The 72,089-nt window shown below is 37.8% G+C and overlaps 1 long non-coding RNA gene and 1 pseudogene across 1 annotated transcript; one reads left to right on the plus strand and one right to left on the minus strand.

The window, feature by feature from the left end:
• The first annotated feature begins 9,515 nt into the window (after window positions 1-9,515).
• On the plus strand, window positions 9,516-32,871 carry LOC131833141 (uncharacterized). Its single transcript, XR_009354335.1, has 2 exons — window positions 9,516-9,755; window positions 32,828-32,871. It is a non-coding gene; the product is annotated as an uncharacterized LOC131833141 (long non-coding RNA).
• Window positions 32,872-66,450: 33,579 nt separating this feature from the next.
• LOC131834595 (pre-mRNA-splicing regulator WTAP-like) lies at window positions 66,451-67,242 on the minus strand (annotated as a pseudogene).
• Window positions 67,243-72,089: the final 4,847 nt, after the last annotated feature.

The following is a 72,089-nucleotide window of genomic DNA, read 5'->3' on the forward strand; positions in this document are numbered from 1 at the left end:
TGATGTACAATTTGAGAATACTCAATGTCCATAATGATTTATAAGTATATATAACTCAGCTATTGAATGAGTGGATTTGCTGTAGATGAAACTAAGTGAGAACTGGACATTTGTTCACACCACTGTCTTCCAGCAAGCTCTTTGAATGATTCTTTGCATGCAGGTAAAATCTTAGCCAGGTGTGCTGGTTAACCTGATGTGCCAGTGTGACTGGGCTAAGGCATGCCCAGATAGCTGGTAAAACATTATTTCTGGGTGTCTCTACAAGGGTGTTTCTGAAAGAGACTAACATTTGATTCAGTAGATTGAGGAAAAAAGATGTGCCCTCATCAATATGGGGGGCATTATCTAATCCACTGGGGGGCCTGAATGGAATAAAACTGTGGGAGAAAGGGCAAATCTCTTTCTCTTCTTCAGCTGGGGTGTCCATCTTTTCCTGTCGTTGGACATTAGAGCTTCTGGTTGTCAGGCCCTTGGACTCTGTGACTCATACCAGCATCCCCTTGGATTCTCAGGCCTTTCGACTTGGACTTAGTGACACCACTGGCTTTCCTGGTTCTCCAGTTGCAGATGGCAAGTCATGGGACTTCTTGGTCTCCATTAGCTCATAAGCCAATTCTTATGGTAAATCTTTTCTTTATCTCTGTGTGTGTATGTGTGTGTGTGTGTGACTATCATATGTATGTCATCATCTATCTTTGTCCTACTAGCTCGGTCCCTCTGGAAAAACCTAACTAATACATCAGCTCCCATACCTTCTTAGGGCACCTTTCTGGTATCAGTCAGAGGTCTCATCTAGCCATCTAGTACTTTCCCTCCCACCTCAGTCTGACTGTAGCTTAGCAGAATGAAACAGGGAGGGGGTGCAGTGAAGGTGTTCAGTTTCCCCTCTGCACTTTCACTCCTTTTTCAAGTTCCCTCTACTTCTTCCAGCTTGGATGTGGGAGAGAGGAACAAAAGGACCCAAGAGTTGCCTCCCTCATGCAGCCCCAGGGTGACCCTGATGAAAGTTAAGTTCTAGCACATCTACATCTCTGCTCTTCAAGATCCTCAGGGGCTTCCCATCATGTTTAACATGAACTTCACCATCCTTGCTGTGGCCCACCAAGCCACGGTGATCTGGCCCCAATCACCTATGACCTCCTCTTCCAGTGTCCTCCTTCCCCTCTAGCTCACTCTGCTCCAGTCCTATTGGCCTCCCAGCTCTTCCTTGAACATGCCAGGAACCTTCCTTCTTCCATGACTTTGCAATGGCTAGTCCTTTTGCCTGGAATACTCTTCCCACAGACATCAACACAATTAACTCCTTTATCAACGCAAGTCTTTCTCTGATGTCACCTCCTCAGAGGTGCCTTTCAGGAACCTCTTTCTCCAGAGCCCATTTTATTTTCCGAATACCATATTACATACTTAGTAATTGTGCTTCTTATCTTTCAGTCCTATGTGTTGGAGAGGATGATGTACTCTAAAGCATAAATTCACAACACCTCATTGATGGGAAGTGAAGTAAGATATTATATTTGAACCAGATTTTCAATGAGATAAGCAAAATTGGGCCATTTATAAACATAGTGTAAGCAAGTTGACCCATTTACCTTTGACAACAAATAATTTAATGGCCCTTGGACTCTGTGACTCATACCAGCATCCCCTTGGGGATGTTCAAATGTCTGTTTCCTCTACTTACCATACACATATTCCATACTTGGGGATGTTCAAATGTCTTTTTCCTCTACTTACCATACACATATTCCTCTCCAGGGTGTCACACACTGAACACATTAGAAGTAATCCTCTACCCTAGCTCTTTTCTTAAACCTGTCTTCTCCTCTAAAATGTCTTTCCTCTTTTTCTCTGCCTATCCAAATACTACTTCATTGTTTTGTAGGCCTTTTCAAGGTTCCCCTTCTCTATGAATTAAGAAAAATGAACAAATATTCATGAAGCAAATACATACTATGTACCAATAAAAATAACAACAAATGGTTTTAACTTTCCTTATAATCCTATAAGGTAAGAATTACTAACCCAGTAAGTGCTCATTGTGCTCAAGTAACTTGCCTAAGATCCCATGACTATCAGTATTGGGATCCAAATGCAATCAGAAAACCCCAGATGCCACACATACTCCATGTGGCCAAAATGCTTCCAGAACTACTCCAACCCATCCTCTTCATTTCTTCTTTCTCGGAACCATATTCATATCAGATCCTCTTGAACTTGTCCCTTTCACTGTTGTTTAATTTTGTACATGTGCGTGTCTTGTAGAGCACACAATTGAACTCCTTTGTGTTACCACGGAAGCTCCTCTTTAACACTGACGGGATGGGCAGAGCCCATGCAGGAAGCAGGGGAGGAGCAGTTGGTGAGCTGGAGGAGAGCTTCAAGTATTGAACTTTGACAAAATAGGGAGGTTTACAATGGAGAAAGTAATCCATAAATCCAGAAAACGCAGAGAAGATGAATTTGAAAAGAAATCAGAACTACCCACTGGATTTCTTAATTGGGAGCAATTATCATTTGTGATTTTTGTTAAAGTAAGTTCAGCCGGCTGTTGGAGAGTTCCTCACCAGAGTGAGGAAATGGAAGTAGCAAGCATAGAAGAATTCATCTTTCCAGAAATCTATCTTTGAAAAGTGAAGAGAAATTGCATAGCAATTTTAAGGAGAAAATTTAAAGGATAGGGCCCTATGAAGAAAGAAGGAAGGGAGGGAAAGAAGAAAAGATGCAGAGAACGAAGGATAAAAGGGAGCAGATCAGCATGTAGTGATATTTACGATAATAGGGTTTTGCTTATGTTTCTAAAATTCCATGAGATGTCTGCCCTGAGGGTATTATGATTTAGAATTATATTGAACATGTGACCTTTCAGTAGTTTATGTGCTCCCAAATCCCTCTGCCCTAACCTCTCCAATTAAAAAGGCTTGAATTATTTAAATTTTCCTAAAAATACCATATGCAATAGGATTTTCTTTTGTATGTTTAGTTTTGTGTTTTGTTTTTTTTTTTCTTTTGCTCTTCATAAACCTTGAAAAAGGGAAAGTCGACATGGTGAAGCGGCTGACTTTGGTACCCAGTGCCTCGTGACAACTCAGGAACAAGGTCCCCAAATCTCAGGCCATCATGGCAAGCAAGTCTTCTGAGTAGTGCCAAAGACTGTGTGGACCATCATCTTTCCTAAGAATACCAAACACCGTCAGATGAGCATGATGAGCTGAGGTGTAGAAGCAGACAATCCGCGACATTGTATAATTTACCAGTTGCCTTATTTGTAAAGTAATAGAGCTAAGAAACCAGGAGTACATACTGCAAGCCCACAGTCTATCACTTGGTATACACACCATGTGTTTATGGGCCCTTGAGGGATAGAAGCCAAGTTCTGATATCATTACCTCTTCAACATGGCAAAGGTTAAAGCGCTACACCTAATGTAACTTCAGAGTTTTATATTGCAAAGATGTTGGGGGTATGTTACTTAACGATCACTCTTTGATTTAAAGATACAAGCAGTTTGCTTAGGGCCCTGCCTTGGTCTCCAGCAGTCAGAGCTGCAGCAGTAAAACACAGGCAGTGACAGATGGTTATTAGCACAAGGAAACCTCCTCAAGGGCTCCGGCAAGCTCACAAGGTCCACACTTTGAACCCGAATCAGTGCATTCCCAAAGTTTAGAGGTTTCCAACACCAGAGGGCAAGGGGATTAATGGGAGACAATCAGGGAACAAAGGTCACAAAGCTGCAGGCAGCACAGTCCCAATTTATTAAACAGCCTCTAATTAGGATTGGTCTGGTGCAAATGTACAGGCAGAGCTCAATCAATAGTTCAAGCTGGAATTCTGTAACAAAGTGGGGGACGTGGGGGAGGCTGTGTTCCAGAAACCTTAGAAACCTTCAAACTCCTGGAAAAATAAAATGTGAGAGGGGCATCTTTTTTGCCCAGTCTAATATATGAAATTCTATTTTTTTGCCTCAGTCTTCCAGCTTCTTGGGCATTTTCTATGTAAAGATATTGACAGTTTTTAATTTTTAAAAATTAACTCTAATTAAAACTTCTAAAAAAGGACCATGATAGGGACATGAGAGTTGTCCTACTGGTTGTTGTGCTAAAGCAAATGAGAACAGTGTGGCCAAGAACATATTGTATTCTTATTCCAAAGTGCTTCTAAATGCAGTCTCTTTAATATGTATGTGTTCATAGTATTTACACACACACACACACACATAATTTCCTCTCCAATGATATGTTAAGAAGAGTAAGTCCCAATTGGAAGACTATAGGAGAAATTAGAAATGGATATAAATCATTCTTGAAATAAAATACTAACACAGGAATCAAATGAGTAACCAGAAAGCCAGCCTTTAGTCGTTAATCTACTGTCTCACCACAGGAAGGCAGGTAGCATCTTTTAAACGCAGGGCAGGTGCCAGGTGATTAATTAGGAAAGGTCTCCGAGAAATGTACAGAATAATGTCTCATGGAAATACTTTATATCTGCAAAGAAATAAAGGTGAATGTGTCTCATGCATCAAACAACAGAGCTGGACAGCTGGTGGAGAGGGTGGCGAGAAGCCAATGATGTAACTCAGTCAGGCATCCCCGGAAATGGTTGGGAAGCTTGTTGTCATTTCCTTTCTATCGAAGGGGATGGGAAGGAGGCTGTGGTTGAATCACATGCATACAAATCATTGTAACACAAAGTTGTATCTTCAAACTTTAAACAGGTATAAGATATATACCAACAGAACAGGAAACAATGGTAAGAAAAACACATAAAATTGCTATTGAATATTTAAGGCCCAATGACAAAATAAACAAATACAATGTCAGTTCCTTTCAATAAAAATATCATATATAAAGGCTAATCCACATGGGCTTAATACTGTAAGAGGGAAGGTGGCTTTCTTTTAAATATAATTTTTACGAGGCAAAGTTTTAAGAGGAAATGCCAATGTTTGAAATGCTTTCTTAATGGCCTGAATTCCACTTAACAAAGTTTGTCACTAACGAAGTCATCGACCAGAGGGCCTGGCAATAAATGTATCTACTCAATGGTCTTGAATGATCTGAGGATTCAGAGACTTGGAGCTTTTTAATCTTGTGCCCCAGGTATGATGGTGGTAATAGATGGACAGACTGCTCTGACTTCTGTGATTTGGAAGCTGCACCTGCTCCAGCCTCACTGCTGTGTGTCCTCTGGAGACCCCAGAATAAGAAAGATCCAGAGAGGTTCGGAGCCCAGTGATAACTAGCGGCGCAATACAACTTCTGATAGATTGAATGAATCTCCTTACTGGAGGCAGTGACCAGGGTATTTAGGAGCATGTTAAAGAAATCTGGCTGGTCAGTATTAAGAAGGAATCATCTGGAGAATTGTATAAAGGTGTAAAAATATCATAGCACTCTGTTCTTTGCAATATTTTTCTTAAAATAAGTCCAGAAGAACAATGATTAGACTGAGGTCAAGTAGACTGAGGTCAGACGTGGTGTACTCTGTCTACAAGCCTTCAAACAAAGCCTTTTGTGAACTAAAAAATGAATCTCTTCTCTGAAAAAACAAAGTTGAGGTTACTGAAGACTATGGGAAACTCATTTTCACACAAACAAATACACAGAATGAAGTGGAACTGTATTGAATTCCTGCTATACAACTAAACTACTAAAATATCAGATGGCAGACAGTTAAAAAAATTCCATATAAGGGATTTGAAGAATTGGTGATAAGCATAATTTTGATTTTCCCTGACTTCAGGACCTTTCTTAAAAATGGTCCCTCTTTGCTGTGCAGAAGCTTTTGATTTTGAAGTCCCAAAAGTTCATCTTCGCTTTTGTTTCCTTTGCCTTTGGAGACATATCTTGAAAGAAGTTGCTGTGGCTGATATCGAAGAGATTACTGCCTATGTTCTCCTCTAGGATTCTGATGGATTCCTGTCTCACATTGAAGTCTTTTATCCATTTTGAGTTTATTTTTGTGTACAGTGTAAGAAAATGGTCGAGTTTCATTCTTCTACATATAGCTGCCCAGTTTTCCTAGCACCATTTATTGAAGAGACTGTCTTCTTTCCACTGTATATTTTTTCCTGTTTTGTCTAAGATTATTTGACCATAGAGTTGAGGGTCCATATCTGGGCTCTCTACTCTGTTCCACTGGTCTATGTGTCTGTTTTTATGCCAGTACCATGCTGTCTTGGTGATCACAGCTTTGTAGTAAAGCTTGAAATCAGGTAACGTGATGCCCCCAGTTTTATTTTTGTTTTTCAACATTTCCTTAGTGATTCGGGGTCTCTTCTGATTCCATACAAATTTTAGGATTATTTGCTCCAGCTCTTTGAAGAATACTGGTGGAATTTTGATCGGATTAGCAACAGTCAAGAAAATAAAGAGGCAGCCCACAGAACGGGAGAAGATATTTGCAAATGACAGTACAGACAAAAGGTTGATATCCAGGATTTATAATGAACTCCTCAAACTCAACACACAAAAAACAGACAATCATATCAAAAAATGGGCAGAAGATATGGACAGACACTTCTCCAATAAAGACATACAAATGGCTATCAGACACATGAAAAAATGTTCATCATCACTAGCCATCAGGGAGATTTAAATTAAAACTACATTGGGGAGGGTATGTGCTTTGGTGAGTGCTGTGAAGTGTGTAAACCTGGTGATTCACAGACCTGTACCCCTGGGGATAAAAATATATGTTTATAAAAAATAAAAAAATTAAAAAAAATTTAAAAAAAAAAGAAAAAAAGAAAAAGAAGCTTATATCATGTCATGAAAAAAAAAAAAACTACATGGAGATATCACCTTACACAGTTAGAATGGCCAAAATTATCAAGACAGGAAACAACATGTGTTGGAGAGGATGTGGAGAAAGGGGAACCCTCTTACACTGTTGGTGGGAATGCAAGTTGGTGAAGCCTCTTTGGAGAACAGTGTGGAGATTCCTCAAGAAATTAAAAATAGAACTTCCCTATGACCCTGCCATTGCACTCCTGGGTATTTAACCCAAAGATACAGATGTTGTGAAAAGAAGGGCCATCTGTACCCCAATGTTTATAGCAGCAATGGCCACAGTCGCCAAACTGTGGAAAGAACCAAGATGCCCTTCAACGGATGAATGGATAAGGAAGATGTGGTCCATATACATTATAGAGTATTATGCCTCCATCAGAAAGGATGAATACCCAACTTTTGTAGCAACATGGATGGGACTGGAAGAGATTATGCTGAGTGAAATAAGTCAAGCAGAGAGAGTCAGTTATCATATGGTTTCACTTATTTGTGGAGCATAACAAAAAGCATGGAGGACATGGGGAGTTAGAGAGAAGGGGGTTGGGGTAAATTGGAAGGGGAGGTGAATCATGAGAGACTATGGACTCTGAAAAACAATCTGAGGGGTTTGAAGTGGCGGGGGGGTGGGAGGTCGGGGTACCAGGTGATGGGTATTATAGAGGGCACGGATTGCATGCAGCACTGGGTGTGGTGAAAAAATAATGATACTGTTATGCTGAAAATAAATAAATTAAAAAAAAATGGTCCCTCTTTTGGGTCCCAAGTTTAAACAAGGGCCATTGCAGAATCTCTTAGGGTAAGGAGGTAACCTGGGGACAGTAGTGACCGGCATTTTGGCTAAGAAAGATTTGCTGTAGGGTTTGTCCATGATGGTGGTTTAGCTCACACGGCATACAGGCTAATCCTTAATGGCAATGAAATAGGATGGCTCCAAGGCTAAGAAGGACCATAGGGGAAACAACTGCTATTGGAAAAATGGTAAGTGGGGGCATACTCATTCTCTTATTTTACTCACTTTTTTGGGGCCTGTCAAGAAATACGATCTAAAAATCACTTTTTCTCTTCAGCTTAACTGAATTGTGTATCTTACTGCCCAGTGGCTTATGCAATAAATGTTACTAAAAAGACTAATTTAAGATCTGAATTTATTTTAATTAGTTTTTGTAATACTGCAGCAGATGTGAGTCTGCTTATATGCAACCTGTACTGGCTGAGAATCTCAATGAAGTCTCAAACATTTTATACTGATGGAGAAGACAGTTTCAAGTAATATGGACAGGAATAGGAAGTCAAAGGAAGGGGGAAAGAAGGAAGCAGGCTTGTGTGGTTTTGGACATGTTCCCTGCACACACGCAGCCAGTTATGGTGGGGTTGTGGCGTGGTATTAATAACTGACAGCTGTTGTTAACTCCTATGGAAGAGTAGATAACCTTACGTGGAATCCATACCCAGATCCTGGGCTGCAGAGTAATGAGTCCCCCTGGAATGAAAGCTTTGGCCCTCTTTGTTGTAACTATTGATCTACTGTAGAGGCCTGATGTGATTTAGATGAGGGAGGAAGAGATAATGGCATTGATTATTCTATTTGGGAAGCACACTAAGACAGAACTAAGGTACAATACATGAACGGAAAAAAAACCCACTCAATCATTCCTTGTCTTTTCTTTGCAGTCCAAGACAACACAAGTTGTCATAGTGACAGGGGAATACATCTTGATAAACAAGTAGCTTTGAATTTCAGGGACAATTTGGTGTGACAAAACCCTAACATTGCTTTTGCTGTCCTAGCTTTTGGGGGACCATGGATGACAGTCCGGTCAAAGCCCTGGATAGTGGCTTACCACTGAGGGGTGAGCTTGAGGGACCGAGTGCTCACTCAGGGAGAAGAGTCTTCCCCAGTGGAGGTCATAATTTTTCACTTCATTAGGTAAAAATGTCTTTGATTCAAAACTGGACTGTGTCATGTAATGAATGTAGTGGGGCTGACTTAGACCATTCATCATAGGTCAGTTTCTCAGCTTGAGATGGAAGGGCTGAGGGGTGGTAGATTTTACCCCGAGGGGATATTTGGTCATGTCTGGAGACAGTCTGAATTGTCTGGATTGAGAGTGGAGGTACTACTTTAATCTGGTGGGTAGGTCCCAGGGATGGTGTCAAACATCATACAATGCACAACAGCCTGATGCAACAAAGGATTATCCAGCCCAAATTGTCAGTACTGTCAACATTAAGAAACCTTGGTCTAGTCTATTTTGTAACAGGGTTACCTAGAATTTGTTTAGAATTTTCCACCAAAAAGCAGCTCAAATGCCTAATAGATTGCCTTAGAACAAGAATCCAAGAGAAAAACACAAATGAAAATGAAAAGCACAAACAAAATGAAAAGTATGGTTGCTGTGTTTTTTGCCTGGGTCTTATCCCTGTCATCTGCTTACAAGCTATTTCAACTACAGCATATCACTGGTAAGCATCCCCGCTTCCCCCCACTCCTGTTTCACCCCAGCCACTGCATTCTGGGGAGAAATTGAAGAGGTAGAATAATGTCCCTGACTTCCAGTGGGTTAATATTCTAGGCCTGTAAATAATAGAATGGGGTAGATTTAGAATGTCTTTTCTGTGACAAAGAACAGTAGGGACAGGAGAGGAATTGTGTCATGATGTTCTGGAATTCAGAGTCAGAAAGAATGAAGATCTTATCTGTTGTAAGAAACCAGTGTGGAGTCTAGCAGTTATGAGCTCAGACTTGTCAGGTGGATAGAGTTGGTGGTATTGCATAAAGTGGTAGGATTCTGAAGCAAGCTAAAACTCTCTTGAATGCTCATTTCTCACCTGTGAAGTGGGCTTACTTGTATCTTCCTCACACACTTATGAAGACTTTGTGGTATACTGCAGTTATTTTTAGCTTTCATGACCTTTTTCGCAGAAGAGAAGACTGCAGGTCAGCAGCATGGATTAGAGGTAAACAACAAGTCCAGGGATGTCTGGGTGGCTCTGTTGGTGAAGTGTCTGACTCTTGATTTCAGCTCCGGTCATGATCTTAGGGCTGTGGGATCAAACCTTTTGTCAGGCTCTTCATTCAGTGGGGAGTCATCATTCAATGGAGATTCTCTTTCTCCTTCTACCTCTGCCCCTCCTTTCTCTCCAGTCACATGAGCACTCTCTCTCAAATAAATACGTTTTTTTTAAAGGTAAACAATACCAAAGGACTAACGGACACATGAAAAGGTGCTTGACATCCCTTGGAATCAGGGAAATAAAAATCAAAACCACATGAGATACTGCTTCACACCAGTCAGAAAGGCTAAAATTAACAAGTTAGGAAATGACAGATGTTGGCGAGCATGTGGAAAAAGAGGAGCCATCCTACATTGTTGGTGGGAATGCAAGCTCGTGCAGCCACTCTGGAAAACAGTACGGATGTTCCTCAAAAAGTTGAAAATAGAGCTACCCTATGACCCAGCAATCACACTATGGAAGAGCCCAGACGTCCATTAACAGATAAATGAATAAAGAAGATGTGAGATACATACACACACACACACACACACACACACGAATATTATGCAGCCATCAAAAAAATTGAAATCTTGCTATTTGCAAAAACATGGTTGAAACCAGAGGGTACTATGGTAGGTGAAATAAGTCAGAAAAGACAAGTATCATGATCTCATTGATATGTGGAATTTAAGAAATAAGGCAGAGGATCATAGGGAAGAGAAGAAAAATTAAACAAGGCAAAACCAGAGGGAGACAAACCATAAGAGACTCTTAATCTTAGGAAACAAATTGAGGGTTGCTGGAGGGAAGGTGGGGGTGGGGAGTCTGGGTGCTGGACACTGGGGAGGTTAGGTGTTGTGGTGAGCACTGTGTGTTGTGTGAGACTGATGAATCACAGACCAGTATCCATGAAACAAATAACACATTACATGTTAATAATAAAAATAAAATAAAATCATTCAGTAGCTTCACGGTAAAATAAATAAATAAATAAATGGTAAACAACAAGTTTGAAAAAGCCAGAGGTATACCTGAAATCTGGCCTAAGGTCAGAGTTCTGCCCATAACATGGGCCATACAATTTTCTCCTTTGATTCCCCTGAGCACTCCTATTGCATTAACACTGGATGCATATCAGCCTCCATCACACACCAGGTACTATTCTGGTTACTAGAGACACAAACACAAGTAAGACAAAAGCACTAGAATCATGGTATGGGTTGGGCAGATTTAAAGCTGAGATGGTCTTTGAACTGGCACTGAATAGTGAAGAAAGTTCGGATGGGGTGGAGCAGAGAAGCCCCAGAGACTCTCGAAGCAGTAAAGGATAGTGTTTGGGATCTGCTGGTAGTTGAGCAAAGAATTGCAGGATTCAATAGGATGTTACATAGTCTGTCCTTTATGAGTGGGAATACTTTATGCTGATCTAAAACTTCAGTTTACAAAGCATTTCCACATGCTCTGCCACCACTGCCACTACATCATGATGAAATGAACCTTTATTGAGGACTTACTATGTACCAGGAGCTAAGGTGAGCATTTTACAAGAACCAGCTTGTGTATTTTAAACAAGAAAATGCAGTCTATCAGGAAGATGCTACTATCAATGTGAGGAAGGAAATTATTAATTTATTTGTTAATTATGAAGAAACTTAAAGGGGATTTAGTGCCAAAAATTTTTACACCAAAATTTACATACTAGTTAATAGCATGTTTTGAATAAAACAGGCATCTTTGACTCCATGTCCAATGCTGTCTTAATTAACAGTTACATATATGTCTCACATTTCCCTTTCTTCCTTATATGTTCATTCCTTTCAAGATTCTAAATTCTCTAAGGGCGAGGGCTATCTGTCATTGTGTGTCCTTGCAGTTTGGGTAGGGGTCAGAGATAGGGATCAAGAATTAGGTGTCTAGAGCAGAATCAAGATTTAGGAAATATTGGTGAAATTTAATAAAGATTTAGTCCTGGGAATTATCTCAAGGGAGTACTCTCCTTTAAAAGGTATTGGTAAAAATGGAATGATCCTGGGTATGAAAGAAGCAGCTCAATTTGAAAAAGTGTGATGATTGTAGTGTTTTTCAGTGGGAGAATTAATAGAGAGAACTCTGAATATTACCTTATCTGGCCAACCTAGGCTGTTTGCTTAGGTTCAGGCCATATGTGTAAGATTCCAGTGAGTTTTCATCAGCACATGTGTCCCCAGTGAGTCTTTGAAAGAATGAAAACTTTTCTAAGTACTGAGCTTTGCTTGCTGGGAAGTAAGAGAAGTTACTTCAATAATGCTGCCAGTAGTTCAGTAAGGATTGAAGTAAAGAGTTGAAGCTTCCCCATCCTGGTGCCCATTAGCCTAGTGGGCCTCTAGATATGTGCAAGTGTCTGAAAACTCACAGAGCAGGTGGCAACAACAGGGATTTTTTTTCTCTTAGAACTGTTTTTTTAGATGAGGGTTCAAATAAATTTTAATACTTGAAAATTATAAACACTTAAAGATCACACACTGATTATGATATTATGATCTAACATTTTGATTTCAGGGACTTGCATCAGGATCTTGGGTTCTTGATGAGAGGGGTTGAAGATGTGTACATATAGGAGGGTTGTGAATGACTGGCTAGAGACAGGATGTAGTAGATCATATTTTCCAAGATGGCCACATCAAGGTCTTTCATCCTACATACTCTTCTTATAATTTGATATCTACATGCTTCCTATCAAGAAGTGGAGTTAACATTCCCTTGGAATTTGAGCAGGCCTGGGACTAGAGAGGAAGTGATGTAATTCCTGAGGCAAGGTCGTAAAAGAAGATAGAGCTTCAACATGGTCTCTCTTGGGATACTTGCTCTGGGAACCCAGCTGCTATGCTGTGAGGAAGCAGAGGCCACCTGCAGGTGTTCTGGCTGAAAGCCGCAATTAAGAGCTCAACAGACAGTCACCATCAATTGCCAGGCACATCAGTCCTTTGAGGTGACTTCAGTTCTAGCCACTGACTGCAATTGCATGAGAGACCCCATGTGAAACCCTTAGCTGAACCCAATCAACCCCAGGACCATAAGAGATAATACTGTTATAGCCACTTAGTTTGGGGATGATGTGTTACACAGCAATAAGTAATTGGAACAACTAGTTCACTCACTTCCTGTACTATGTTCACTTTTATAGATTAAACATTTTTATGCTTTTGTTATATATAGCATACATACATTACACGTGAGAAAAAGCCAGTGATATGATATATAAAACCTTTAAAAAGGTTTGCTAAACTCTTTAGGCTTTATATATATATGTGTATGTATATACATACATACATATGTATATGTGTGCATGTTATATAAATATAATCATAAATATAATCATATATATAATCATATATATGTGTACATATATATATATATAGAGAGAGAGAGAGAGAGAGAGAGTGCATGCAAATGGATCTGAAAGCATAATTCAGACATTCCAAATCCTACATCATAATTTCTCAAATTTAATTTAGAACTTTGCATTTCTGCTGACATTCTTGTTTCTTGTTTTTTGCTGAAATTGGTTTTTAATGATAATCTTACTGCTTGTGGGCATTTAAACTATGAATTCTGAGATTAGCAGTAGAAGTTGAGTTAGAGAGATCTCATCATATTCAGATAGCTGAATAGCCAAGCAAATCACTCTGTGAACTGTCACCCTTACGGCTGATAAATATCTTTAATCCTATTCAAATATATTCTACTTCCAAGGCAATCCATAATATGGTTCCCCCCCACCATCAATTCTATTTGTGCAGGTTGCCAAAAAACCCCAAATTATTCTCCCTCCTTTAGATACATTATCAGAATATATCAGTAATATATCAAAGGTGTACTTGACCCAGGTTCCTACCTCCTCTCAATGGAGTAGGTTAAAAAAAATACCTTTACTTATATGGTATGAAGACACAGGCAAAATCATATATAGGGTCAATACATCCTGTGAATTGGATTCAGAGGAAAGACTTCTCTCTCTCTAAATGGAGTTCAATCACCTAAATAGGACAAGTGAAAGAGAAATAACAAAGAGAATGGTCTGATGTTGGCATAAAGCTGAGGCCAGTTAATTGAGTATTAGTTGATGGTACTGGGTCCAGATTGCTAATGGTATATAGTATAGCCATATCCTGACTCCTGGAAAGAATTTTCAAGATTCCAATGATAATTTAACCCTGCAGACTAAGTCCTCAGACATTTCCATTGGCTTCCTGTCTAATTGCTCTACAGTTAAAAAATAACACTCAAATAAAAAGAAAATACACCCACACAAGAGCTCAACAGTAGTTAAATCTGAGTAAGGCATATGCTGAGCTCCTAGCCCTTGGAGTTACAGATGAAATTCAATTCCTGCTCTAAAGCTCAACATATAGATGTATTATATTAATTTGCTAGAGTTGTTGTAACAAAGTACCACAGACTTGGCTTAAACATCAGAAATATATTGTCTCAAGTCCAAGATCAAAGTGCAACAAAGCATCTTTGGTTGACCAAACTTTATCCAAGCTTCTCAAATGTCTCCTAGCCCATCTGTGCACTTCCTTGTAAAATGTAGTTTTAGCAAGAATCCTGCTAGGCACTTCATCTTCAGCCTTGATATCTGATCAGGTTCCTCACGTTCCATCATCCCCTGGTTGATAGATATCTAACTCTGGCCTGTCTTCAGCAAAAACACAAACACAAACACAAACACAAATAAAAACAAAAAACTCCCCCCCAAAAAACCCCCCAAATCCATTAAGTTTATTTAGCCAGAACCTCATCCTTACTCTTAAAGTTCCCTCTTGGTAATTTTCCATCCACCAATCACCATCCTGCATCTTGGCTGTAAATTTCCACTTGCTCATGTTGTGTTTGGAGTTGAGCCCAAACTCTCTCCACTGTAAAATCCCACCACACTAGTCTGCATGCTTACTGTGATGGTCCTGAATCCTTACCATCTTCACTAATTGTCCCTGAATACATTATTCTCTTTAATGGGTGCTGGTAGAGGTGTATCCTTCTGAGGGCTGTAAGGGAAGGGTCTATTCCAGGTCTTTGTTCTTCATTTGTAGATGGCCATCTTCCTGTTCACATGTCATTCTCCCTCTGTGTGTCTCTGTGTTCAAATTTCCCTTTTCTATAAGGACACTAGTCATATTGGATTAGGGTCCCACCCTAAAGACCTTGTTTTAGCTTGATTACCGTATAAAGACCCGATAGTCAAAAAAGGCCACTTTCTGAGGTCCTGGGGGTTAGTACTTCAACATAAGAATTTTGGGGGAAGGGAGGTACAATTTTACTCATAGCAAGTGTGATAGGCAAATAGAGAAGAAAGTGAAGTTAAAAAACACAATGATAGGAGGACTTGCTGTCTTTCTGGAAAGTCAAGGCACATGCAATTAAGACAATAATTCAGCTGTGTGTAGTACAGATCCAGAGACTTCTAGCATGACACCGCCTTCAATATCAGGGGTCAAAAGGGATCCCCAGAATTGTACACACTCCTTGTAAAACACCCTCTGAGTTTCCCCACACTACTTATGGTATTCTCACTACTTTCTGCCTAGAGGCTTCAAGACTGTTGCCCCTAATCATGGTTTCCACCATATGAAGCCCAGTTCTGCCCTCATCTGTGTGCTAATTCCCATCAGTCTATGCAAAGACTTCTTCTGGAAAGACTGCAAAGACTACCTTCTGGAAAACACAAGCTGTCACTGGCAAAATACCCATACCTTTGACCTCCTTTCTAAATATGCTCTTCACTTTAGCCTGTCTGAATCCTGGTACCACCAAGGAGGCTGTTTCCTGAGCCACTCTTTCAGCTGGTAGCCATTTTTCTCCTACAGCTCTCTTATCATTGGGTCAAGAAGTGAGGTATGAGTCTTTCTTGCTCCATATACATTCTTCTTTTCCCTTAAAAAGAAACACCTTTGAACATTATATCTTCACGTTATAACCTTATACTTATCTACTAACTCCCAGGGCAGTCTTTCTTACTTCTTGAAGATTTTAGCTCCTGGCTCACTCTCTACAAAAATACTCCTATTATAACTCATGATGAGTCTTATATCCATATAGGAAATTATTCTAAAACCTTGGCCTCTCAGTTTCTTGACCTCCTCTATTCTAATTATCTTGTTTCCCACTTACCTCAGTCATGTGATTCCCATGGTCAATCATATTTAAAACTTGCCATTTTCAATACTTGTTAGATAATCTTTACCTCCAGCATCCCATTCCATCCTATACCACCATCATATATTTCAGGACCATTCCTCTAGGATCCCCATTCCTTCAGCCCCATCAGCTCCTATAGTTCGATACTCTTTTTTCACTGTCTCTCACCCTTTCCTGATGACTGCAACCAGCTCCATGTCCTTAATTCCTTATTCAGCTAAAATGTTGTGGACAATCATTAGAGCAACTCCTTTACTTATATCTATAACATCCTCATCCTCTCTCATTTTGATAATGCCAGCAGAACAAATATAATTTCTTAAATTCACCTCTCCACCTATTCCACATCTGCATGAGGATATTGAAAAACACAGTCCTTGTTTCCTGGACTGACTTTAAATCCATGCCTTTATACCCGTTTTCTGTTCTTTCCTCACCAACCTCCCAATGATTTTACTCAACCTCATAGCTAAATATTTCTTGGAAATTTTGCATTAGGGAACACAACTCCTGTTGTCATGATTTAAAATTCATTTTATACATGAAGGGTAAAATTTATTTAAAAGGGGACAAAGTTATTCTTCTTTAAAAAGACAAAATTCTCCCTGAGAAGTCTTTCAGTAGTTACTTCTGCAATTGCAGTTTAAGAAGTAGTTCATAAAAATTCAGAAAGTTTAGGTAACTGAGATTTTATTCCAACTGATGAATCTGAAAGATCTGGTAGTTGATGCTCTAATTGGACAACCAGGACAGAATTCTTCATAAACTAAAGAGAAAAATCAGTTCTCTAAGAAATGTGGGCTCATCAACTTCTTTTTAGAAGAAGATGTCACCCCTTACCACTCCTAGTTTTCTCTCAGGCAAAGTACTGTTCTGCTTTGGACATACTTAATGGGCCAGTCATAGTTACTCAAAATGTTCAAATGCAAACTGATGATAATGTCTTCCACTTAACATCATCTCTGTTTTCAAGCACTGCATGTGAATTTGAGATTTGAGAAAAAGTATTTATATGTCATGTATATGTATTTTGTGTGTGTGTGTGTGTGTGTGTGTGTTTGCTTTTACTTTCTGAGAGACTAGTTTCCAGTTGTAGTTTGACTTGCATTCCCTTCCTTCTCTTAGGAAATTTAATACCTGACTCTAATCTAAACTCCCTGTTTGTGTAACAAAAAAAAAAAAAAAAAAAAAAAAAAAAAGAAAGAAAGAAATAAATAAAAAGAAAAGAAAAAGAAAAACTGAAGTGAAACTGTGGACCCTTCCTTAATCTTGAAACAACCAATTACCTACTCTACCTATTCATAGGTTCTCCTTCCCTTGTTGGTCTGCTTCATGGATTTCCCAACATAGAATAGTATCTATTTATCTAAATCAAATACTTTCCTTAATAGTACTTCAAACTACTTTCTGGTAACCGCCTGTAATTGTGATGGACATTGCTGATGAAAGGTAGGATTCTCTAGAATTTAATGGAAAAAAAAGAATAAAAACATTTTGATGAATTTTGTTGATATTAAAATGAGTGATTTTTTAAAGTAAAACTTTATAACTATTTTCAAGATCACTACTGGGGAAAGGTAGTGGTTTTAACACTGGAAACGCATATTTCCACTTCCTTAAGTTCTCAATTCCCTTCTATAAAGAAAGGAAAGCATAAAATCCCTACTGGTCACTAAAAGTACCTGAGACTGAGTCTACCTGGAGGATACAGGGCCTGCTATCTCAGTCTTTTTTTTTTTTAAGATTTTATTTATTTGAGAGAGAGAAAGAGAGAGAGAGAGCATGAGAGAGAGATATCACAAACACAGGGGAGGAGCGGAGGGAAAAGCAGACTCCCCAATGAGCAGGGAGCCTGATGTCTACTCAATTCCAGCACCCTGGGATGATGACCTGAACTGAAGGGAGACACTTAACCAACTGAGTCACCCAGGTGCCCCAATGTTATCTCAGTCTTTTATTTATTTATTTATTTATTTATTTATTTATTTATTTATTTTTATTTTTTATTTTTTATAAACATATATTTTTTATATACATATATTTTTATCCCCAGGTCTGTGAATCACCAGGTTTACACACTTCACAGCACTCACCAAATCACATACCCTCCCCAATGTCCATAATCCCACCCCCTTCTCCCCAACCCCCTCCCCCCGGCAACCCTCAGTTTGTTTTGTGAGATTAAGAGTCACTTATGGTTTGTCTCCCTCCCAATCCCATCTTGTTTCATTTATTCTTCTACCCACTTAAGCCTCCATGTTGCATCACCACTTCCTCATATCAGGGAGATCATATGATAGTTGTCTTTCTCTGCTTGACTTATTTCGCTAAGCATGATACGCTCTAGTTCCATCCATGTTGTTGCAAATGGCAAGATTTCATTTCTTTTGATGGCTGCATAGTATTCCATTGTGTATATATACCACATCTTCTTGATCCATTCATCTGTTGATGGACATCTAGGTTCTTTCCATAGTTTGGCTATTGTGGACATTGCTGCTATAAACATTCGGGTGCATGTGTCCCTTTGGATCACTACATTTGTATCTTTAGGGTAAATACCCAATAGTGCAATTGCTGGGTCATAGGGCAGTTCTATTTTCAACATTTTGAGGAACCTCCATGCTGTTTTCCAGAGTGGCTGCACCAGCTTGCATTCCCACCAACAGTGTAGGAGGGTTCCCCTTTCTCCGCATCCTCGCCAGCATCTGTCATTTCCTGACTTGTTGATTTTAGCCATTCTGACTGGTGTGAGGTGATATCTCATTGTGGTTTTGATTTGTATTTCCCTGATGCCAAGTGATATGGAGCACTTTTTCATGTGTCTGTTGGCCATCTGGATGTCTTCTTTGCAGAAATGTCTGTTCATGTCTTCTGCCCATTTCTTGATTGGATTATTTGTTCTTTGGGTGTTGAGTTTGCTAAGTTCTTTATAGATTCTGGACACTAGTCCTTTATCTGATATGTCGTTTGCAAATATCTTCTCCCATTCTGTCAGTTGTCTTTTGATTTTGTTAACTGTTTCCTTTGCTGTGCAAAAGCTTTTGATCTTGATGAAATCCCAGTAGTTCATTTTTTCCCTTGCTTCCCTTGCCTTTTGCGTTGTTCCTAGGAAGATGTTGCTGCGGCAGAGGTCGAAGAGGTTGCTGCCCGTGTTCTCCTCAAGGATTTTGATGGATTCCTTTCGTACATTGAGGTCCTTCATCCATTTTGAGTCTATTTTTGTGTGTGGTGTAAGGAAATGGTCCAATTTCATTTTTCTGCATGTGGCTGTCCAATTTTCCCAGCACCATTTATTGAAAAGGCTGTCTTTTTTCCATTGGACATTCTTTCCTGCTTTGTCGAAGATTAGTTGACCATAGAGTTGAGGGTCTATTTCTGGGCTCTCTATTCTGTTCCATTGATCTATGTGTCTGTTTTTGTGCCAGTACCATGCTGTCTTGATGATGACAGCTTTGTAATAGAGCTTGAAGTCCGGAATTGTGATGCCACCAACGTTGGCTTTCTTTTTCAATATCCCTTTGGCTATTCGAGGTCTTTTCTGGTTCCATATAAATTTTAGAATTATTTGTTCCATTTCTTTGAAAAAGATGGATGGTACTTTGATAGGAATTGCATTAAATGTGTAGATTGCTTTAGGTAGCATAGACATTTTCACAATATTTATTCTTCCAATCCAGGAGCATGGAACATTTTTCCATTTCTTTGTGTCTTCCTCAATTTCTTTCATGAGTACTTTATAGTTTTCTGAGTATAGATTCTGTGTCTCTTTGGTTAGGTTTATTCCTAGGTATCTTATGGTTTTGGATGCAATTGTAAATGGGATTGACTCCTTAATATCTCTTTCTTCTGTCTTGCTGTTGGTGTAGAGAAATGCAACTGATTTCTGTGCATTGATTTTATATCCTGACACTTTACTGAATTCCTGTATAAGTTCTAGCAGTTTTGGAGTGGAGTCTTTTGGGTTTTCCACATATAGTATCATATCATCTGCGAAGAGTGATAATTTGACTTCTTCTTTGCCGATTTGGATGCCTTTAATTTCCTTTTGTTGTCTGATTGCTGAGGCTAGGACCTCTAGTACGATGTTGAATAGCAGTGGTGATAATGGACATCCCTGCCGTGTTCCTGACCTTAGCGGAAAAGCTTTCAGTTTTTCTCCATTGAGAATGATATTTGCGGTGGGTTTTTCATAGATGGCTTTGATGATATTGAGGTATGTGCCCTCTATCCCTACACTTTGAAGAGTTTTGATCAGGAAGGGATGTTGTACTTTGTCAAATGCTTTTTCAGCATCTATTGAGAGTATCATATGGTTCTTGTTCTTACTTTTATTGATGTGTTGTATCACATTGACTGATTTGCGGATGTTGAACCAACCTTGCAGCCCTGGAATAAATCCCACTTGGTCGTGGTGAATAATCTTTTTAATGTACTGTTGAATCCGATTGGCTAGTATTTTGTTGAGTATTTTCGCATCTGTGTTCATCAAGGATATCGGTCTATAGCTCTCTTTTTTGGTGGGATCCTTGTCTGGTTTTGGGATCAAGGTGATGCTGGCCTCATAAAATGAGTTTGGAAGTTTTCCTTCCATTTCTATTTTTTGGAACAGTTTCAGGAGAATAGGAATTAGTTCTTCTTTAAATGTTTGGTAGAATTCCCCCGGGAAGCCGTCTGGCCCTGGGCTTTTGTTTGTTTGGAGATTTTTAATGACTGTTTCAATCTCCTTACTGGTTATGGGTCTGTTCAGGCTTTCTATTTCTTCATGGTTCAGTTGTGGTAGTTTATATGTTTCTAGGAATGCATCCATTTCTTCCAGATTGTCAAATTTATTGCCGTAGAGTTGCTCATAGTATGTTCTTATAATAGTTTGTATTTCCTTGGTGTTAGTTGTGATCTCTCCTCTTTCATTCATTATTTTATTTATTTGGGTCCTTTCTCTTTTCTTTTTGATAAGTCGGGCCAGGGGTTTATCAATTTTATTAATTCTTTCAAAGAACCAGCTCCTAGTTTCGTTGATTTGTTCTATTGTTTTTTTGGTTTCTATTTCATTGATTTCTGCTCTGATCTTTATGATTTCTCTTCTCCTGCTGGGCTTAGGGTTTCTTTCTTGTTCCTTCTCCAGCTCCTTTAGGTGTAGGGTTAGGTTGTGTACCTGAGACCTTTCTTGTTTCTTGAGAAAGGCTTGTACCGCTATATATTTTCCTCTCAGGACTGCCTTTGTTGTGTCCCACAGATTTTGAACCGTTGTATTTTCATTATCATTTCTTTCCATGATTTTTTTCAATTCTTCTTTAATTTCCCGGTTGACCCATTCATTCTTTAGAAGGATACTGTTTAGTCTCCATGTATTTGGGTTCTTTCCAAACTTCCTTTTGTGGTTGAGTTCTAGCTTTAGAGCATTGTGGTCTGAAAATATGCAGGGAATGATCCCAATCTTTTGATACCGGTTGAGTCCTGATTTAGGACCGAGGATGTGATCTATTCTGGAGAATGTACCATGTGCACTAGAGAAGAATGTGTATTCTGTTGCTTTGGGATGAAATATTCTGAATATATCTGTGATGTCCATCTGGTCCAGTGTGTCATTTAAGGCCTTTATTTCCTTGCTGATCTTTTGCTTGGATGACCTGTCCATTTCAGTGAGGGGAATATTAAAGTCCCCTACTATTATTGTATTGTTGTTTATGTGTTTCTTTGATTTTGTTATTAATTGGTTTATATAGTTGGCTGCTCCCACGTTGGGGGCATAGATATTTAAAATTGTTAAATCTTCTTGTTGGACAGACCCTTTGAGTATGATATAGTGTCCTTCCTCATCTCTTATTACAGTCTTTGGCTTAAAATCTAATTGATCTGATATAAGGATTGCCACTCCTGCTTTCTTCTGATGTCCATTAGCATGGTAAATTCTTTTCCACCCCCTCACTTTAAATCTGGAGGTGTCTTCGGGCTTAAAATGTGTTTCTTGGAGGCAACATATAGATGGGTTTTGTTTTTTTATCCATTCTGATACCCTGTGTCTTTTGACAGGGGCATTTAGCCCATTCACATTCAGGGTAACTATTGAGAGATATGAATTTAGTGCCATTGTATTGCCTGTAAGGTGACTGTTACTGTATATGGTCTCTGTTCCTTTCTGATCTACCACTTGTAGGCTCTCTCTTTGCTTAGAGGACCCCTTTCAATATTTCCTGTAGAGCTGGTTTGGTATTTGCAAATTCTTTCAGTTGTTGTTTGTCCTGGAAGCTTTTAATCTCTCCTATTTTCAATGATAGCCTAGCTGGATATAGTATTCTTGGCTGCATGTTTTTCTCGTTTAGTGCTCTGAAAATATCATGCCAGCTCTTTCTGGCCTGCCAGGTCTCTGTGGATAAGTCAGCTGCCAATCTAATATTTTTACCATTGTATGTTACAGACTTCTTTTCCCGGGCTGCTTTCAGGATTTTCTCTTTGTCATTGAGACTTGTAAATTTTACTATTATGTGACGGGGTGTGGGCCTATTCTTATTTATTTTGAGGGGCATTCTCTGAACCTCCTGAATTTTGATGCTTGTTCCCTTTGCCATATTGGGGAAATTCTCCCCAATAATTCTCTCCAGTATACCTTCTGCTCCCCTCTCACTTTCTTCTTCTTCTGGAATCCCAATTATTCTAATGTTGTTTCGTCTTATGGTGTCACTTATTTCTCGAATTCTCCCCTCGTGGTCCAGTAGCTGTTTGTCCCTCTTTTGATCAGCTTCTTTATTCTCTGTCATTTGGTCTTCTATATCACTAATTCTTTCTTCTGCCTCATTTATCCTAGCAGTGAGAGCCTCCATTTTTGATTGCACCTCATTAATAGCTTTTTTGATTTCAACTTGGTTAGATTTTAGTTCTTTTATTTCTCCAGAAAGGGCTTTTATATCTCTCGAGAGGGTTTCTCTAATATCTTCCATGCCTTTTTCGAGCCCGGCTAGAACCTTGAGAATTGTCATTCTGAACTCTAGATCTGACATATTACCGATGTCTGTATTGATTAGGTCCCTAGCCTTCGGTACTGCCTCTTGTTCTTTTTTTTGTGGTGAATTTTTACGTCTTGTCATTTTGTCCAGATAAGAGTAAATGAAGGGGCAAGTAAAATACTAAAAGGGTGGCAACAACCCCAGGAAAATATGCTTTAGCCAAATTAGAAGAGATCCAAAATCGTGAGTGGGGAGAAAGGGGATAAAAAGAGGTTCAAAAAGGAAGAAAGAAAAAAGAAAAAAAAAAAAAAAAAAAGAAAAGAAAAGAATTTTTTTTTTAAAAAAGAAAACACCTAAGAAAAATGTAAAAAAAAATATATATATATTAGATAAACTAGTAAAAAATCGTTAAAAAAGAAAAAGGTAACAGTTAAAAAAAAAAAAATTTTACCCGAAGGCGAGAAAAAAAAAAAATGAAAAAGAAAAAATTAAATTAACTGCAAGACTAAAAAAAATCACAGGAAAAAAGCCATGAGTTCCGTGCTTGGCTTTCTCCTCCTCTGGAATTCTGCTGCTCTCCTTGGTATTGAAACCGCACTCCTTGGTAGGTGAGCTTGGTCTCGGCTGGATTTCTTGTTGATCTTCTGGGGGAGGGGCCTGTTGTAGTGATTTTCAAGTGTCTTTGCCCCAGGCGGAATTACACCGCCCTTACCCGGGGCCGGGGTGAGTAATCCGCTCGGGTTTGCTTTCAGGAGCTTTTGTTCCCTGAGCGCTTTCCGTAGAGTTCCAGAGGACGGGAATACAAATGGCGGCCTCCTGGTCTCCGGCCCGGAGGAGCCGAGAGCCCAGGGCCCCACTCCTCAGTGCGCCCTCAGAGAACAGCGCCCAGTTACTCCCGTCTGCCTGACCTCCGGCCGCGCTCCGAGCTCACCGAGCCTGCGACCGGTTCAAGGTAACACGGAGCTGCGAGCTTACTGTCGGCTCTGTCTCTGTAGCCGGCTTTCCCGTTCCAATACCCGCAAGCTCTGCGACACTCAGACACCCCCGATCCTTCTGTGACCCTGCGGGACCTGAGGCCACGCTGACCCCGCGTGGGCTTCGCTCCGGTTTAGCCTCTGGAGCGATGTCCCTCCGCGGAACAGACTTTTAAAAGTCCTGATTTTGTGCGCGGTTGCTCCGCCGCTTGCCGGGAGCCGGCCCCTCCCCCCGGGGTCTATCTTCCCGTCGCTTTGGATTCACTTCTCCGCCGGTCCTACCTTTCAGAAAGTGGTTGTTTTTCTGTTTCCAGAATTGCTGTTCTTCTTCTCTTCGATCTGCCGATGGATTTTCAGGTGTTTGCAATCTTTAGATAAGCTATCTAGCTGATCTCCGGCTAGCTGAAGCAGTCTCAGCTTGCTACTTCTCCGCCATCTTGACTCCTCCCAATGGATTTCTTTTACAAACCAAGATCCTAGCCCCTTTTGGCCATTGGAAGCGCTGTGCTTCTGGGTTGGTCTGGGATGCTTGGATCTCTGCAAGTAGGTGCAACTGTGGGAGGGATCAGAGGTCCAATGTGTTATCTCAGTCTTAATGGTTCCAGTGAATCTGTTGGTTTTTCATCTAAGATGCTCACATCTCTTTCTTAAGTATGAGAAACATATAAAAATTAAATAGGCAATACTTGGACAAATTTGGGACTTGTTATTCATAGTCAAATCATTAAGATCTTGTCTGTCCTTTTCATCTTAAAGAAAATTCCATATTTTGCTTAGATTTCTAGATAGTGTACATATTTTTCTGTCTTTATTGAACTGATTATTTATTTAAAAATCATTAATGTAGTAAATTTAATTAATAGAGGCTAACATTAACAGATGTTAACATTAGTTAAACAAACTGTCCACTTTGTAAAAACGTTCTTATCATAGGTATTATCTTTTTATACCCTGCTGAATTAAAATTGTTAATGTTTACTTAGGATTTTTGCCTCTATTTGCATGAGAGAGATTAGTCAATAATTATTTCCTTCTAATAACCACCTTTTGTAAAGATTTTGGTAACAAGGTTATCATAGTTTCATAAAATGGCTCAGGAGTACACATTTTTAATATATTCATGAATAGTATATGATTAAAATTATGTCTTAAATGTTTGGCAGACTTTCCTCTTGGAACAGTGTGAACTAGAATTTTCTTTCTTGGAGACTTTTAATCTCTTTGTTTTTGATGTTTTGCAGCTTCACTCTAATCTTTTTAAGTGTGGATTTCTTTGTGTTTTTTTTATTCTGTTTTGGATCTTAGGGCTTCCTGATTCTGAGGATTAGTATTTTTCTCCATTCTTTACATTCTGTCCTCCTTGCACTCTAAATATATTTATTTTATTCCTTCTTAAACTCTTCTCTATGTTTCTCAATTTCTCCTTTATATTTTCCATCTTCTTGCCCTTCTGTGCTGTAATCTGAAATTTACCTTTTAATCTATTTTTCAGTTTTCTAGTCCTCTCTTCAGCTGTGTCTAATTTTCATTTGATTTGAGTTTTGTTCATTATTTACTTACTGTTTTATTTCTAGGAGTTCTATTTAATTCTCCTTGGTTATATGTGTGCATGTATGTATGTATGTATGTATGTATTTAAATAAGCTCCATGCACAGTGTGGAGCCCAATGTGGGGCTTAAACTCACAACTTTAAGATCAAGACCTGAGCTGAGATCAAGAGTCAGATGCTTAACTGACTGAGCCACCCAGGCACTCCATCCTTCATTAGTTTTTAAAGTCTCTTGTTTCTGGCACACACTTCCATTTCCATATTTTATTTCTTTAAACATATTTTTAAATTATGTTTAGTCAGCTAACATATAGTACATCATTAGTTTTTGATGTAGTGTTCAGCGATTCCTTAGTTGTGTATGACACCCAGTGCTCATCACCATACATGGCCTCCTTAAATACCTTTCACCCAGCTACCTCATCTCCCCCCCCTTCCCTTCTGTAACCCTCAGTTGTTTCTCAGAGTTCAAAGTCTCTCATGGTTTGTCTCCCTCTCTGATTTTATACTCATTTTATATTTTATTTCTGATAATTTTATTATCTAAAGTCTTATTTATGGAGTCTTGTTTGTGCATATGACTAGGTTCTCCACTGTAAGCTCATGACATATTATCCATGGCATTTCTTTGAAGGCTGGATTGCAGGTGGGTTTCCATATAGGATTTGCATCTCTCTGTAAAGTTACTGATGGAGTCTTCAACCCAGGGTTACTGTAAAGTGCATTCCTAACTTGAACTTTGTGAATGACTGCAGAGTATAAATTTGGTTGGTAAACTCATCTGATGCCTGGTGTTGTTATAGATTTTCAGGGAAAATATTTTCCTCCCAGTGCCAATTTTCCTGTTTTACCCAGATAGGCAATTTTTGTTGCTTCTCCTAAGGTATGAATGAATGTTGAAGAGCTAGGACTTTTTTCTTAGTTTGTATTTACACTTTATGCTAGGAGATATTCCTATTAAATTTGCCATCTTGAGAGAGATTCTCTTAGTTTGGAACTCCTGTTCATTTAGAGATCATAAAGTTTAAGATCAACTTCAGCAAACACCCTCAGGGTAAATGCTGGCTTCAGTAATCAGCTCACATCTCCTCTTACTTCTTTGAGTGATTTTTGATGTCTGTAAATTTTTGGCATTTCTACTATCTCATATAAGCATTTAAAGCTTTTTAAAAATTCCACTATTTTCAGTTCTTCTTAGAGACAATGTCTATTCAGAGTTTATAGTCTATGATCATGTATAGAATTTCCAAAAGCAAAACTCGGGAGTCCTTTTGAGGACTGGAAAAACCATAGCTAGGCTTGATGTTTTTTATTTAGCTGAGCTGACATATTAAACTAATTACAAGTTTCAGAAACAGTAAAGCATTTATTTGCTGCTAATGTCATTCTGTGGCTTGGTTCTTAATTATATAAGAATGTCAATTTTCTTTTGTATAAGAATGGGAAATAATGATTATTTGATCCTTTTAGTTCTTTGAATTTTTAATAAATAGGCTTCATTATTTAACTTGTTTTCAAAAGCCTAAACCAAGCAAGAGTTTAAAGACATTGCTTGTGTCTAATCTGGAACTTGTAGAAACTTAAAAACTAGTTAGTGGAGAAAATGCTAGAAATTTACATAATGGCTTATAGATTTTTAAAATAAATTCTTTTTCTTTTCTCGGTACATGAAAAATCAAGAGTACACTGTGCTTGAAATTTATAAGTTCTCACAAACATTTTTTCTACATGTTGACATAAGAGTAAAATAATGAAAAGCAACAGTCATCTCTTAAGGGATTACAAGTCCAGCAAGGAAATGGGAAATAAAACTTTCAGTCTAACATTTAAAAGGCTCAGGTTTCATAAAAGGACATGAGTCTTTGTAGAGTTTTTCACTGAGACAATGCATGTCTCAAGTGGAGGCTTTGGTGTGAAAGATCACAAGACATCATTTCTTCAGTTTAATAATCCATTTAATACCATCTTTCAATCCCATTTCATGCTCAGTAAAGCAAGAATAAGTGAACTTTTTGCTGACACTGGTTTTGTTGAAGAGCTTTTGTTTATAAAACGGTGGCGACATGATCTTATCATGGTCCATCATTATTGGGTTGCTTCTGTCCCCCATCCGAGTAATGCTTTCCTGTGATGTGTGCAATTTTTTCATAGCAATGACTCCTGTCTTATGCTAAAGTGGTTTGACAGTACTTGTTCGCTTTTAGAAGAGAGACACATTCCAACATTCTGCCTCAAAAATCTATTTAAGTGTTCACCTTTACTCAAACATCTCTGAATTCTGAGAAGAAAATATGAATTATACTGTTTAAAAATGAACAAAGACAAAGGAAACTCTGGACACTGAACAAACTTTGGGGGTGCTGCACAGTGGGTACTTGATGACTCTATGCTGAAGCTAATTCTTCCATGAGCTTTGATTACCTATGAAACACAGGCTGACAAATTACTAAGAAAAGGAGTCGGGGGAGTCGAGCAAAGAAAACTCAGCCCTTAGCATTATGTCTACTTAACATCTGTGAATGTTATGTACTATATATTTCTATTTTTCCTGTCTGAGATTCATAATAGTAATCAGAGAATGATATGAGTTTAGGATCAAAGATGTTTACATGGGGTATATTTTAATGGCCTGACTCAACATTTGCAAAGGAAATTCATTATTATGGCTTTCATAAAATTTGTATACTATGACAATTTTATCTTAAATTTTTATAGCACTTCATGGGCTGTTTTCACACAGTAAGTAATATTGCTCTTTCTTTTTTAAGATGAAAGAATGGAAATTTAGAGACCAAATGAATGATCTTATCAAAGTCTCATAGCACAGTGTTATTAGCAAAGCCACATTCTGAACGTAGGTCTTCTGACTCATAAATCAGTGCCCTCTTTGTCACACCAGCCATGCTCTTTGGCATTCCAGGATTCCCTGATGTCCCTCTGATTACTGTCCCTCTATCACACTTGGAAGGGCACCAAAAATATCACACAGATCAACAAATAGTTGATCTAGGCACTCACCACAAATCTGATCCCCAGTTTAGGAGATTCTTTCTACCATATCACAAAATAAACATAAATTTCTATGCACAGCAATGGTCTATTATGGATTCATTAAAATTGGGCAATGGATACACACACCACTAAATAACTAAAGAGACAGTTTAGAAAAATATTTATGAATGATAGTTCCCAGAAGGGTTTCACATCATGAAGAATCTAACAGATATAAAATGTCCACTGTATGTGGAATGTACTCCTGGTAAAAGTTCTTTGCCAGAAGGACCTGAAGAGAGGGGGAAATATAGGACGTGTTTAAAGGAATATCAGATTTCAACCACCATCAGCATAAAGGTAGAGGGTGTAGAATATCTTAATAACTCTGATGTGTACAGAAATGTTTGGAGAATAGAGAAAAATATTACACTTAAAAGTAGGGAGCTGTGTTTCAGGGAAGAGAGCTGGAAACCCAAATCAATGACTGGGATCAGCCCTTATACTGCCACGAGAAGCAGGAGTCTTGGGGTGAGTCTCTAGTCCTTTCTGAGCCTTGGCATTCTCTGTAAATGTGGGATAATGACTTATCCCACAAAGTGGTTTAAAGGAGTAAATTAGATTGAGTGTGAAAGTGCTTTGTAGATTGTAAAACAATACACAAGGTAAGGGAGTGTGAAGGACTGCTTGTCGCATATGTCTGTAAAACTTGGCTATGGATTTTGTCTTGATGGTACCAAGCACCCAAGTAGTAAAACCACCTTCCTAAACTGCTTTGGGTGCTTTACAGACAACGCTTTTTCTGCCATCCCTTTCCCAATACCCCATGGTTGTTCTTTGACTTGATGCACCAGTTTGTGAAGCTATGTGTCAAATGTCAGATGTGGCATTGGGGAAATGGTGCAGTAAGTTTTGTGCCTCACTAGAGCATTACTGAGTATTTTGTACACTTTGGTAATGCCTAAAAGTCAGTCACCACTAAGAGATGTGTTCATGTGATAGCTCCCATTCACATCTGAGATGCTATGTTTGTTTACACCTGAAAAAATATTTTCATTAAAAAATTTTTTTTTCAAGAAAGTGCATCATTCTTTCTTTCCTACTCCTGGCTCTTTGTTCCCTTTTTTGAATTCCTAGAACTGGGCATCATACTCCACAAAATTATCATGGCAACCACGATCGGTTTCCGTTTGCTTAGACACATTTTCCTCAATCATGGGCAACAGAATGATAAAGGGTGGACTTCTATAGCATGTAGCTCTTCCCATCTTCATTGGCAATGCTGTCAAAACAAGCATAGGTGAGTTTTCAAGTTATCTGTGAGGTCAACTGGAAATCAAAAGGCATGAAAAACAGTCAGTTTGCATTTAACTAGGGGGTCAGTAGAAAAGAAAATAAGACATTTCTTGCATCTAAGAGTTCAGTCATATGCCAGATATTAATCACACTCCCACATAATTAATGTTGTGCTTGTGTTTTGACAGATGGCTTGATACAAATTAGAAACCACCTTAAATCTTATTCAAGATTCTTTTTTAAATGTCAGTACTGAATTTCATACAGTCTGACATAAGAGCATGTGTATAAGGTGTAGAGACAGACTGCAAAGAAGCCCCAGCAGTTATTAACAGATATGTAAAGCAGTATAGATTTGGGGGTGTGCTATATGACTCTGTCTCTGCTCCAACTTTTATCTGTATCTGGGATTGAGACAGAGAAGAAAGCTGATCAAATGTACAAATGAAACAAAGATGGGCAGGATAACGAACAAGCACGACAGACTCAAACTTAACAGGAAAAGAAATCTGGCATTGAGAGTAGATTTACAGTAAGTCATAGGTAAGAACCAAAGATCCTATAATGAAGAACTGAAGGCTTCAGTTTCACCGAAGGTGATATGGTTGCAATGAATAAGAAGACATAAAATTAGTCTGTGTTGATAGGAGGAAATGTTGAAAGATACCTTTTGCATCTATTAACAGAGTCCGTCCTTCCTCAAAGGCTGCACATTAGAATAACTGAGGAACTTTTAAAATAAATTCAGGTTCCCTGGGCTTTCCACAACTTGTCTACATTCTTTTTCTGAACATCTTGCAGCTACCTCTTCTGGCATATGATGTGACTGTTATATTCTTGTGGTTCTAAAATCTTTTATTCTATCCCATGATATTTTTGTATATCTGATTCAGTATCTTCAAAAATTAACTTTTACATTTTCCTGAGATTACCTCCATTCTGTCAAGAACTAGCTGGTAAGACTTGGCTTTATTGAGTATTGGCATTGCTGCAAAACACGAATGTTCTTGGCATAATTCCTCACAACTGCCTCCCTAAGTAGTTTCTCTCATATTTCATGATTTGGTTGAAAACCCAATATGGTTAGGAAAAAGATGTGCATAAGTGAAGCGTAATTATATTGATTCATGTTCAGCTGATAAAGATTTATTTGTCCTCAAGGCATAATAATGGCCGAGATTTGCCCATGATCAATAACTCTTGAACCGATAAATCTTGATATTGGCAACAAAAGCCAATATCTACTTAAACTTTTTTCAAAGTGTTGTTATAATATGCTGATGGCATGAAACATATGGGCACATAAAACATAGTCTCTTGAGCTTTATGTTGACACTGTATTTGTATCCTCTAAGAGTTAATATTCTAGATTCCAGTGACATAGAAGCAACCTGCTGATCAAGGGGAAAGTTAATAATGAGGACTGATAGTTAATAACAGTTTTTAGAAGAGCAAATAAGATTAGTGTATGTGGAAGCACTTTGTTGAAACACAAACCACTGTAGAAATGTGAAGTATAACAGAGTTTGCCTATGGGTTTTAAGCTTTGTGCAGCATGCTTGCAAAATAAAGATTTTTTTTTTTTTTTTTAAAGAGCAGGAATAGAAGATATGAGAGGAAATGAGGCAAAAGGAACAGTGACAACACTATATTGGGTACCTAGCATGAGCCAGGAGCTAAGGGGATTATATGATGTGTATTTTTATATTTCATTCCCATAGTCCTAATAGGTTCAAGCCAAAACTCAAGCACAACTCAAATTCCTACAGGTTTAGCCTAAGGTTTAGGCTAAGGAACTGGTTCTACAGTTTTAAGTAGCAGAGCTGGAATTTAAGTCCATGTTTGTCTAAACCCAAAGATCATGGTCTTTCCCGGTTGCTGTAAGCAGAAAGTTTCAATGGTTACCTTTTCAAAGTCATTTGGGATTTGTTAGTGGCATGGCAAGTCCTTTCCTTAGACTGGCTAACAGGCCTGTGCTGTTCTTCCCTTTTCACACCAGCATTATTTTCCCTGCTACACTCACATGCCTCAGAAAACTCTGTGCCATGACACTATATATTGGTGACTGACAATGATAAAAGGATGAATCATGTAGGTTGTTCCTTGAGAAAGGGAAAAGATTTGGGGGGACAGAAGGATGCTGGAATGTCTTCGGCCTTCAGGTACACTTAGTGTCTTTCCCTTACCATCTGGTCAGCTGCCATTAAAAAAATACCATATCCTGGGGGCCTTAAACACTAGAAGCTTATTTTCTCATAGTTCTGGAGCCTGGGCAGTCTAAGATCAAGGCGTCAGCTGACTTGGTTCCTGGTGGGAGCTCTTCTCCTAGGTTATGGATGCCTACTGTGTCCTTATATGGTAGAGAGAGGGAGAGAGAGAGAGAGAGAGAGGTTGATTGATCTCTGATGTCATTTTCTCTTTTTGTAAGGATACCAGGTCAAGCAGATCAGGGCTCCACACTTAATGGCCTGATTTAATATTAATCACCTCCTTAAAGACTTTATCTCCAAAATAGTCACATAGGTATGTGTGTGGGGGTTTGGATTTCAACATATGAATTTTGGGGAGCACAGTCAATCCATGGCAACCAGTGCAGCACATTGGACCTGTACGCAGAGATGTCCTCATGGGTTCATGTTCATTCTACCACCTATGGCCGTCCACATAAACTCGGACAAATTTCTTATAAACCTTCCTGAATCTCAGTATCATCATCTGACTGATAACGTGGAAATCATTATGCTGGCCCAGTGAATACCAGTGGGTTACAAGGAGGAGGGACCTTGACAACACATAGGTAGTCCTGTGTTTCTGTGCATAAGATTTCCTGAGAAAATGTAAGTGGGACTAACATCCCAAAGATAGACTAGAGTGTCAGAAGGAACTTCTATTTTCTGAACTATAGAAAGTATTCTAAAATCTCTAAACATCATCTTGTAGATAGAAATTTTAGAAATATATTTTAAGTTTTTATGCATGTTCTTTTAGTCATTTACTTATTACTGTCTTTTAAATTTCCCAGGTAATATACAAATACATATTGCAAAAATACTGATGATACTGAAATAAAAAGCAAAAATATCTCTTTACCTTTTTTTCAGAAATCCCACTCCAAGCTGCAATGATAACTACTATTGTCAATCTGGTATGTTCCATGTTATGTATTGACAAGAACGCAGGTGTATTTCTATATATGTTTTTGTAAACATGTATAAGCACAGACTTTTGTGGAACGCTTCCAGGTTTGTTCTTTCCCTTCTCATTGAATGTGTATTTGTCTTCTTTAAGATTTGTTATTATTTTCTTTTTTGAGTTAAAGATTTGCTATTATCAGCATGTGTTGAGATTTCTGCCCCTTATCTGGATTATAGGTTTAAAAGACTGTGCTTTTTGCAGTATCAAACCAGTAATTTTCTCCTATTTCCTACTAATTTTTAGAAAACAATGAAGCAAAACGTGCAATTATTTCACTATCTTGGTGCAAACAAACACTGCTGTTCAGACAAAGAGGAAAGCACGGCTGAAGCAGAACTCCCAGTCACCAAGCAGTTTAAAATATCTGTTGGTGGCATCTAACTCCAGCAGCGTAATGGTAGTTTAAGGATATACATGTATATTGCATAAAAGCTCAAGTCATTTTAAATTCAACATTGTAATGTTTGAGTTTACATGTGAAAGTAATTTGTGGAACCATACAGGTATGTTTGTGCAAAGAAAGAAAAAGTAGTCTCTTTTTGTTAAAAGGCACTTCTTCTAAAAGTACTTATGAATTTTCCCATATTCATCTGTGCGTGTGAGGTTTTGTCATCTGCCTGAAAGCCTTGTCTCTCTTGCATGTAATAAACGGGTCTTATTTTACAATTCATTACAATTTCACTTAGTCTACATGATTCACGTTAGTCTTTCTCAAACAATTTGTGCATTTCCTCTTAGAAAAGAGAATAGTCTTCAGATGATTTTTTTTAATGTCACCAACAAAACACTAAAGATATTCCAACCCCGCTAACAATTTGACTCTGTCCTGCTCACTCTGAGCAGTACCATCCAGTGCAAGGCAATGTCTTGATGGATCATTCATGGAAAACTAAACTAATTACCATCATTCTAATATTCCTATTTAAATGCATGAAAAACTGATTAGCTGAAGGCAGCCCTATATATAGCAGAAATGGCATCTTCTTAATATTTATGCTAATGCAAAAGACATTTTACACAAAGGTTAGAGGTGACAAATGGGTAAGAAATGATCTTAACGTACACATTTGTTTACTTACAATAATGTGTGACATGACTATTACTCCTTGAGAGAGATTTAATTGGCACAGAGGACAAGGTGTGGGGAAATAGATCAGTGTGAAAGTACATATGCATATGTAGTCACAAATAAATACATATATATTTTTAAGATATGCTCCCACAGAACCACCAACCACTAACAGAGAAGTAGAACACCCACACCTCCAAGCTAGTTTTACAAGTAGATTTCAGTTCACATTCACCCTGAGGTTGTCACATTTTTTAGTCCAGAGAGAATTTTGATGGAAATTAGAAAAGAGTTTAATAATTTAGCTGACTCTGAGTATTATATACCTCTGATATAGAGAAACTAAAACATGTTAAAATGACGCCATTTCAAATTGCAGTTACTATCTTAAGCAAGGAATGAAGAAGTGGGCTTATAAATTCAATTTGATTTTTACACTGTCATTTCCACATGACTAATCCACAGACCGAGTTCTGTTTCCTGCCAGCTCTCTAAGCACGCTCCAAGGTGAGACTCCCCAGAAATGGTGCATAACAATGAGCACATCACGGAAGCAGTGCATGAAGAACAAATAAAACATGAAATTACACATGAACTTGAGAGTCACATAAGCAGGCTAAGAATGGGTTACTGTCAATAACGGATTTCAAATAAGCCTCTGATTTAATGACAACAGAAAGCTAGAGTCTGATTGAGGGCAATCAAATAATTCTCTCCCCCCCGCTTCTAACTCATGTTTTGTATGAAAAGAAAACCTGTGCCATCACAACATAGGCAATAGAAAGCTACACAAAAACCCGAAAATGGAAAAGCTGTTTTCCTGAGCAATTCTAATACAACACACATCCACATCTAGAGTATGGTCAAGTGAACGAGAAACCAAGAGAAACTTCTTACTTAGCATACTGGTGGACATTCACTGGTAAGAGTGTATTTGCTTTTCCCTTAAGTATTTCGACTGTGATTGTCCTTGTTAGTGCAACTGTGACTGGGGAAAAATAGGGCTTTTAGATTTAAAAACTGAACATGCAACCAAGTGACTCTCACAGGGGGAAAGGAGGCCATATGGAAAATGACCCCGGGTTTGGTGTCTAAGACAGGGGCATCTTTATAGAGTTTACAGGGGAGAAACTGTGCCCCCTGATTATATCTTCCTTGTCACACCCCCGAATTGCAACCCCCACAACACACACATGAAACTTTTTTTTAGCATCTTTAGCATTTCACTATTCATTGTCTAATAGAGTTTTTTACGTTTTCGAGTTGAATTATTTTTGAGATGCTTTCAGTCTTTTCCCCAAAGTACTTTAAGTTCTTCTCAGGGAGATCCTGGTATGACAAAGTCTCATTGAATTAATATACCAAAGATGGGAAGGAAGTGAAGTTATTGATTAGAGTAAAAAGATTCTAATTTCTAGGTAAGAGACTAACCAACTGCAGATAGGAAGTTCAGAATAAAACGTTTTCCCCCTTTCACACATATTTGGATATTTAAAGCATGGATCTTCTATACCATACTGTAGGGACCGTGGGTTTTCACATTTTGAGAAACACTTGCAGCCAGATAACGAGTTGCAAATGGGGAAGAATGGACTATATGATTGAATTTTGTGTGTGTGTGTGTGTGTGTGTGTGTGGAGGGGTGTGGGTGTGGGTGGGTGGGTGTGGGTGTGGGTGTGCGCGCGCGCTTTATGTGACTTGGAAGCAGAAGTAGCCTGCAAAATTTTGGTCCATGCTGATCTACTTCCAACTTGCCTGGAAAGACCTCGGTCTGTCCAGTCCATTACTTAACTGGGAGTGGAAGTCAAAGGAAAGAAATGCACCCATCTTTTGTGCATCCCAGTTCCCACAAGGGGACAGAACAAAATGGTCTTATTTCTTCTGACCCTTTGGTGATATCCCGAAGCCAGATCCAGGAATGGCATGTTGTCCTTTGCCCCTAACCCTTTCTGCCCTCTGGATCTCTCTGTAACACTAACACTTCCTCACAGAGTGGACTCCCACTTCAAGGTAAAGAACATACATTCACAAGCAAAACACTAGAACCCTGTTTCCTTGGTTACTTGGACAAGAAAGGAATATTTGAGGTGAAGGGAAATATTCATTCTGACCAGAATATATCCATTCTCCTCATTCCTAAGGCTTTATCTGCGACACAAGGTGGGGTCTCAAGTTGCTCCAAGTAGCTATACATTTAAAGTTAAATGGAAAGTGAAGTCTGCCGCTAAGTTTAGCTCTCCTGCTGAAATCCTTGGGAGATTATTACTTCCTTCTGGCTATATCAGGCCCCCCTTTTCCCATACCTATCAAACGGCTTTGAAGTTTCACTTCATTTGAAATATTGTACAGTAAATGCACACAGTGTGCTAACGGGCTGCACGGATTAATGGAGCAAATAGTTGCTTAAATTTAATTTAAAAGTAGTTCAGATAAAGACCTAGAGAATTAGTACTGGGGTTAAGGAAGGATCCTATTGAGGGATGCCTGGCTGGAGGGGAAAATCCAGGGAGGAGGGGCTGCTCCTCCCTGCCCCTCCACCTTCTATGAGGAGAGGATTTGTTTAGTGCCTTTGTGCAGTCAAAGGGGATCCTGGCTGAAGGATGAATATGTATGAGCTGTGCTCCCGTGAATCATGTATAGCCCTAACAGATGTACATGGAGCAGTGTCTACCCTCGGCTCTCAACTCTATGCTGTGAGCTAAATACTGGCCGCTTAGCACAACTATTGTACTTTTATTACAAACGAAGGGAAACATTTTGTTGAAACTGTACCACGCATCTAGGAAAGAGCTTCAAATTCTTTGTCACACACAGATGTATCTATCAACCGTTCTTTACTGAGCCCTGTTAGTGGATTTCAGTGACCCACCTGCAACTCATTACCCTTTTTACAACACTCTGCAGCAAATTCTTATTCATAATCAGACATCTTATCCAATTCTAGTCGCAAAAATCACTTAAGCAGTCTTAATGAATACTGCATCCTTGGGATTTATGTTTAGTAAAAATTGAAAGTAAAATGTTCCTAAAAAGAGACGGTTAGCCTAACATTCCCATCTATAATGCAAGTGTATAAAATCATAGTTAATGCAATGGGGCCCCATTTGGCTTTTTTTCTCCACTCTTTTTCTGTCATGTTTAGGCTCCCACAGTGGTTCTACTGAACTCAGATTTCCCCTAGGATATCCATAACTAGAAATGAAGTCTGTGGTATCTTTTTTTTTTTTTAAGATTTTTATTTATTTATTTGACAGAGATCACAAGTAGGCAGACAGAGAGAGAGAGGAAGGGAAACAGGCTCCCTGGTGAGCAGAGAGCCCAATGCGGGATTCGATCCCAGGACCCTGGGATCATGACCCGAGCCAAAGGTAGAGGCTTTAACCCACTGAGCCACCCAGGCATCCCAAGTCTGTGGTATCTTGAGCAATCTTCCACCATAGTTACCAGCAGAACAAAAATGAACCTAAAATTTAAATATAATTTAGATTTAGAACTATGAAGAAAGAGGAGAGGGTCGTGAGTTATTTTCTTAAGAAACAAGGAGACACTGTAGTGTAAGAGTTCTTACATCATTGCTTTGCTTCCAATCCCAGACTGATGTGTGTACAGGAACTTGCAGAATAACAAGGGAGGCATGTCTGTGAGCAGACAAAGGCCACAAAAGTGAAGAACTCTCCCCACACATTCCCTTCTTCTGGATGGGCTGGAGGCAGTATATATCCTGAAACAGTATAAAGGGAGACATGGCAGTGGAGAATCCACTAGAAGGGGACAGAAGAAGATGCTTCTAAATGCGTGCATTGAGATTCTCAAAAAGCTATCACTGCTATACAGTCCTCATAGCACTGCAAATGTCCTTTTTTTGGTTTGCTTTCTTCTAATCAAACCAAACCAAACCAAACCAAAACAAAACAAAACAAACCAATCAACCAACCAACCAACGAACCAGCCAGCCAGCCAGCCAGCATAATTCAGGAAAACAACTTTTACTTGGGCTGTACTCAAACAGAGAATTACTGCATAGTCCTTATTAAAGGGCATGTGGTCTGCCAGAAAAGCATGGCCTCTGTTCGCTTACCTTCTATAATTTCTTATCTAGAGCTGTGCCTGGCACATGGTAGGTACTCAATAACTCTATCTCTAGCGGAGAAATGAGTAAAGGAATGACAAATTTAGTTAAATACATTCAACTTGAGTTTTATAAAAAGACATGTATTTTAACTGACAATCCTCACATGGAGAAATAGATCATTCCCTGTAATAGCCACAACCACAGGATAAATTGTAATTTCTATTTGATTTGATTAAGGAACACTACAACTCTGGAATAAAAAGAAAACAAATTGAGACCCTGTTCATTTTGATTTTCTGTTATTTCTGTGGCTTACTAATAAGCCAATCAATGATATGAATAAATCCCTGCAGTCATTAGTGTGTCTCTTCGGTGAATTTACCAATTTCTTCTTAAGGAAGGCAATTACAGAATTTAAAACCCATTCAGTCTTCCACAGAATTTCCCCTTACTACATTGAAAATCTAAATGGTTCATGCAAGTAGAGGTGACTGCATTCTGAGCATGAGTTAGTAAAATGTTTTTAAGTTAAAATTTCATTTTTAGATAATAGTAGATTCAGATGCAGTTGTGAGAAATAATACAAAGAAACCCTGGCTATCTTTTACCCAATTTTTCCTTAATGGTAACAATTTGTAAAACCACATGTAGTACACTATCACAGCCTAGACATTGACACTGATATACACTGATATAGGCAAGATACAGAACATTTCTCTACCACAAGGATCATCAGGTTGCCACACACCTTTTGTAGCTGCACCCGCCTCCCTCCCACTCCCAACCCACCTTAACATGCTCTCTGCATTTCTGTAGTTATGTAATTTCAATAATGGTACATATAGATCATGTTGTATATAATCTTCTAGGATTGACTTTTTTTATTCAACATGAGTCTCTCGAGATTACCCCACATTATTGTTTTTACCAATAGCATGCTCCTTGTTATTTTTAGAAATATGCCATGATATGGATATACTATAGTTTGTTTAACCATTCACCTGGTGATGGACATCTTGGTGGCTTGCGGCTTTTGGTTAGTATGAATGAAGGTGTTTTAATCACTCACGTACAGGTTTTTGTATGAATCTAAGCTTTTATCTCTCTAGAATAAATGCTCAGGAGGGCAATTACTGGGTAGAACCATAGTTGTATGTTTAGCTTTTAAAAGTCACTTGCAAAAATGTTTCTAGAGTGACTGCAATATTATACATTCTCTCCAACAGTTTTTGAGTGTTCCTGCTTCTCTGCATTTTTGCCAGCATTTGGGGTTTCCACTACTTTTTTGTTTCTTTTAGCCATTCTGTTAAATGTTTATAGATAGCTCAGTATGATTTTAATTTCCTTAATGATTCATGTGCATATCTGACATCTGGGTATCCTCTTTGAGGGAAATGTCTCATGTCTTGAGGAAATGTCTTTGTCTATTTTCTAGTTAAGTCCTTTGTTTGTAATGCTGGTGTTTTTTTTTTTTTTTTTTTCTCTTTCAGAATTCTCTATAGGAGCATCCTGTGTGGCTCAGTTGGTTGAGCATCTGACTATTGATTTTGACTCAGGACATGGTCTAAGGGTCATGAGATCAAGCCCTATGTTGGGTCTGTGCTCAGTGCAGAGTCTACTTAAGATTCTCTCTCTCCTTTCCCACTGCCATGTTTCCCACCCATGTTCTCTCTTCTCTCTCTCTCCCTCTCAAAAAAAAAAAAAATTCTTTATATATTCAATATAGTAATCCTTTGTTGGACATATGTTTTGTAAATATTTTCTTGCACTCCATAGCTTATTTTTTCATCTCATTATCAGGGTCTCCCACAGAACAAAGTTGTTAATGTTGATGACGTCTAATTTACCAACTTTTCCCTTTTAAGTGTTTGTTCTGCTATCAGAATTTTCTTTTTTTTTTTTTTAAAGATTTTATTTATTTATTTGACAGAGAGAAATCACAAGTAGATGGAGAGGCAGGCAGAGAGAGAGAGAGGGAAGCAGGCTCCCTGCTGAGCAGAGAGCCCGATGCAGGACTCGATCCCAGGACCCTGAGATCATGACCTGAGCCGAAGGCAGCAGCTTAACCCACTGAGCCACCCAGGCGCCCCTGCTATCAGAATTTTCTATGTGAGAGTTTCATCTTTCTGTTCTCTGGAGCTGATGACACAGATACAATATCAGGTTTCTTGAACATGTTTAAGGTAAAGTTGCTCAACTTTATCCATTTTTCCACCCAAGGAAATGAGGGAGTGCTATAAACAATTTTTTCCTGGCAATACGCATTTTTTTTTTTTTAAGATTCAGTATCTTCCTTCCTCTTAGCTTTATGAAATATAATTGACATATACTATTGTGTTAAGTTTAAGGTATACAACAGGATGATTTGAAACACATTTATATTGTGAGTGAGTTCCAAAGTTAAGTGGTTTAACACTTCCAAAACCTCACATAATTACCATTGCTTTTCCTAAGGTGAAAATATTTAAGGTCTACTCACTTGGCAACTTTCAAATATATAATACAGTATCATTAACTATAGTCACCATACTGTACATTATATACCCCAAAATTAGTCATCTTATAACTCTACGTTTGTACACTTTGATCAACATTTCTTCATTTTTCCTACCGCAGAGGCCAGACAACCACCACTATATTCTATATTTCTATGAGTATGGCCTTTTTGGATTTCATATTTAAGTAATATCATACAGTATTTGTCTTTCTCTATTGACTTATTTCACTCAGTCCTCCAACCATGTTATTGTGAAAAAGCAGAATTTCTTTCTTATAGCTGAATAATATGCCAGTGTGTGTGTGTGTGTGTGTGTGTGTATCATTGGAAACTTAGGTTGTTTTCATGTCTTGACTATCATGAATAATGCTGAAATGAACATGGGGTGCAGATATTTCATTGAGATACTGATTTCATTTCCTTTGGATATATACCAAAAAGTTGAATTGCTGAATCATATGTCAGTTCTATTTTTAATTTTTTGAAGAGTGTCCATCCTGTTGACCCTAGTGGCCAGCCACATCAATGTACATTCCCACCAAAAGTTCACAAATGTTCTCTTCCCCATAACACTTGTTATCTCTTGTCTTTTGCTATTTCCATCCTAACAGGTCTGATCTGATATCTCATTGTGGTTTTAATTTGCATTTCCCTGATGATTAGCTGCACAACTTTTCATGTACCTGTTGGCCATTTGTATGTCTTCTTTGGCAAAATGTCTATTCAGGTCCTCTGCACATCTTTTTAATCAAATTATTTGTTTTTGTTATTGAATTACATAAATTCCTTATAAATGTATGATATTAACTTTTTATCAGATATATGGTTTATAAATATTTTCTCCCGTTCTGTCCATTGCCTTTTAGTTTTGTTGATTGTTCCTTTGCTGTGCAGAAACGTTTTAGTTTGTTGTGGTCTCAGTTATTAATTTCTGCTTTTGTTGCTTGTGGTTTTGGTGATAAAACTAGAAAATTGCTGCCAAGTTCAATGTCAAGGAGCTTTTACCTCATGTATTCTCCTAGGAGATTTATGGTTTAGAGTCTTACATTTAAATCTATTTTGACTTAATTTATGTGTGAGGCATAATAGGGGTCCAATTTCATTCTTTTGCATGTGATTACTTAGTTCTTCTCCCAGGACCATTTATTAAACAGACTGTCCTTTGCCCCACTGAATATTCTTGTGTCCTTTGTCAAATATTAGTTGATTGCTTATGTGTGGATTTATTTCCCGGCTCTCAATTCTCATGGATCTATGTGTCTGATTTTCTGCCTGTATCATATTGTTTTTGTTACTATAGCATTATAATAAGGGTTGATATCAGTCTAAATATGATACTTCCAGCTTAGGTCTTCTTTCTCAGTGTTGTTTTGGCTATTTGGGGTCTTTTGTGGTTCCGTATGCACTTGGGTTCTCAATTCTGTTCCATGGATCTATGTGTCTGATTTTCTGCCAATATCATTGTTTTTGTTACTAGAGCATTATAATAAGGGTTGATATCAGTCTAAATATGATGCCTCCAGCTTAGGTCTTATTTCCCAGTGTTGTTTTGGCTATTTGGGGTCTTTTGTGGTTCTTTATGCATTTTAGGACTGTTTGTTCTATATATTTAAAAAGTGCCATTGGCTTGTTAATTTTGGCCATTCTAACTCATGTAGAGTGGTATCTCAATGTGGTTTTGATTTGAATCTCCCTGATGGCTACTGACGATGAACATTTTTTCATGTGTGTGTTAGCCATTTGTTTGTCTTCTTTGGAGAAGTGTCTGTTCATGTCTTCTGCCCATTTTTTTTTTCTTTGTTGAAGTGTTATTTATTTTTTATTTTTTATTTTTTTAAATAAACATATAATGTATTATTAGCCCCAGGGGTACAAGTCTGTGAATCGCCAGGTTTACACACTTCACAGCACTCACCATAGCACATACCCTCCCCAATATCCATAACCCCACCACCCTCTCCCTACCCGCCTCCCCGCAGCTACCCTCAGTTTGTTTTGTGACATTCAGAGTCTCTTATGGTTTGTCTCCCTCCCAATCCCATCTTGTTTCATTTATTCTTTTCCTACCCACCAAACCCCCCACGTTGCCTCTCAAGTTCCTCATATCAGGGAGATCATATGATAGTTGTATTTCTCTGATAGACTTATTTCGCTAAGCATAATACCCTCTAGTTCCATCCACATAGTCGTAAATTTCTGCCCATTTTTTTATGTCATTATCTGTTTTGTGTGTGTTAAGTTTGAGGAGTTCTTTATAGATCTTGGATATCAGCCCTTTGTCTGTAGTTTCATTTGTGAATATCTTCTCCCATTCCATGGGTTGCCTCTTTGTTTTGTTGACTGTTTCCTTTGCTGTGCAGAAGTTTTTGATCCTGAGGTCCCAACAGTTCATTTTTGCTTTTGTTTCCCTTGCCTCTGGAGATATATCTTGAAAGAAGTTGCTGGCCAATGTCAAAGAGGTTACTGCCTATTCTCTCCTCTAGGATTTTATAGATTCCTGCCTCACGTTGAGCCCTTTTATCCATTTTGAGTTTATCTTTGTGTATGGTGTAAGAGAATGGTCGAGTTTCATTCTTCTACACATAGCTGTCCAATTTCCCCAGCACCATTTATTGAAGAGACTGTCTTTTTTCTACTGTATATTTTTTCCTGCTTTGTCAAAGATTATTTGACCATAGAGTTGAGGGTCCATATCTGGGCTCTCTACTCTCTTCCACTGGTCTGTGTGTCTGTTTTTGTACCAGTACTGTGCTGTCTTGGTGATTACAGCTTTGTAGTAAAGCTTGAAATCAGGCAATGTGATGCCCCCAATTTTGTTTTTCTTTTTCAACATTTCTTTAGCAATTCAGGATCTCTTCTGGTTCCATACAAATTTCAGGATTGTTTGTTTCACCTCTTTGAAAAATGCCGGTGGAATTTTGATCAGGATGGCTTTGAAAGTATAGATGGTTCTAGGCACTATAGACATTTTAACAATGTTTATTCTTCCAATCCATGTTAGAAAATTAACAAGACAGAAAACAACAAGTGGTGGAGAGGATGTGGAGAAAAGGGAACCCTCTTACACTGTTGGTGGGAATGCAAGTTGGTGCAGCCACTTTGGAAAACAGTGTGGAGATTCCTTAAGAAATTAAAAAAAAAAAAAAATCTACCCTACGACCCTGCAATTGCATTACAGGGTATTTATCCCGAAGATACAGATGTAGTGAAAGGAAGGGCCACCTGTACCCCAATGTTCATAATAGCAATGGCCAGTCACCAAACTGTGGAAAGAACAAAGATACCCTTCAACGGAAATGGATAAAGAAGATAAGGTCTGTATATGCAATGAAGTATTATGCCTCCATCAGAAAGGATGAATACCCAACTTTTGTATCAAATGGACAGGACTGGAGGAGATTATGCTCAGTGAAATAAGTCAATCAGAGAGAGTCAATTATCATATGGTTTCACTTACTTGTGGAGCATAAAGAATAACATGGAAGACATTGGGATATGGAAAAGAGAAGTGAGTTGGGGGAAATTAGAGGGGGGACAAACCATGAGACACTGTGGACTCTGAGAAACAAACTGAGGTTTTGGAGGGGGGTTGGGGGGGTAAGCCTAGTGGTAGGTATTACAGAGGGCATATATTGCATGGAGCACTGGGCGTGGTGCATAAACAATGAATTTTGGAACACTGAAAAAAATTAATTTTTTTTAAAAAGTACCATTTGGATTTTGATAGTGATTGCATTGATGCCACAGATCACTTTGGGAAGTATAAACATTTTAATAATAGTAATTCTCCTAATCCATGAAAATGGGATACATTTCCATATAGTTGTATCATCTTTAATTTCTGTCATCAATACCTTCTAATTTTCAGCATATAGGTATTTCACCTCCTTGGTAAAATTTATTCCTAAGTATTTCATTGTTTTGAGGCTATTATAAATAGGTTATTTTGTTTATTTCTCTTTCAGAGAGTTTGTTGTTAATATATGAAAATGCAACTGATTTTTGTATGTTGATTTTGTATCCTGCAACATTTCTGAATTTATTGGTTCTAACAGACTTCTGATGGTATCCTTAGGATTCTTTATATATAAGATTATCATCTGAAAACTTCTTCCTTCTTAATTTGGAGGCATGTTATTTCTTTTTCTTGCTTAATTGCTTTGCTTAGGACTTTTAGCACTATGCTGAATAGGAAGAGTGAGAGTGGGCACCCTCATCTGATTCCTGACCTCATAGGGAAAGCTTTCACTCTTCAGTATGATGTTAGCTGTGGGCTTGTCATATGTGGCCTTTATTATGTTAATGAACATCCCTTCTATACCCAGTTTGTTTAGAATTTTTGTAATCAAAAGGATGCTGAATTTTGTCAAATGCTTTTTTGCCATCTATTGAAGTGATCATATAATTTTTCTTTCATTCTCTTACTGTAGTGTATGACATTTATTGATCTGTACATGTTGAATTATCCTTGCATTCCAAAGAAAAATCCCATTTGATTATAATGTATGATCCTTCTAACGTGCTATTGGATTTGGTTTGCTAATATTTTGTTTGAGAATTTTTGCATTTATATTAATCAGAGATATTGGCCTGTATTTTGTGTTATTTTCTTTTGTTATTATTATTTTCTTGTGTTATTCTCTTTTGGTTTTGATATGAAGGTAACGCTGGCTTTATAAAACGAGTTTGGGGGTGTTCAATTTTCCTGAAATTTTTTGCAGAATTTGAGAAGCACTGGTGTTAATTCTTTAAATGTTTGGTAGAATTCACCAGTAAAAAGTATAGAACTTCTCTCTGTTCCTCAGGGAACTAGAAAAAGAACAAACTAAGTCCAATGTTAGTAGAAAGAAAAAATAGAAATTATCAAAGTGGAAATAAATAGAGTTAAAAAGACTAAAAAAACTAAGAGTTGGTTTTTGAAAAGGTACACAAAACAAAAATTTAGCTAGACCTATCAAGAAAAAAAGAGAGGGAACTCAAATAAATAAAATCAGAAATGAAAGAGGAAACATTATAACTGATGCCATAGAAATACCAAAGATCATAAGAGATGAATATGAACAATTATAATCAACAAATTGAACAACCTATAAACACTCAGGTGGGAAGGTCTGGTGCCTGGATCCAAGGGGGTAGGTCTGCAGCCCAATTTCACAGGGGTGGGCCTGGCACTTGCATATGTGGTGGTAGGCCTGGGACCTGGGTCCATGTGCTTGGGCCTGGTGTCCATGGGGGCTGACTCAATCTGGGGTAGGCTTGGAGCTTCAGTTCATAAGAGTAAGCCTGGAGCCTCAGGCTTTGGGAGGGCTGCCTGAGTCTGTGGGAGCCAACCTGGAGGCTGATACCACCTGAAGCTAGCTCAGTATTAGACCAGAAACCTTAGTCTATAGGATTCTTCCTAGAGCCTGGAACTGTAGGATCTTGGGCAGCCTGGAACTGATCTAGAGGATAGGTCCATGGATACTGGCCTGGTGAGGGACAGGGTCTTGTGTTCATGGAAGTTGGTCTGGCACTTGTGTGGGCCTGTAGTAGGGTCTATAATGAAGTCAGATTCTCACTTTACTCTCTTTCCCCCAAGGAAGGGTGTTTTTCTCCATGCTGAGCTGCCTGAACTCAGAGAGGTAATGGGGTATTGCATCGTCTTTTATTTCTTTGCTCCTCTCAGGTACTATAATTCCCACCTGTTTTGAAGGCATTTTTGTGTATGGATATTATTCAGATTGGTATTTCTTGGAGGAGACATGTACTATAAGTTCCTACACAGTCTTCTTGCTTATATCACTCTCCTGTATTTTCCTTCATAGATTGTACTTTTGGTGTCAAATCTAAGAATTTTTTGCCTAGATTTTGTTGCCAAAGATTAATTCCCATTTTTTCCCTTAAAAATTTAGTTACAGTTTATATGTAAGTTTGAAATCCATTTTGAGTTAACTTTTTAATAAGGTGGGTCTTCAAACTAGGTTCATTTTTGTTGCCTATGGATGTCTGCTTGCCTAGTATCATTTCTTGAAAGCGCTATCATTCCTGTGTTGAATTGCTTTTTCATCTTGCCAAAGTCAGTGGGCCATATTTGTGTGAGTCCTATTTCTGGATTCTCAGTTCTTATCCATTGATCTGTGTGTCTGTGAATTCTCATCCTTGCTTTATTCCTACCCTTAGGAGAAAAATGTTCAATTTTTCACTATTAAGCAAAATTTTAGCAATGTATTTTTTTTTGTAGGTACTTTTAATGGAGTTGGGAAAATTGTGGAAATTTTCTTCTATTCTTATTTTCCTGAGAGGTTGGTTTTTGTTTTTTTTTTTTTTTGTTATCAAGAATAGGTGTCAAATTTTTTGAAATCGTTTTTCTGCATTAATTCTTGTTTTTCTTCCCAGGTAATTTTTCTTCTTTAATCTGCTAATGTGGATTATATTGAACTAGTTTTATACCTCTGGAATAAGTCCTAATTGTCCATGGAATATAGTTATTTTTATATTGCTGATTTCTATTTGTTAATATTTTATATGGTTTTTATATCTATATTAATGACAAATATTGGTCTGAAATTTTTTTTTTGAATTATTTTGGTCAAGTTTTGGTAACAAGATAATGCAAGTTCACAAAATGAATTGAATAATGTTCCTCCTCTTATGTTTTCTGGAAGAGATGATGAGAAATTAATGTCTGGTATAATTCCCCACTTAACCACTGGACCTGGGCAGGCAAACTTCCTTCCTTCCTTCTTTTTCTATCTTTCTTTCTTGTAGGTTTTTTTTTAAATAATAGATTTAATTTTCTTAACAGCTTTAGACATTCAGCTAGGTTCATTTTTTTGCCTATGGATTTAATATTGGGTGAGCTACAGTAGACTGTTTTTCAGAGTGGCCTATTTTGTCTAAATTGTCAATTTCATATGTATAGAGTCTTTTGAAGCATTTCCTTGTTGTCCTTTTGTTGCTTTCAAGGTATTATGGGTTGCAATGCCCCCACAGAATTGATATGTTGAAGTCCTAACCCTTAGCACCTCAGAATGTGACTTTATTCGGAGACAAGGTCTTTAAAGAGGTAATAAAGTGAAGTCCTTAGGTTAACCTTAATCCAATGTGACTGGTATCCTTATAAAAAGGAGTTTGGGACACAGATATATGCATAGAGGGAAGACAGCCACCTACAAACGAGAAAAGCCTAGAACAGATCTTTCATTCAAAGCCTTCAGAAGGAACCAAACAGGGAAACACCTTGGTTTGGGACTTAACAGCCACCAGCACTCTGAGACAAATCTCTGTTGCTCAAGCTGCTCAGTCTACAGCACTTCATTAAAGAATCCCTAGCAAACTAATATACAGGGTCTTCATTGACATCCACATTTTCATTCTTGGTACCAATCATTTGCATCTTTTTTTCTTGTTAATTTTTATCAATTTATGTTTGCAAATAATAGCTATTTTGTGTATTTCCTAATTCAGTTTTCTGCTTTCAATTTCATTGGCTTTTTGCTTCATTATTTCCTTTCTTCTGTTTGCTTTGAGTTTATTTTGCTTTTCCTCCTCCTAAATTTTTGAGGAGAGATTCTAAAATACAGATTTAAAACCTTTCTTCCCTTGTAATATGTGCATTTAGTACAATAAGTTTGCCTCTCAGCACTGCTTTAGCAGCTATCCACAATGTTTGATATATCGTGCTTTCATTTTCAATTAGTTCAATGTATTTTTTTTTTAATTTCACTCTTTGACTCATAGATTTAGAAGTGTTTAATTTCCAAGTGTTCAGGGAGATTTTCCCATTTTCTGCATGTTATTTATTTCTAGTTTTACTCCATTGTGGTCAGAGAAAATACCGTATAATTTTAATTCTTTAAAGTTTGTTGAGGTTCCTTTTATGGTCCATGGTATGATCTATCTTGATGTAGGTTCTGTGGACATTTGAAAAGAATGGTTATTCTGCTTTTGTTGGGTGGAATGTCCTACAAATATCAATTAGATTCCATTGGCTGATGGTGTTGTTGAGTTCTTTTATATACTTGCTAATTTTCTCTCTAGTTGTTCTAGCACTTACTGAGAGAGTGGTGGTGAAGTTTCCAACTATAACCATAGATTTGTTGGTTTCTCCTTTCAGTTTTGTCAGTTATATCTCCACATATTTTGCATCTTGCAGTAAGCCACTGTTATCCTCGAGCCCTGTTGGTATGGTGTTAAGGTATGGGGAAGATGAAGTCTTTTATAATCTTATGATTAAATCTGTCTTTTAGTGGGTCCTTGTACCTGGACTGTGACTCCCACAAGTGTTTCTTGGCTCCCCTTCTCCTTGAGCTTTAGGTGAAATAGGAAGTAGAGAAAGCTACTGTTGTCTGATACATCCAAGAGTAGAACAGAGCAATCATTTTAAAGACTGTTGTCCTTTTCTTTGCCTTTTGGCAAGAGAGAGCAGAATTTTTGGGGGGGGAGGGCCTATTTTTATCTGTACCTGTTGATGTTTCTAGATTGCTGGCTTCTTCAACAATAAATCTGGGCATACGAGGGGTAAAAATTCATCAAACTCATTGTTGTGTTGTTCCTTGGGTCTCAAAATCCATAGCTAACCCTGTGTTCTTCTCCACCTTTCAGAGTCTTCTTACGTTTGTTTTATGTCTGGAGTTCTCGTTTATTTAGCAGAAGGAAAATGGAAAAGTATATATACTCCATCTTTCCATAAGTAGAAGTCCTCTTGCTATTAAATTTTTTTTTTTTTTTAAGATCCTAAATATCCATGCCCTGGCTGAAAACAGGTTAGACATCTCTTCTGGTACTGTAATACTATGAGGAAGAACCTATTTAGAAAATTCAAATTTTTGAAATTTATTTTACTACTTGATAATATCGCTGTCCTCCTAACTGACTTATTTAGTAGCCTATGTCTTAAATAAGGTACACTTATATTATATAGCAATTCTTTACATTTTAAGTTAACATATAAGTTAATAAACTTGACCATCCCCCCAGAACTTGATAGTACTGTACACTGTTCATATTTCATTATATTTTATAATGTTTCAATACACAAAAGAATTTGGAAAGGCATTTGTCCAACAAAGATCTAATTACAGCTGATTTTGATCCTTAAGAAATAAGGGGATACATAAACTATAGAAAAGGTAGTTCCATTACTGATTTTATAGACTGCATCTAGTACAATGTCTGGCATACAACATATACCAAATGAGTGAATGAATGAATGAATGAATGAATGGATATGGCATTGGGAATTTAATAAAGGTAACTTTTCCTCTGAAATAACAAAAATTTTATAACTAAGTTGAACATAGAAAGTCTAAAAGCATCTAAAAGGATTTTTTAACTGTATCTGAAGATGCAGTTTATGCATCCATATATAGTATTTTTATTTATAAAATCTCATATTTATTCTTTCTATGATAGATACAGAGCAATTTTTGAAATTTTTTAAATCAAAGAATCTTTTTTTCTTTCAGCATCTTTCAAAACATGAGAAAATTAACAAGCACAAAACTAGCTCTCTTCTATCTACAGTAAAAGTTAGTTAGTGGTTAAACTTCCTGAGCTTACCCGAGAATTATTTTATTTCAAAAGATGTTCAAGGGTCTGGTCATAGTCAGAAAACTGCTTTTTTTTCAAGCAAACAAATGACTTTCCTCCTCTTTCTTTCCAGGTCTCAGGATAAAGTGTTTCCAAGTGTTACAGATCTCAAACTGGGCTTCTTCTGAGTTCCATGGATTAAGCCTAACTGACGGGCAGAGAATAAGTAGGAAAACAGGCCCTAACCCAACAGACACAAATCCAGCTTTTCCAGCCCAGCTCTCAAGTACCAGCCTAGACCATTTACATTCTTCCTGGTCAGAGCTATAGTTGCTAAAGTCTCTTACATCTAGATGTGCAACATAAAAGAAACCTTTCTGATGGCTGCAAATATTCTGGGTAAAAGAAAACTCTGACTTTAGGATATTTATCTGGTTGAGTTGATGCCTTATAGGAGATGAAGGAGAGCTATATAGAAAATCTTGGCTTTCTTCCTTATGGACAAAGTCAAGATTTTCCACAGCCATGCAGGAAGTGGATTGCATGGCTCTCTACTGCCTTAGGTCTAATCTCATCTTTTCTTTTTTAACTTACTCAACTAGCCAATATATAGTATGTCATTAGTTTCAGATATAGTGTTCAATAACTTTTCAGTTGCATATAATACCCAGTACTCATCTTTTTTACACTGCTTAAGGTTTTATTATCTTTTACCCTTCAACACAAAACTATAAATTTATTTCCAAGTTCTTTTTCCTGTCTAATTTTTCTTCCTAACACTTATCATTATTTTGCATGTTATAGGTTTCACACATTTATGGTGTATATCATCTGTTTCACTCCACTAGAATACTAATCCTCTGAAGGCAGGGTTCTGTTTTCTTTGTTTATGTCTGTGTTCTCAACAGGCCTTGTGCATACAAGGTACTCAATCAATGAATGAATGAATGATCAAGGAAAAAGACACAAATAGTTGAACCACCAAAATGCTGACTGCTGTTTGTATGGTTCAGTTGATTTAATCACAAAGGAAGCTTTAACAGAGGGAGGAAGCACCAGACTGGGGATAAGGCAAGTCTATCACTCTGGCAAGTTTGTCGCTTTGTTATCTGAGCAGGTCACTTGGCCTCTCTAGGTATCAATTTCTCATCTTTAAACAAGGAGACTAAGATAGAAGATCTCTAAAGTACCCTCTAACTCCATCATTCAGGAATTCATTTGCTTTTTATTTCATGGTCTGTGAGAGACTCTAAGGCCAGAGTTTCAGGCAAAATAAAGATGGTTTCATTATGGTATTTTGCACCTATCATATATCATAGACTACAGTGATAGAAGTTAAATTACAAAAGATAGGCCAAGATAAAAAAAAAAAAGTATAGGATAGTTTAAAATTGAGCCAAAAATAAAACAAAGGAACAAAATAGAGCACAGAAAATAAAAAAGAGAATAAAAGTGGTGGTGGGACTATTCCATTGCACAAAAGGAACCACATAGAAAGGATGATATCATCAAAAGGGATGGATTTCTAAGTGTATGCTGGTCACAATCATATAATGAATCATGATTTACAACACGATTTTTGCAAATAGACTTGGTGCACTGAATTGTTCTAACAGGTCATGTTTTTAAATGACTTCTGAATCTTTAATAATAATAAAAAAAACTTAACATGTGGACCTTGAGATTACTGCCTTGCCATAAAACAAGGTGATTTCACGTCCTTAAAATGAATTATTTTCTGTGAGCCACTGCAAGGCCTGTGGAGTACTATTCACACCAATTCTCTTTCTTTACACACTATTTGCTCTTCTCCAATCATAAGTCATTTCACCAATGGAATTTCCAGTTGCATATAAAGTGTCTGGTGCCATGGACGTATTTATTGTCACTTTTTATAAAAAGACTATATGTTTTCAGCCATGACAAGAGACCAGCTGGCTAATTTAGAGTGCCTGCTGAACATTTGAGGAAAAGTAATCATTTTATTTTTCACTGGCATATTTAGAAGGCGCATGCTGAATATGAATAATTAGAAATACAAGAATTGTACAGATGTATGGGGGGGTATCCAAATGTTGTCATAGGAAATGCATAGCAATCCTCTTCATGACTCTGTGGTGTTTTAGATTAAAGCAATTCAGAAATGCTTACTTTTTAAGCAACAGATAAAGGTTAGTTAAAACTGATTATATGGTATTTACACTTTTTAAGGACAGTTTTACTGTTGGTAATTGTGTCTTCTTAAAAATTTTATTAATTGACATGGGTTCTAAATATAATAGTCTAATTATTAGTAAACATGTTCCCTCTATCGATTATTCAGCAATCCAATGTGTGAAATTTCATTACTATAACATTCATATGCTTAGTGTTTAATTTCAGAATCCAATTTAAAACTTAGGAATCCCATACCTTGTCTCTAAGTACAAGAGCATAATATGATTTCAGTGCTAAATGAAAATAGTACATTTTATTTAAATTTATTTTATTTCATTATTTCAATGTTTTAAGTAAAAATAGCATTGCAATGATGTATGTATATACTATGTAAATAAACAAATATGCATAAGTTGGATTGTGTATAATTAAAACTACATAGCAGTAAAAAAGCAAGGCTACTGCTCTAGAAAATAGTAATTCTGAAACACTGTCATTTCTATTTGCTGCCAATCACCAGTACATATTTAACTACCAAATACTTTTTATGAGACAGACATTATGCTAGGCATAGTGTGTAGAATTACTAATAGTAAAATAGATGGACTAGAGTTTAACAAACTATACACCATAAAATGAATTCAAATAAAATAATATAGTATAGGAACTAGGATGTCACTTCTCCAAAGATCGTATTATGGGGCCATCTGAAATACGTGAGACTCCTAAAGCTAGCAAAATCAGGCTGATGTGTTGCCAAAACAAATGCCTTCAATCCCCTTCCATTTTAAAATAGTTTTCTCTTAGGTCTGGCTCACAATGTCTTCTAATGAGCTTGACAGTCAAGCTTCCCAGAATACTAGAGACAACAAGTCAGAAGGGGTTACAGGGTATAAAAAATAGGGGATCAGTAATAGGAGGAAACAGTGACAGCTGAAAAGCAAAGGAATATTTAAAAATAAAGCCAACTGTTATCTCACATCATATTAAAAAATTAACTAGAAAGAGATATCTATACACAAGAGCTAAAATTATAAAAGCTTTAGAAGAAAATAGGACAAAGTCTTTGCACCCTTAGTATAAGGAACCATTTTTTAGATGTGACACAAAAGCATGAACCATAAAAGAAAGCTTTGATAAGTAAGACAATCAAAATTTAAAACTTTGCTCTTTGAACGAGACCATTAAAAAAAAAATCCCCCATACATATATCTGACAAAGGACTCATCAACAGAAGTTATTAAAAAAAAAAACTCTTACAGATCAATAATAATAAGAAAAAAACTCCAACTAAAATGACAAAAGATCTGAACACACATTTTATAACAGAAGATGCAAGCATGGCCAATAAGCACAAGTAAAGATGTTCAACATCATTTGTTATCAAGAGAATATGAATGAAAGCCACTATGATATATTAATATAGATCCTTAGAATGGCTAGACTTAAAAAAAAAGACTTATACCAAGTATTGGTGAGGATATGAAACATTTAGAATTCTCATCAGTGTCAGTGGGAATGTAAAACGATACAGCTACTTTAACAAAAGTTAAAGACACAATTACCAGATGATCCAGAAATTCCACTCCTCGATATTTGCCCCCCAAATAAAGCATTTGATCATTTCAACTCAGTTTGAAGTTTTATGAATCAAGATATACCATAAATAGCCAATGCCTTGCACAGTATTTAATACCTGGAAGATGGTCTTAAGCAGGCATTAATTGAATGGAGGATGACATTAATGGTATGCTCTAAGATTGAGCATGAAAGTACATGGTATATTATGGTAACTTCCATTTTTGTTTTGTTTTTAAGTTTTGAACCCCATTCATCAATAGAAACCTTTTAAGAAACCCTAATAGGTAAAACAGATAAACTAAACTCTGCCCTACCAGCCCACCCCTCCTGACCTCCGTTTGCAACCAATGAAGAATCTCAACATGGGGTTGGCAGGACCTACAGGAGTCATGAAGGACTGGCAGGAACCTGGGGAACTCACAAGGGAAATGGCAAGACTGATGAGAGGAGGAATTACATTAGGAGCAATGGGGCAAAACCTAGGTACATGGAATGGGGTTTAATTGTAAAGTGTTTTTCCAACATACTCCTTGATTTCTTGCTTCATCATTAGGTATTATTTCTACCTCCCCAAGTCTAAAAATTCCCTTCTCTGCGTCCTTCTCTGAGCCTTCTGACCATACCAGGAAGAGGACATTTATGCTTTCATTTCACTACTGTCCTTCATCAAAGCAAAAAATGCCATAAATTGTAAGACACACCATTATTTTAAGCAGCACTAAAAAAAATTGTTGCTAATTAAGTATTGCCTGGTGCTTTCTTGTCACTTGGAATTCTTATTTTAACCTGCCAGAATGAGCTCTTCCAGGGTCATTTACACAAAGAGGACATGTGACTTGTGATCATGATCTTGACCTATTTAATACCTTTAGCACTGACAACTTCTTTCAAGAATATCATGGTTTAGTTAGAATAACAATGTAGTATCATCTTCACCCCCTGATTGAATCATATGTTGCAGGAAGTTAGATGGCTTCTGTCCAAAGTCAGAAAGAGTTCAGCAGAAGTCCAATGCTTTAATGCTAAGTCCTACACAATGAATGAAACAGTAATGCCAGCCTCTTAATGCTTTGACATTTCTTTCATCTTGTGCAGATTGTATTTTTGAAATACAGCTGCAACAGTAGCTTCCAGCCCATATGTTCTTCTAGGATTTCGCTCCCCAATCAAAAGGTGAAGTTAAGTTCCCTCCCATTGAATCTGGGCAGTCTTTTGACTTTCTGGTAGCCAACAAAATGCCTCAGAAGTGATGCTGCATGGGCGCCTGGGTGGCTCAGTGAGTTAAGCCGCTGCCTTCAGCTCAGGTCATGATCTCAGAGTCTTGGGATCGAGTCCCACATCGGGCTCTCTGCTCAGCAGGGGGCCTGCTTCCCTTCCTTTCTCTCTGCCTGCCTCTCTGCCTACTTGTGATCTCTCTCTGTCAAATAAATAAATAAAATCTTTAAAAAAAAAAAAAGAAGTGATGCCGCACAACTTCTGAGGCCACGTTGTGAAGGTGATTCAGCATCCATCTTGCTCGCTGGACTACTCTCTCTGAAAGCCTTTAGCTGCCACACAAATAGTCCAACTGCCTCGGGGCTGTCTAAACATTTCAAAGCCCAAAGCAACCCATGTAAAGAGACCACAGGGAGAGGCTCTGGGAAAATATGAAGTGAGACAGATGCCTGACCCACCTGCAGGTGCTTCAGCTCCCTGTTGTCCCTGGTCTAGTTTCCTTGTGACTGCAACTGCATGACAGACCATGAGCCAGAAATACCCAGGCAAACCCTTCCTGAATTCCTGTTGCACTGAGACTCTGAGAGAGACAATAGAATGATCAGTGTTGCTTTAAGCCATTTGGTTTGAGGGCTGACTTGTTACGGAGTAAAAGATAACTAGAATATATCTATGCCAAGGAATCTGACAATTTCTCCTACTTTGAGTTGAATTGCTTGATTTGTGCTCTGCAATCCTTTTTCAGGTATCCCAGTAACAAAACAAGAGTAGTTGCATCTACCTGTGGGTATAATTTATGGAAAGCATTTGAGTTGCTGCTTCCCCCCAAAATATGGACTTGTGGTCATATTTACTGAATTACTATAAATATTTGCTTCGCTAACATATATGCCTCCAAGCCCTGTATCTATGCCTCCAAGATACTTTCAATGGCATGTACAAATCAATATCTGTAGTATCCTCAGTGAATACAACCCAACAGACCTGAAGGTGATTTGAACCCCCATGGCCAAGTTCAAGATTGTGCAGATAATCACAACCAACTCATGACAACTGTCTTGTCATTGCTGAAAAAGACTGTCACTCATTTTAAGATACATCCCAATTTTAAGGTGTTAAAATGTGAACTTTTGGAATTAGAGTAAATGAAGTGTGGCATTCTCTGTACCTCTCTCATGGCAGGTATCACATATAATTGTTTTGCTTTGTATTTTAAATATCTGTGTATAGCAGTGTTGTAAGTGCCATTTACTTCCTTATCTCTAACAGTTTCAAACTTCCTGTCATGGACACTGTTCTGCTATAGGTGAATCAAATAATCATCTAAATAGACTTGATTTCAATATCACACTTTGGGACTTCAAGTCCTCAGATCTGGTTCTGAGACTTGACAATTTTTGCTTATTTCTGTGTGGCTATGAGTTTCATTTCCCACCATGACTATTCCAAACCTGTCCTGTTCTTAATTTTCCAAGCTCATTCCCACCAACTTGAGAATTGATAAATAAAAAGGCCATAGAAAAAAGAACCAAGATTTAGTGGTAAACAGTATTGAGTTTGCACAGTGTGTGGTCTTTGGTAAGCAACTTAAATTCTCAACTCTCCAGATGCTTTTTTTTTTTTTTCCATAAAATGGGAGTATCATTATCTTCTTGGAGGAACTATAAATGTTTTATGTAAATGTTAGGTAAATGTTTTATGCTAATATCAGAGCACCAAGCCATAATAACCTGAGTTCTATTTTTGTTCCCTTGTATGACCATCTCCCCTATTACCTCTTATTTTGTAGGGAAGATAAAGATCATCTTTTCAATTGCTCTCCATTTCATCTAAAAATTTACCTGTATCTCTACTGTACCTGTCTTCATTGCCTCTTATTTATTGAAAATATCCCAATTCCTTCAGAGTGTGTGAATCTAACAACATTGTAGTATCTCAATATCTTCACAAATAGATAAGGGATAATGAAAAGTAACCACTCATGGGGTTGATTTTTAGGATTTAATCAGTTACTGCATCTTAAAACTTAAGGTCATTTCCTGGCTTATAGTAAGTGCTTAATAAATGTTAACAATGAATCTTGGCATCTTCATTTTCTCACACTTTGCCTCTGGCAGTGAACAGGCTCTGCTTAGTGGCAAATCCTAATGACTTGAGGTGAAAAATCAGAAGGGAGATGATGAACTGAGCTTGAGTATGTGTAGTATTAGAAAGAACTCGAAATGGCTGTCAAAGAGGCGAAATGACTTCTCTGTCACTTCAAACATGGCCAGATCTTTCCTTCAGTCTATTTGTCCTGTCATTGTTGTTCTTCTCTAGTCTCTACCTTGTAAAATCTAATGCAAATTGTTTTGAATAAACATTCAATAAATACTCGTGGGTGAACAATTCTTGTTTTCAATAAGTCAATGAAAAGTAGAGTTTATAGACAGAATTTTACATTAGTCAATTGTCAAGGGTACATTTAAAAAATTTACAGACCCTACTCCATGCAGATCGGGACTTTGCCCAAGCCCCTAACCATCTTGCTTCCTTATGTATATCCATTAGCTTAGGAGCACCTAACACACTTGGTGGTAATTCTCTGGCAAACCATCAACCCGTTCTGCTCCAATGACTACATATTGCTTAGTTTTTACGATAGCACTTTTTTCTTTAAGGATATAACAAAATGCAAATTTAGATTTTATTTTCTTTCAAATAATGATTAACTTTATAAAAGTTTTTTTTAAAAAGATCTTTCATTATTGAATTTTCCAATTCATTAGCATTGTTTATTCCTTTCTCCTGTAACTTTGGTCTTGACTGACATGGGTTTAAACCCACTGTTACAACCTTGTAGAAGTTATTTTACTTTACTGTATAATTGCTTTCTTCATATATAAAATACTACGTAGGAGGTAGTTTTGAAGACTACATGAGATAAGCTTGAAATTAGGCTAAAGGGCACCTTGAGTACAATAGGTGATTTAACAAAGCTGAATTTCATGGCAAACCTTTTCCAATTCCTCTTGACCTTTTTTTTTTCCTTTTATTTTTCTTTTTGTATGTGGGCAAGACTATAGGGAGGATTTTAGAATGCTGTCAACAGCTTATTTTGCCTTCTTGTGCCTGAGCCTTAGAGCATTAAAACAACAAAAAATTGCTGACATTTCTGGAATCTGATTTGAAGCCCCTATCTATTCAATCTTTAACAATCCATGTATGTGTGTAAATATTTCTCTCTGTCTTTTTAGAATAGAGTTATCCTCAGCTTATCCTTCATTAAAAGATATGCTTTAGATGATCTTTCCTGATAATCTAGGAGACAGGATAGGAACAATATCCAAGCCTATATAAACCTGATTAACAAATCCTTTCAGATCACTATGAAGTAAACTCTCTAAATTTATATCGTAAGCTCCTGGGATGTCTAAGGCATTATCTACATTTATTTTAAAGAAAACCCCTTCTGGGTCTATGTAAGGAAAATTAGTAAGTTTATTAACAAAATACCATCCAGGGCTTCCAAGATGACAACCATATTGTGACAACTAAGGGCAGTGTAGACCATGGTTCCAATTGTTATCTCCAAAATTCACCAGTGTCTTGACCATCTCTTTTTCATCACTCTTGCCATCTGTGCACTGACTTCCATGGATGAGACTCTGCATCTCATTTAAAATTTTAGCTCAGGAGAGACCATTAGCACAGTAGTACCTTCCTTCATTCTCTATGGCTCAGTTCTGGACTTTGTTAGTTCTAGAATAACAAAAGGCTATACACTCAACACATACACATACCAAACACACAAAACAGGGTAGATATCTGAAATATTTATCTTTTGATATCGAATATACAGCCCAGGAACAAACTTAAGGCTCCCTACTTCCTGAGTTCAATAACCAAGAAGCCTGAGAGAGTAACAAACTCCATCTCTTCCACATAAAGCCAATTTTCTCCATTTAATAATTCAGGTGTGCCTACCTCTTCTCTACTATTGACACTAGAACCTCTTTTCTCTATGTGCTTGTGGAACTCACTATACTTTATTCAACAAACATTTATTGAGTACCAGAATAAATTCAGAACTCAGTCTATGAGCTCCATCTTCTGAGTCACATTTCTTCTAGTCATAGTCTATTCTGTGGCCCAAGAAGTAACTAACTGTGTGGTTCATATATTTAAGAATCATTAATTTATGCTTATCATATTCATATAAAGAGTATTCAGCTCTAATAATTCAGCTATTGTGACACTCTTCTGTATACAGCAAGAATAAGGAATTTGTCTCTCAACAGAGAAAATGTGACTTAAATAAGATGCTTGGAATTCACAGTTAAGCATGGCAATAAACAAATTTCCAATGGTACCAAAGAGGCATTGACTTTAAGCACAGGCCTTGTCGTTAACCAGTCAAGAGGCTTGGAAATAAGTTATGTGTCCTCACTAGAATTTAATTTCTTTATATCAAGGGTTAGCCTGATGATTTCTCTGGATTTCACTCTAAAGTTTGATTCTGCCATGTATCTCATTGTTAAATATGTTTTGCTATTTTGTTTAGCATGTAAAAAAGAGATAATACTTTTAGAGAAAACAATCAGCTTCTGAGCCAACCAGTCACATTTATCAATCCCACACTATGTGCTTCTCACAGAATTCAACACTAGCAGGGATTAGCATGTGTCTTAGTTTGGGTTACCCAGAAGAAGTCTCCAAGTGAGGATTTGTGTTTAAGTCATCTGTGAAGGAAGTACTTCCAGCAGAAACTGGGAAGTGAGTTGGGCATGTTAGATAAGGAATGGAAGAATCCCAGCAAAGGTTTAGATCCTGAGCCAGGCTATGAAGTGTAAGCTATGCCTCAGGGTTTGTCCAACTCCAGACTTCATGCTCATGTACTGGGAAGTGGTTGGCTAAGGCCTGCACTAGGAAAGATGTAAATCCAAGACAATTCTGGCCCTCTGATCAAAATTGCAAAGCAGCTCCAGCCACCTGAGATAGTCCTCTGAGGACTATCATAGGTACAGGCCATTAGACGCAAATGGAGAGCAAGCAACGGGGGTGGGGGCAGTCGAAAAGAAATCCTAGGGATCTTAGCAGAGCACTGCCTATATCCACCACAGAACCTATCAGTGAGGATGCTTCCACTTACAAGAGAAAACCCAATTCCAACTCTCCTAATCAATAAAAGGAATTTACTGGCTTCATTCACAGGTAGATCAGGTTTCAGGTAGGGCTTATTCTGGGATCCCACACCATTTTCCTGCATTTTCCAGGGTTTTGTATCTTCTAGAAGTTGATTGGTCCAGCAACAATCAATATCAATACTCTTAATTAATATTTTCTCTTTCCCAACCATAAAGCAAAAGTTTACAGCTTACTCTCCTGAATCAATGTCTGTATGTTCCCATGAGTGACTAAAGCCAAGATGGGGTCAATCAAGAACATGGGTGTTATTACAAACGAAAGGAGTGAAATGACTCAAGAAACAAGCAAAAAGATCCATTGTCATTTTTGCTAAATCAACATCCACGTATCTTCCTCTCCATATCCAGGTTCCCCAAATCTTCACCCCTAAGTGGAAGCAGTGGTTCTCAACTAAGCTACATGTTGGACCACTTGATGCCTGGTTTCTCCCCTTGAGAATCTGATTTAATTAATCTAGGTGCAACCCAGCCATAAGAAGTTCCTAATGGTTCTGAAGAGCAACCAAAGTTGAGAACCACTAGTTTAAAGGGAGACAATCAAGTCTCTTCCAAGTACTAGCACTTCAAGTGCATGATTTCTAGATGGAGTCCCCCTTTTTTTTTTTTAAATAAAATTTCGATATGATTCTTAATGATCAGTAATAATTCAACCAACTTAAGTCACCCATTCTCTGTACTTCCCAGCCTACAAATGATGGGGAGAAGATGGTAAGTTATAATACATATTGAGAAGGAGAATAGGAAGCAACATGGAGTGGTTATTGGTTCATAGCACATTCCATATCCTGCTGGACAGGAGCACTGAGTGATTCTTGCCTTGTATGAGGAGTGAATGGTTTAGTTGTCCAACCTTATAGACCTTAGTTCTACTCTCTGGGACTATCTCACCTATCCTTTGTCTGGTAGGGTTATGCCAAAGATGGATATTGGGGAGAATTCTCTTTTTGGGCCTGAGATTGTCCTAGAGATGAACAAGAGCCTAACCCTTGGTGTGGGGTTTCTTTGAAAATTCTCGTTGCTGGGAGAGCATTAGATTTCCTTCAGGCACCAGCTTTGTCTCCTGTGATGGTTACTCCATCCTGCTTTTTCTCCAACTGACCTAACCCTAGGACAGAAAATTTCTTTTTTTCTCTCTTTTTTTCATTCATTCTTTCTTTCTTTCTAAATATGGTCAGTCTTAAACAGACTTTTACCAGTCTAGGAAAGAGAGTCACTTGCAGAGACTGTTTCTTTTAGAAAAGATATATTGCTTTAAATTTCTTTTTCAGATTGGTTAGTTTTAGTCCAAACTTGTCTCTCTACTGAAGGACTTTAATGAAAGCTAAAGATTTTCCTACCAAATCACCGAATATTGTAATTTTGGCTAGCACTTGAACTCTATTATAAGGTACAACTGGCAATGATTTAACCATTTATGTAATCATTTAACCAGTTATATATAATTATATACATTGTGTATATAACATAATGCATACATTATATATGTATAAAATAAAATTTATCAACTTCCAGTCATAGAAAAGTATTTTTTCCTCATTACTCTGCTTACCTAGAAGCAGATAGTGCAGCATTTTAGGAACTATGATGTGTAAGGCACCACTCCTAGCACTAAATTCTGTATCTGGTAGAACACTTTAGGTTATAAATAGTTGAACATCACTACAATCTGGCTTAAATCCCTTCATGAAGGGAATTGATTGGCATGTATCATTGACAGTGAAGAGGTGGGGTTTTGAATGCAGCACAGTTAGAGGTCGAGCTCTGTCTCTCAGTTCTTCTTGTCCCTTCATCTTTATGGATCAACCTCACCCTTGGATTGTCTTCCCTTGTGATCGTAAGGGGGCTAAAGCTAAAGCTCAACATCCATAATTCTCTCTCCAGATCACATGTGGTAGGCTTAGAAGGGCAGTGGGCAGATTTTTCTCATTATTGTTAAACAAAATCCAGAATTTCGCTCTAACTGGATAAAGTTAGATCGCATCATCACTTCTAGGTAGTAACTATGGTAGGCAGGATGGGACAGCTTTGATAGTCCCAGGCCAATGGCTTGTCACCCAGTCACTGGAGTGGAGGAACCCTAATGGACACTGTGATGGTTACTCCATCCTGCTTTTTCTCCAAAAAAGATGTTGCTTGTCAACATCTGAACAGGTGGCCAGCAAGGAATACATTCCAGAAAGAGAAAACAGTAGTTGGCATTTACTTGTCTTTTAGATGTAGATGAAAATACACACAACATAAATGAAGAACTCTTATTTTCAAGAGCTTCTAAGTGAAAAAAAAAAAAGTATCATATTGATAAAACAATTCCTTTGTGGTCTTAGTGAATATTTTGTTTGTCTAAGAAAGCATTAGTGTCAGAATCTATGAATCTGATTTTTGGAGTTTTCTGATCTCCAGTAGGTAAACAAATAATACTTAAAACTTACAAATGTTGCTATTTAGCAGCATTTTTCCTTTTAAAAAATACCCATAAAAGTAGTGAATTCAGACAACTGCTAAAATCCCTAGGTCCTTAGCAAGCATGTTATTACCAAGTTGTGGCATCACTGTATTCATGCTAATGCTATAATCATAACACATGGCAAAATCCTTGGAACCAAAAGGTTAACTCTGGGGAATACAAGTGTGTTGACAACCCTGCATTCACAAAAAAGATCCTGGTTAACATTTTCAAGACTTCCCCTCTCCCCTCTCTCTATTTCTTTTTATTCCTAAATGATACAGCTTCAAAATGATAATATACATAAAGCACCTCCATAATCATATTAAGGAAAATATGTATGAAATATTTTATTTATGTTTAGTGACAGTGAGCAAAGAGGAAATAGGTGGAAGAATTTTTGTGACAGTTTATATTCCAACAAATAATCACATGGTTTAAAGTGTACTCTCAAAGCAGATTATACATTTTATGTATTTAATTATAATCATACTTTCCTCTTATCTGATATGAATATCTTCAATTTAAATATCAGCTTAATTGATGCCTATCATTTAATAATCATACTATGATCCGGGCCAATTATAACAATTCTTTCCTGTACAACTAGAGTGTTAGAAGAATGTCGAGGAGGAAAATGTTTAAATCCTGACATAAAAATGTCTGTGATAAAACCAGGGGCTTTGAATTTCATGGTCCTTTAATATTGCCTTTGAAGTAATGAAAAAGCCATTTTCCACCACTTGCTTCAAGGACTCCACTAATAAAATCTTCCACAAAAGACCGATCTTCTTAAAAGAAGAATATTGTGACGTTATTTTAAAGCATTTAAAATTATATAACAAACTTCTACTGGAATTTCTCAGTCTATCTTTTTCATTCCCCCTAATGAAATACTTGTTAAACAGGTTACTTCATCTTAACCTTATGGAAATGCCAATGACAGAGCATCTATTATTTAATTCAGTTCCAGAAATAAAGGATAACAATTTGGGGGTGCTAGGGAGGAAGTATACTACAAATAATTTGAAGAAATAGGAAAAAGGCTTTTTTGGGGGGGTCTAGACTTCAGGTTCACCTTAGGTGGCAGAAAAATGGTGAACTGATAGCCTTGTACTCATCCATGGTGGACACCTGCCCTTCGCACCAACTTCTCCTTTAGGATGACTGGCTGTCCACTTAGGAAGGGATCTGGTGGCAGAGAAATCACCAGGGCTTAAATGGGTCAACAGAATCAGCAGGGATCTTTACAGACATCTGTGTGTTAGGCTCTGGGTGTCCTCAATAAAGTCAGCGACACCAAGAAGTGGGATTTCGGGAACTCCTGGAATAGGGCTGTCTAATTAAAAAATGATGCAAGATGAAGTTTCCCAGGAGCACAGAAATCCAAGGGGAAAACGAGTTTCTTCTTTTAACTTCATATGAGATCTTGGCTAGGAAACTGCAAGGGGTAATTATGCAAAATGCACGTGAGAATGCCAGAGACATCTGGGCTCAGGGAGAGGTGACTTGAGCAATAACCCGAGGCTTTGGGATTGTGCAGCTTGATTTTCCTGGGAGGATCAGGTACTAGAATGGGGAGGGATTCTAGGGAAGTGACTAGTGGGAATAAGAGGACAGTGCTACCAGTCAGTGTTGAAAAAAAAAAAGTAAGAAAAGAAAAGAAAGGAAGGAGAGGGAGTAAATGAATGCACTAAGTAAAAATCTGTCTCTAAAGAAAGACTTCCCTATAGTAATGGTGAAGAGAAGAACTGCCTTTCCCTTCATCACAAACACTTCTTCGCTGGTTCCCTTCCTTTTCCTAGGAAGAATAATAATACCCAGATATGAACCACTGTCAGGACTTCAGAATAGTGCCTGGCTATTCATAGGTCAGAAATCCTCCTTACTGTTAGAACCTGATTTTATCCATTTACAGATGCTGATGGTAGGTATCTCTTAGAATGTCCAAATGGATGAGGGAGCATAGTATTTGTATCAGCCTAAGTGTTAAAGAACACTTAGTTTCCTAAATATTTTATGGCCATATTTCGCTGGAATCATTACACTCCATAAGAATGGGTCAGACCTAGTTCTATAAAATGATGCAGAGTCTTCTATTCCAGATGAAACTCGATGAAACTTCATCTTGAAACCTTTTCAAATTAGCTGGCCCTATTTTAGGAGTGTCCACAACAAATGACTTCAAATGAGTTATCTGAAAATGACTCAAATCTCTTTAAGGGAGGAATGTTTTTTAAACGTCATCCTTTTCTGCTGAAATTTGAGTTGATTCCTTCTTCTTGTCCTCATTTTGCTTTATTTATAAAAGCCTATCTCTGTATAAAATATTTCTAATTTTTTCCTGTTGGGAATGAGGGAGAGGTTACATCTGAGTTAGCAGGTGGGACCATATAAAAGACAAGATGGCCAGTTTATTTCATGGAACACAAAATCATAAAATTTTAGGGCTGACATGAGCCTCAGAGAACATCTAACCCAAATACTTCATTTAAAAAGTGAGGACAAAGAAGCCATCTAGGCCATATGCTTAGCGAATCAGAAATGTGGTCATTAATAAAGCACAGTAATAGATCCTAAATATAACTATATAAGTATAGGTACGTAATATATAAAGCTTATATACAGTTAAAATGGTGAATACTATTTTGGTAACTATGATGCATAAAAGGCATCAAATTGGTAATCTTGGCTGAGGACTTCTTGTTAAATTTTAGCCAGAATTAGAACCATCATGTTTTCCATAGTGGTAACCACTCTGTTTACAAAAGTATGAAGGATCTAATCTTTGTAGCAATCACCACATTTAATTTGAAAAGGGGGAAGAATTCTTAAAATAATTTTTAGGTTAGAGAATTTATTTGAAGTTATAATCAAAACACAATTTTTTTCAAGGCACATTTAATTTAATATCAGCAGTGCAAGGGCAACCCTCTTGGGTCCCCTCCCTCTGTGGGAGCTTTGTACTATTGCTTTGCTATTGCTCAATAAGCACTGTTTTGCTGCCCTCTACAAAAAAAAAAAAAAAAAAAAAAAAAAAAAAAAAAAAAAAAAATTCAATAGAAAAAGCCCAAATGCAATGAAGGAAACACATTCCCCCATTAACACTAATGACAATGTTCTTTCAACATGTGCCTGTTGAAGGCAATGGAGATTTAGTTGCACCACTGAAAAAAATAATGCAGCGAGTCTCATCACAGCCAATCCCCTACTACACTCTAGTAGTGAAACGAATGTTTATAATGCTTCAAACACTTTCAACCTGAAGTTTGATACCAGGCCTTTATGTTTGTACAGTCCATGGTAAGATTATCTACAGCATTAGAAACCATGCAAAGAACAAACCATTGATTAAAACCACATTGATTTAAGGCTCAATCAAATAATACGGAGCCCCAAACTAAAGGGTTGAATATATGAACTACTTGTACTGACATCTATTATTTGATTCTCTCATGACAATTAAATTGGTTCTTAGCAAAAAACCCAAACAACAACAACAACAAAACCACAAAACAAAACAAAACCAAAAAAAACTCTCCAAAACTCTTAAAGGAAAAATTTGCCTCATTTGAATTTTGACCCAGAAGTTCAACAATCACAAAGTCCACAGACTTATTGGCAAAACTGATACACAGTGTCTCTAAATCACTATGCTCAAGGTTAAGAGAACATTCTATTTTTACATTTTACTGGAATTTTACATGTTCAATTCATGACTTTAAGTCTCTAGGTTCTCATTCCTCCAAACTGTCTAAAGACACAGTATGCCACAGACTTAAGACTTTCATTTCTCCCTCTATTTTCTTTTCAGAAAAATTTCCCCAGTGTCTAGGGTATTTTTTGGAGGTGGGTACTTATTTTGGAAGGGGTATTTTTTGGAGGTGGCCAGTTCTTTAAAATAGATAGATGCTATCAGCCTTTTAAAGCAGGGGAAGGGGGAGAGAAAAAAGCTGAAACACAAGATACATCTGGTAAATCTATCTTAACCATTACAGGATAGATAGTATAAGAATGAGGCCTTTTTTTTTTAGATTCAATGTCTGAGTCTTGGTGTGGAAACTGGGTACTTGGCTTCCCACCACAGCTCTCTCAGGGTGGGACTGCCAGGTTTGTCTTGCCTGGGGAGTATCTCCTAAACTGCCAGATACTCAGTTCATTTTGGGATTGTTCCAGTTTGTCTTTAGTCTGTTCCAATTCACCTTCCATGTTTAGGAAAAAAAAGCTGATCATTGGGTCTACCATCAGGCAATGCTAGGCTAGTGGACTGGCTTGAAGTACTGGATTTGATTAGTACACTCTTGCATCCCTCGCTCCTTGGTTGCTAATCTCCTTACAAGGATGTTTTCCTGGTTGTTGCTTTAGTTTTTCTTCAGACTTCCCTTAACTCCATTACATCATTAGAATTAAGATCTGTGTACTTGCCCTCCAAAGCTTGGACCTATACTTCATATTGTTTCCATCTGAGAGTTAACTCATCTCATGTCATAACTGTGAAGTCTGCTTCACTCAGTCAAACCTTTTTTTTTTTTTTTTTTTTTTTTTTGTCATCCCTTTTTTGAAAACAGGTTTCTCCATGGTCATCTTGCATCCTTTCCAGACAGAGGCCATGCTGGTACAGCCCAGTCACATAAGTAAAGGCTACCAGCCTGTGCTAACATTCGTCCCCCACTCCACTTCCCACTGCAGCCCCAGCACTCCCCTTTCTTTGCCAAGACATAATTTTTGAAAAGAGAGGTTATTTAGAGTCTTAAGGCTAATCACTGATACCCTCAGTCTTTTCCTATACTAGAACTCAAAAATACAGTTAGCTGTGTCACTTTTGTTTACGACTATGGAGAATAAAAGTGGTAGAGGGAGTCCGAGTTCACCTCCATAATATTTGAGGCTCTCTAAGTAAAAAACGCTCTCTGGGGTATAACTGGCTAACTTTTCATGACTGGGCTCAGAGGTGGTGGTTGGAAATGTAAGAGGGCTCCCCATAAGTAGTTTCGTCAAGACACATGATGCATAGTTTAACACAGTTTACTTTCTTCCTATCATTATTGCACTTTGCTTCCTTCTAAACTCTTTTGGACACATAGTTTTGAATGGTGATAACTGATTAAAGCAATTTGGCAATAAATGCTGTAATTCAGGGCACAAGGACATAATGTCTAGACAAAATAATGTCATAAAATGTGTAGGAAAAAATCATGGCCTTGACTGAGGTTCTGAATAATCAGCACAAAATTTCACACTGTTCAACCCTGAATTCTCCATATTGATGAATGGGCAGTTACATTCATTAAGTAGAATAAAAGTGGTTTGGCTTAATCCTGAAACTGCAATGAAAATTTAGAGGCAAAGCCTTCACATGACATGCTGGAAACTGGCTCTACATTTGTAGGTGTTTAGAGCTCTTTCTTTCATAAAGTCTTTTTTTTTTTTTAAGATTTTATTTATTTATTTGATAGAGAAAGAGAAAGAAAGCACAAGCAGGGGGAGCTACAGAGGGAGAGGGAGAAGCAGACTCCTCACTGAGGAGGGATTCTGACATGGGGCTTGGCCCCAGGACCACAAAACCATGACTCAAGCTGAAGGCAGACACCCAACCAACTGAGCTACCCAGGTGCCTCTCTTACATGAAGTTCTAAAAAGAGTGCTATCCTTTCTTTTTGCTAGCATGCTTCACAGAGAATATTCCAGTGTATGGATTACCAAAGGAAAAAATACACACCTGGACTAAATAATAACAATTATAAGACTAATGAAAGGCCTGTGTACAATCCCAAGCCTCAAATCTTTATTGAGCATGAGGACTTGGATATAAACTTTCAACTGCAAATCATAGCAGCAATTAGAGGATAAAGCTAGTAAGAATAGAAAAGAAACTTTTTAATCCACAAGGACATGTATTTCTGGAAGGCCCTTTCTGGCTTTTAATGCTGGCTATAGAAAGATCACATGAAGGGGCACCTGGGTGGCTCAGTGGATTAAAGCCTTAGGTCATGATCTCAAGGTCCTGGGATCAATCCCTGCATTGGGCTCTCTGCTCATCGAGGAGCATGCTTCCTCCCCTCTCTCTCTCTCTCCATCTCTCTCTGCCTGCCTCTCTGTCTACTTGTGATCTATCAAATAAATAAATAAAAATCTTAAAAAAAAATCCTAAGAATTTCTCTAAAAAAGAAAGAAAGAAAGATAGATAGATCACATGAAGTTACCTGACTCTGTGTGGCATCTAATTTGTTTCCCTTTATCTTATAGCTCTGATGAGTCCTTGGGGAGTTAGGTCAAATAACCAATGCCCATCTAGAAGATGCTTGGGTAGGTCTGCAGTGGTCCAGTCATGCTAGGAAGAGCACCCTCCCTGGTAAGAAGCAAGGGGTCCCCTGTTGGTTCATCAGCACTTTGATTCTTGAAATATATGGTGAGGAATTCTCAGTAATATCAAGATCATCTGTTGGCCGGGGATACAAACCGTCAGAACTCTTGAGGAATCAATTCCAATTGATTTGATACCAAAGAGTAAACTTTCTTTCAGAAATGGACTTCAGTATCTGGGTGTCAGAAAGCAAAGCACTGGGGTTACCCTCTGCAGCATGATCAGTAAGAAATATATTTGTTCTGATTGGTAGACATTCCCATGCACACCATCTTCCATTCAAACCATTTCTGGAAAGGGCATCTACTGTGCCGTGAAAGGCATACAGATTAGAAGCTACTCCTTTACATTTTGTGACATGGAATGATGCAAACTTAGTGTCTTTTTAAATCTCTAGCAAACACCAAAAATAATGAAGTCAGGATGCATTCTTTTTTAAAAAAAAAATTATTTATTTATTATTTATTTTTTTAAATAAACATATTATGTATTTTTATCCCCATGGGTACAGGTCTGTGAATTGCCAGGCTGACACACTTCACAGCACTCACCATAGCACATACCCTCCTCAATGTCCATAACCCCAACCCCCTCTCCCAACCCCCTCTCCCCAGCAACCTTCAGTTTGTTTTGTGAGATTAAGAGTCTCTCATGGTTTGTCTCCCTCCCAATTCCATCTTGTTTCATTTATTCTTCTCCTACCCCCTTAACCCACCCATGTTGCATCTCCACTTCCTCATATCAGGGGGAGCATATGATAATTGTCTTTCTCCGATTGCCTTATTTCGCTCAGCATAATACCCTCTAGTTCCATCCACGTCATCACAAATGGCAAGATTTCATTTCTTTTGATGGCTGCATAGTATTCCATTGTGTATATATACCACATCTTCTTGATCCATTCATCTGTTGATGGACATCTAGGTTCTTTCCATAGTTTGGCTATTGTGGACATTGCTGCTTTAAACACTCGGGTACACGTGCCCTTTGGGATAACTACATTTGTATCTTTAGGGTAAATACCCAGTAGTGCAATTGCTGGGTCATAGGGTAGTTCTATTTTTAACATTTTGAGGACAGGATGCATTCTTCAAGGGCCACACTGAGCTCTGTGCACACAGGGTAATACTGCAGGGTGGGCTTAGTAAAGCCCGGGGTTTCTCCAAGAAGAAAAATGTTAGCAGGGTTTTTCTGCCATTTGTGAAATTTAAATTTATAAAGAAAAATGGACAGTGAATAAAGGAACATTAAAAAAAAAAAGAACACATGCATCAAATACCTCACATGCAGCTCGGGAAACCGTGAAAAACCTCGTAACCACTGATTCAAGGCCCTATGCTTTATTAAGACCCAATTACAAATGTATAAAAATATATTTTTTTCCCTCCAAATAAATATATAGAATTTTAGGAAGCAGTCCCAGGAACTCACTCCACCCTCAGGCAGAAGATATGTGCAGGCACCAAACACTTGTAATTTTCCTTTGTGTACCTGTTGACATCTATGCTCCCTGTGATTACTGCTGGCTACTACTTCTTCCCTTCTTTCCATTCCACCTTTTCTGTTTCTCCTGCAATCCCTTTCCCTCTTGCTCTTCTTCCTGTTCTCTTTGCCCCGCCCTCCTTCCTTTCTCCTGCCATAGGAGACTATTCTCATTACCAGAAGCGATGTGCTCGAAAAAAAATGAGATGGCAAGGAACCAATAATGCACTCGAAAAAACAGGAGTCTTTGGATGCCACCAAATCGCTCTGCGTTAAGCCCATCCTCTTTCTACTGAGAGCAACTTTAGGAGTTTTCAAAGGAACAAAACAAAGAGTGTGTAGTCCCAGTCTCTCATTTGGGAAAACAGGACAATCAGGGTGGTGAAATTGGCTTGCTGAGGTCCCACTATGAGACTAATGACAAAAATTCCCTAATAAACTTAGACTTTTTAAAAATGGTCTCCAAAAACATTTTCTCAACAACAGCAAGTTTAAGAAAAGATGTCACATTGCAGTAGTGGTCATCCTCACATTATCTGTGAGTACCTAGAATGAAAAGAATCAATGGGCAAAATATAGATGTCTTCCTGAAGCTTAACATGGAAAGGCCAAAGAGACTGGCTTTATGTCTGCATTAAACAACAGCAACCACCACCACCACCACCACCACAACAACAACAACAACAAGAGAGAGTATGACAATTTGCTGTCTGTGAAAGAGGAGCATGAATTAGGGAGGCCAGTTTTTCCCTCCTTCCCAACGATAGGCCAAGAGGTGTCACAGACAGCTTGGATTAAGAACTCAGAAGGATTTCTCTTGAAAGATTTTTAAGGCCTCAAACACACAACTGCCAAGGGAAGCTGTGAGATTTCTTTTTTCTAGCAGCCTTGAAGATTGTATCTTTCAGGGTTGGTTGACATGTAATGTGGCTGTGACCTTGCATGACCTTTCAAAGCCTCAAAGAGGCTACGATTTCGCAGTTTAGGGTTTGACATTAAAACCTGAGCCCTTATAGTTACCGTGTTTTAAATACAACAATTTGGAAAGAATGAAGCATTGTCCAAGTGTTGAATATAATGACACTGGTTTGGATTTACAAAGTAGCCTCATATTCAACCTGTCCAGGTCATAGAAAGGTATGCTTCCCTTCCATCCCCAATTTGGAGAGGAGAAAAAAGAGACATAGGACAGTGACTGAGTAAAGTCATTTCTGAATCCCAAGCTGGACTGGCCTCCCAGGAGTGCAGGCCCTCAGACTTGCCACTGCATCTCTTCCTTGGTTCTAAAGGAATCGGGACTCTGGTCACACCTCTTTATTATAAGAATAACTTATACAGGAAAACAAGATTCTTCATTTATATTTCCTATGAAGCTGATTTTTATTTAATTGTTATCTTTTTAAAAATTACACTTTTTTTAAAAAAGATTTTATTTATTTATTTGAGAGAGAGACAGTGAGAGAGAACATGAGCGAGGAGAAGGTCAGAGGGAGAAGCAGACTCCACATGGAGCTGGGAGCCCGATGTGGGACTCGATCCCGGGACTCCAGGATCATGACCTGAGCCAAAGGCAGTCGTCCAACCAACCGAGC

This window comes from Mustela lutreola, chromosome 6, assembly GCF_030435805.1.
Source record: "Mustela lutreola isolate mMusLut2 chromosome 6, mMusLut2.pri, whole genome shotgun sequence".
Lineage (NCBI taxonomy): Eukaryota > Metazoa > Chordata > Mammalia > Carnivora > Mustelidae > Mustela > Mustela lutreola.